Consider the following 72,089-nt stretch of genomic DNA (forward strand, 5'->3'; position numbering starts at 1 on the left):
GAAATAATAGCAATAACATCATTAGTAACCAACCCCTTCGTGATTAGAATAAAGTCTTGTTCCACAAATTGAGATCCATCCCTGGTATCATTATTAACATGAGGAATTGATAGCTAAACAGATCAGAGGTCCTAAAAGAGCATCTACAACTTTTATTCTACTAAATGGATATAGAATTAAAATATCATATCCTAATGACTTCTTTCTGTGTCCATAGATTGATAAAAGCATCTCTCGACCCTCACCAGAAAATCTTCATCATGCAGTAGGTGATGAATAACACAAAGGCCTACAAGAGCTCAAGGTTCTGAGAAAAAAGTAGAGGGATTACCCCTAAAAGAAACATCTATACCAGAACCCACAAGGCTCAGAGATCATTGAGACAGAAATAATGAAAAGATTATAATGCCAGTGACACTGAATGATTACAAAGAGACAGTGTCTTCCAGAAACAGCATGGGAGTTTTACATATGAATTCACAGCATTTCTGACAGCTTATACAATCCTCATGAAACTCTAGGAGACAAATGTCAAGTATGGCAGAAAAGGTGTATAAGAAGTCCTACCCCTACCTGAGGAGCTACTAGTTACTGCTAGCTTTTGGGAGAAAGTGTCTGCTTTCTTTTATTATTTTCCCCAACATAATAATTTTACTAGATAACTGGAAAATTTCACACAATACACACCAAAGTAGATTCCCATACCACCAGGCCCACACTCCTACCCGTATGCCTACTTCCCTAACTCTTGCCCACAAAAAGAAAGGAAAGAAACATCACCAAATCCAATTTTTATTGCCCATATACACAATGGAACATGGTACAACTACCAGTGATCAGACCTTTAAAGAAAACTGAGGCCTTCACTGCTCATGCCAGATGCCATCATCTGCAAAGAGCTACATTTTGGCATCCTATCACAAGTTTCAATTACTTTAATAGTTTCTGGTCTGAACCCTGTTTTTTGGGGAGGTGGTTAGGAAGAGGTTAGCATAAAAGCCTTCAATGTTTCTACCACTGTAAAGGAAGTTTCTTGCCCATAAAGGCAAGCAGCAGTAGTATGGAGTAAATTTTCTTCAAGGTGTGGCTCCTGGTAGTGTGACCATGCTCCAGCAGATAGCTACATAAGCAAGAATATTCTGGAAACACAAATTGTACTCTATGAATTTTAGAAAATGAAGAAACAGAGATGAGTATGTGTAGAACTTGGTGGGGGTATACTAGGGGCCAGCCCCAGTGGGATCTTCTTCCTTGGAGGTTCTTCTTGAACCAACAGTGGTGGGGGAATAGTGTCATCAGAAGATAAGACATTTTCTTACAAGAGGTTGGGGAAAGACTTTGTCTTAGGAGATATTTAGGATTGCTGCATAAAAATAAAAACTTTACTTATCTATGTTGAAGTTACTATGCTACTGTAGCTGGCCTGCCTTCTGTGTTCCTCTGAGGACAGAAAATGCAAGTCTCTGGCACTTAGCACCTCATCCTAAAACAGCACGAGGTTAAGTAAAGGATTAATTATGAGAGCCTTTTTCCTTTTGTCCAGATGGGCTAGGGGGAAGTTTGAAGCAATAAACTTCTAGTGAACCAGGAGAAGAAAATAACACTCCCAGGAAAAAAAAAAAAAAAAACTTTATAAACTCACATTAAGTTCATATACAGATTGACACATGTGCATTTATGCATTTCTATTAAACCAGTTGGGTTAAACCTGCATGCATTCTTAGAAATACATACTTACACACAAAACACACACACACACATATATATTCTTACAATTGTATACTTACACACACACACACATTCATACTTACATATGCATATGAAGCAAAAGAACACACAATGCTGTAGAAAGAGCTCACTCATTCTGGATCAAAAATGTGCTCTAATCTTTATTACATAGAGAAAGAAAAAAAAACTTATACCCTTTTAATGCTAAATGACCTAAACCTAAATTTGTAAGAAGAAAACTCTGTTCCTTTAATAAGGCTAAGCCTGCCTCCTGAATAAGAAAAGACCTGTTCTGTTCCATGGTAAGGAGAAGCCCGCTTGCTCCTTATTCTCTCTGCAGCTTCTTCTTTTGTCCTCTTTCTCTCTATATTCTCCACATTGCTCTTTTAGTTTTTTATGTTACCTATAGTTTCTAAGCACTCTATATTCTCCTTGCACTCTCCTCCTGCTCTGATGTCACAATAATTCTCTTACTCTCAATGCCTTTTCTCCCAATGTTATGCCTATACTTCTAAGTTCTTCTTGAGTTCAATTCTTTCTAAAAAGTGTTCTGTCTAAAAAGTTCTTCTAAGCTCAGTTCCTCTCAGCTCAGTTCTTCTCAGCTCAGTTCTACCTCTTCTCATTGTCCTCAACACTTATACATCTTTCAGAATACATGGTCACATGTTAAAAAGTTAATCAGAAAAATAAAATCATAAATTGAATTAGAAGTTTAAGGCAGAGAATATTTATATGCATATCCATTAGGAGTAATTGTCTAGTTAAACATCCATCTCCTGTCACAGCTCCACAGGTTCATAGAAGGTTGAAAACCATATATAGAGTCTGCATAGGTAAGAGTGTGGACTACAGAAGCTACACAGCTTCTGGGACAGGCAGAAGCAACACAGCTTCTGTTGCAGACCCCGTTTCAGGCTGCAGACATCCGGGCACCTTCCCCACCAAAGGAGAGGTGTCCACACCCACCAGGGAGGGCTTTGCCAGAGCACCTGAGGGAGCCATCTCTGGTCCTGGATTTCTCAGAGACTAGTCTGTGCAGGTGAGACTGCGGAATACAGAAGCTACACAGCTTCCGGGACAGGCCCTGTTTCGGGTCTTCATCTTCGGCCAGGAGGCAGGTCCAAATACCAGATATCTGTACAACTTCCCTGCAAGAGGAGAGCTCGCCTGCAGAGAGTACTCTGACCACTGAAATTCAGGAAAGAGCTAGTCTCTCAGGTCTGCTGACAGAGGCTAGCAGAATCAAGGGAGGAACAAGCTCCAACCAGAGACAAGTATAATAACCAACTCCAGAGATTACCAGATGGCGAAAGGCAAACATAAATATCTTACTAACAGAAACCAAGACCACTCACCATCATCAGAATCCAGCACTCCCACCTCAGCCAGTCCTGGAAACCCCAACACACCGGAAAAGCTAGACTCAGATTTAAAAGCATATCTCATGATGATGTTAGAGGACATCAAGAAGGACTTTAATAACTCACTGAAAGAAATACAGGAGAACACTGCTAAAGAGGTAGAATTCGTTAAAGAAAAACAGGAAAACAGAACCAAACAGGTGATGGAATTGAACAAAACCATACAAGACCAAAAAAAGGGAAGTAGAAACAATAAAGAAAACACAAAGTGAGACAACACTGGAGTTAGAAACCCTACGAAACAAATCTGGAACCATAGATGTGAGCATCAGCAACAGAATACAAGAGATAGAAGAGAGAATCTCACATGCAGAAGATTCCATAGTGAACATGGGCACAACAATCAAATAAAATGCAAAATGCAAAAAGATACTAAATAAAAAAAATCCAGGAAATCCAGGACACAATAAAAAGACCAAACCTATAGATAATAAGCATGAAGATTTTCAACTTAAAGGGCCAGCAAATATCTTCAACAAAATTATAGAAGAAAACTTCCCAAACCTAAAGAAAGAGATACCCATGAACATACAAGAAACCTACAGAAATCCAAATAGACTGGACAAGAAAAGAAATTCCTCCCGATACATAATAATTAGGACAGGAAATGCACTAAATAAAGATAGAATATTAAAAGCAATAAGGGAAAAAGGCTAAGTAACATATAAAGGCAGGGCTATTAGAATTACACCAGACTTTTTACCAGAGACAATGAAAGTCAGAAGATCCTGGACAGATTAACGTTATATAGAGACAAAGAGAAAACAAATGTCAGCCGAGGCTACTATATCCAGCCAAACTTTCAATTACCATAGATGGAGAAACCAAAGTATTCCAAGACAAAACCAAATTCACACAATATATTTCCATGAATCCAACCCTTCAAAGGATAATAACAGAAAAAACAAAAAAACAAAAAACAATACAAGGATGGAAACTACACCTTAGAAAAAGCAAGAAAGTAATCCTTCAACAAACCTAAAAGAAGACAGCCTCAAGAACAGAATGCCAACTCTAACAACAAAAATAATAGGAAGCAACAATTAATTTTCCTTACTATCTCTTAATATTAATGGACTTATCTCTTAATATCAATTCTCAAATAAAAAGACATAGACTAACAGACTGGCTACACAAACAGGACACAACATTTTGCTGCTTACAAGAAACCTATCTCAGGGGAAAAGGCAGACACTACCTCAGAGTGAAAGGCTGGAAAAGAATTTCCCAAGCAAATGTTCTGAAGACACAAGCTTGAGTAGCCATTCTAATATTGACCAAATTCTACTTCCAACCCAAAGTTATCAAAAAAGACAAGGAGGGGCACTTCATACTCATCAAAGGTAAAATCTTCCAAGAGGAAATCTCAATTCTGAATATGCTCCAAATGCAAGAACATCCACATTTATTAAAGAAATTTTGTAAAGCTCAAAGCACATATTGATAATAGTGGGAGACTTCAACACCCCACTTTCATCAATGAACAGATCTTGGAACCAGAAAATAAACAGGGACACAGTGAAACTAACTGAAGTTATGAAACAAATGGATTTAACAGATATCAACAGAACATTTTATCCTTAAACAAAAGGATATATCTTCTCAGCACCTCATGGTACCTTCTCCATAATCATATAATTGGTCACAAAACAGGCCTCAATAGATACAAAAATATTGAAATTGTCCCATGTATCCTATCAGATCACCATGGACTAAGGCTGATCTCCAATAACAACATAAATAATACAAAGCCAACATTCATGTGGAAACTGAACAACACTCTCCTCAATGATAACTTGGTCAAGGAAGAAATAAAGAACGAAGTTACCTTTTAGAGTTTAATGAAAATGAAGCCACAACATACCCAAACTTATGGGAAACAATGAAAGCATTCCTAAGAGGTAAACTCATAGCTCTGAGTGTGTCCAAAAAGAAACTAGAGAGAGCACACCCTAGCAACTTGACAACACACCTAAAAATTCTAGAACTAAAGGAAGCAAATTAACCCAAGAGGAATAGAAGGCAGGAAATAATCAAACTCAGGGATGAAATCAACCAAGTGGAAACAAAAGGAAGTATTCAAAGAATTAACAAAATGAGGAGCTGGTCCTTGGAGAAAATCAACAAGATAGATAAACCCTTAGCCAGACCCACTAGAGGGCAAGGTATAGCATCCTAATGAACAAAATCAGAAATGAAAAAGGAGACATAACAACAGATCTTGAAGAAATCCAAAACACCATCAGATCCTTCTACAAAAGGCTATACTCAACAAAACTGGAAAACCTGGATGAAATGGACACATTTCTAGGTAGATACCAGGTACCAAAGTTAAATCATAATTAGATTAATGACATAAACAGTTCTATATCCACTAAAGAAATATAAGCAGTCATTAATAGTCTCCCAACCAAAAAAAAAAAAAAAAACACCCAGGACCAGAGGAGTTTACTGCAGAGTTCTATCAGACCTTCAAGGAAGATGTAATTCCAGTTATTCTCAAAATATTCCACAAAATAGAAACAGAATGTACTCTACCCAATTCATTCTATGAAGCCACAATTACTCTGATACCTAAACCACATAAAGACTCAACAAAGATAGAGTACTTCAGACAAATTTCCCTTATGGATATGGATGCAAAAATACTCAATAAAACTCTCACTAAGTGAATCCAAGAACACATCAAAACAACCATCAATCCTGACAAAGTAGGTTTCATTCCAGGGATGCAGGGAAGGTTTAATATACAGAAATCCATCAATGTAATCCACTATATAAAAAAAAAAACTCAGACAAAAATCACATTACTATCTCATTAGATGCTGAGAAATCATTTGAGAAAATCCAACACCCATTCATGATAAAAGTCTTGGAATGATCAGGAACTCAAGGCCCATACATCAACATGATAAAAGCAATCTACAGCAAACCAGTTTCCAACATTAAAGTAAATGTTGAGAAGCTGGAAGCAATCCCACTAAAATCAGGGAATAGACAAGGTTGCCCACTTTCTCCCTACCTATTCAATATAGTACTTAACATCCTAGACAGAGCAATTCAACAACAAAAGGACATCAAGGGGATACAAATTGAAAACTATGAAGTCAATTATCACTATTTGCAGATGATATGATAGTATATATAAGTGACCCTAAAAATTCCACCAGAGAACTCCGAAACCTGATAAACAGTTTCAATGGAGTAGCTGGATATAAAATTAACTCAAACAAGTCAATGGCCTTTCTCTACACAAAGGATAAACAGGATGAGAAAGAAATTAGGGAAACAACACCCTTCACAATAGTCAGAAATAATATAAAATACCTTTGTGTGACTCTAACTAAGGAAGTGAAATATCTGTATGATAAGAACTTGAAGTCTCTGAAGAAAGAAATCAAAGAAGATCTCAGAAGATGGAAAGATCTCCCATGCACATGGATTGGCCAGATCAATATAGTAAAAATGGCTATCTTGCCAAAAGCAATCTACAGATTCAATGTAATCCCTATCAAAATTCCAACTCAATTCTTCAACGAATTAGAAAGGACAATCTGCAAATTTATCTGGAATAACAAAAAACCTGGGATAGCCAAAACTCTTCTCAATGATAAAAGAACCTCTGGTGGAATCACCATGCCTGACCTAAAGCTGTATTACAGAACAATTGTGATAAAAACTGCATGGTACTGGTATAGAGACAGACAAGTAGACCAATGGAATAGAATTCAAGACCCAGAAATGAACCCACACACCTATGGTCACTTGATCTTTGACAAGGGAGCTAAAACCACCCAGTGGGAAAAAAGACAGCATTTACAACAAATGGTGCTGATAAAACTGGCGATTATCATGAAGAAAAATGCAAATTGGTCCATTCCTATCTCCTGGTACTAAGATCAAATCCAAGTGGATCAAGGAACTCCACATAAAACCAGAGACAGTGAAACTTATAGAGGAGAAAGTGTGCAAAAGCCTCGAATATATGGGCACAGGAGAAAAATTCCTGAATAGAACAGCAATGACCTGTGCTGTAAGATTGAGAATCGACAAATGGGACCTCATAAAATTGCAAAGCTTCTGTAAGGCAAAAGACACTGTCAATAAGACAAAAAGGCCACCAACAGATTAGGAAATGATCTTTACCTAACCTAAATCAGACAGGGGACTAATTTCCAATATATATAAAGAATTCAAGAAGGTGGACTCCAGAAAATCAAATAACCCCATTAAAAATGGGGCTCAGAGCTAAACAAAGAATTCTCACCTGAGGAATACCGAATGTCTGAGAAGCACCTGAAAAAATGCTCAGCATCCTTAATCATCAGAGAAATGCAAGTCAAAACAACCCTTGGATTCCACCTCACACCAGTCAGAATTGCTAAGATCAAAAACACAGGCGACAGCAGATGCTGGCAAGAATGTTTAGAAAGAGGAACACTCCCATATTGTTGGTGAGATTTCAAGCTTGTATAACCACTCTAGAAATCAATCTGGTGATTCCTCAAAAAATTGGACATAGTACTACTGGAGGATCCTGCAATACCTCTCCTGGTCATATATCTAGAAGATGTTCCAACTGGTAAGAAGGACACATGCTCTACTATGCCCATATCAGCCTTTTTTATAATAGCCAGAAGCTGGAAAGGACCCAGATGTCCCTCAACAGAGGAATGGATACAGAAAATATGGTACAATTACACATTGAAGTAATACTCAGCTATTAAAAAGAATGAATTTATGAAATTCCTAGGCAAATGGATGTACCTGGAGGGTATCATCCTCAGTGATGTAACCCAATCACAAAAGAACTCATATGCTATGTACTCACTGATAAGTGGATATTAGCCCAGAAACTTAGAATACCCAAGATACAAGATACAATTTGCCAAACACATGAAACTCAAGAAGAATGAAGACCATCATGTGGACACTTTGCCCCTTCTTAAAATTGGGAACAAAACACCCATGGAAGGAGTTACAGAGGCAAAGTTTGGAGCTGAGACTAAAGGATGGACCATCTAGAGACTTCCATACCCGGGGCTCCATCCCATAATCAGCCTCCAAACGCTAACACCATTGCATACACTAGCAAGATTTTGCTGAAAGGACTCTGATATAGCTGTCTCTTGTGAGGTCATGCTGGTGCCTGGCAAACACAGAAGTGGATACTCACAGTCAGCTATTGAATGGAACACAAGTTCCCCAATGGAGGAGCTAGAGAAAGTACCCAAGGAGCTAAAGGGGTCTGAAACCCTATAGGTAGAACAACAATATGAAGTAACCAGTATGCCCGGAACTCGTTTCTCTAGCTGAATATGTATCAGAAGATGGCCTAGTTGGCCATCATTTCCAAGAGAGGCCCCTTGGTCTTGCAAACTTTTTATGTCTCAGTACAGGCCAAGGCCAGGGCCAAGAAGTGGGAGTGGGTGGTTAGGGGAGTGGGGGGGAGGGTATGGGGGAATTTTGGGATAGCATTTGAAATGTAAATGAAGAAAATACCTAATAAAAGAAGAAGAAAAAAGAAAAAGAAAAAGAAAAAAGAAAAAGAAAGAAAGAAAGCATGAAGTCCATACAAAGTTGACTTTATATTTCAATCTATGTCAATATTTATGTATCATGATAAACATTATTTTGAATTTTGTCTATGGTACAATGTTGACCTCTAAATTAAAGTCATTTGGTAAATGACATTTGAAATTAATTTCTATATATTATGAATATTAAAGAATTTCATAAGTGAACTTTATAAGTAATATTTATTAATATATTTGCAGTGGGCTATGAGGATGTGATGTCTGGGATTCATCTTCAGCATCACAAAGAAATCCAAATATATTTGTTCTCAACAGCAAAAAAAAGAAAAAACCAGAAAACCATACCTAATTTGTTAGTGAAGTTTTATATAGATAAACACAGTCAATATTTTTTATTCTCTCCTAGCACCTATAATAACTTGTTAGTTCCCTTTTTATGAACCTTTAGTTAATTGTTTTACAACTTCTTAGAATGTGCACTGAGTAGTAGGGAGTCGGTTACTATCCAGAAGTAAGTAATTGATAATACATTGGAGACTGACAGAGTTCTCATTGTAGTTTGACTATCAGAAAAGGACCTGATAGCAGTCACACTATAAAAGAGCATAATAATCACTGATAAAACTTTAGTAATTCTTTAATATTTTATTTTGATTTTTATTTTATATATGTGAATAAACTGTCACTGTCTTCAGACACACCAGAAGAAGGTATCAGATTCCATTACAGATGGTTGTGAACCAACATGTGGTTGCTGGGAATTGAACTCAGGAACTTCCGAAGAGCAGTCAGTGCTCTTAACCACTGAGCTCTCTCTCCAGCCCCATTTTATGAATTTTTACAAGATCATCATTAAGCCTTAAAAGTCATCTATTTGACTATATATTATAACTACAAGACAGTACATCTTTGTAGATCTGCAAAGATCTTCTCAAAAGGTTGGTTAATAAACAGTGATTGTTACATATGTTTACTAATAACAGGGAACACATATTAATAGCAGGGAACTTTCATAATATGAATTCTCTTAGGCATTGTCTATGAGAGAAAATCTCTCTGGTTAACCTGAATCAGACCATCTCAGGAAGGTCACTAGTTATTTGCTTACCCTATTATGGTTCCTGATAGGGGTAGATTTTGGAAATGCATTGTATAAAATACTCAAAAGAATTAAAAATATCATTTGAAAAGTTAAAAAATTTGGAACAAAAGCTTCCTTCATGAGTAAGTAATATTGTTTCTAGAAACTGTATGCTTTTTAAAAAGAACTCTGTACAAATTCTTACCTGTGAGTTGGTGGTTAGAAAAGTCTAAAAGGCCCCCAAAACATATACACTAATTATACCATTCTTAGTTGCTGATCAGGATGAGCAGGCTATGCTCTATTGTTAAGGACAGAACATAATTTGAGTCTAGTACACAGAAATTAAGATGGGACTAATCTGGAAATCCATCCCTGCTGGCTGGCACCCATTATGCCAGGAAGTTTAAAGTAGTTTGTGGAGGGGATTATCTCATCAACTGTCATACAATGTAGACCATATATACTACTATAATGGCATACCAGGAAAGATATACCCACTTGTCAAATAGTGCTATGTGTATTCTGAGGAGAGTTACACACTCTGTGATAGAATTTGGGTCTCATTACAAATGAAGAAATGCTCCCTTGATTCTTGATTCTATAAACCTGGTGAAAATTTGTGTCTGGGAATGAAATTGGCCTAAAGGGGAAATATATTACCATTGTTTCTCTGATCGAATCTGCATCAAATTGTTTGTTAAATACTTATTCTTATGCCAGTAGACAAGTTATACTCTCATCAAGAGACAGAGAAGCTATATTTATGGAGGATTTCTGTAAGTCGACCTGGTTATCATTTAATTCTTTCTGTATCCTTGGCTTTGTACTTGAGATTCTCCTCCCTCATCCTATCAAGTAGCTTGGATAACAGATCAGTTCTACTAGGCCTAGTTTCTTCTGTATATAGTCTTGCCTATTTTCCTTCTCTATTTTCATCCATTGCCTAGTAGTGCAATATTGCTTTTGATCTCACTTTATTACAATGAAAAGCAATTTCTCAGTGGTCTGAAAAATCTCCTTCATGTTTTATATATCATTGGCAATTTTTTTTTCTGTCACAGTACCATAATAGTTTCTGTAATTACCAATTATTAAGTAAATGTAAATTCTGCTATTAGTGCAAACACTATATTAATGGCAGTCAATCAGTTTGTAAAAGGAAAAAGGCATAATTATCTGTCATGTTTCTCCTGGGTCACACTTTTGAGATCTTTCTCAGAATTAATTCTTATAAAACTGTACTATTGGGCTCAGTGAGATGGTTTAGGCTTATTGCTAAGACTGCTAACCTGAGTTCGGTACTGAACCTATGTGGTGGAAGGGGAGATATAATTCCTGATTGCAGTCCTCTGTTTTCTAAATGTAGCTTACAGCATGAATGCTTGCATTCTTGTGCATGTATACTTGCATATGCATTTGTTAACACACAAAATATCCACAAACACAATAAATAAATGTTAAATGATATATCACACAAACTAAATATTTGTGTGTAAATCAGGCTGGCCTTGAATTCACTGAGATCTGCTTGTTTCTTGTGTAATGAAAATGTAATTTTTTTGTGTGTGCAGTAATTGTTCAAGTAACACATATAGACCATTTCTCTATAAAGAAGCTGGAACAGGGGCTGGAGAAATTGCTCAGTGATTAAAATCACTGACAACTCTTTCAGAGTACCTGGGATCAAACCCAGCATGCACATGGGAGCTCACAATTATCTCTAATTCCAATTCCAAGGGGATACAATGCCTTATATATGCTGCCAAAATGTCCATACATGTAAAACAAAATAAATCTCAAAAATAATTAAAGAAGTTGGAACAATTATATAAATATTCATATATTGATTTTAAAAGAATAAAACACCATATATATTAGTATTAAAACAACTTCAAGATTCAACACTCCAGTTTGTGAATATTCAATTATAATCAATTAGCAATTAAAATATTTAAAGTAAGGCCTTCAGTTGCTAGGGATAATGTGTATATTCTTACCAGATAACTCTTTCTTTTTTTCCTGTCAAATGTGTCAAGATGTCTTTGGTTAGTGGTTTATGGTCAAAATAATTAAAAATAATAGATCTTAATTAGCTAGGCATGTATTGCATAAGACTCACTAAGAAAATAACCTTACAAAATGAGGAATGGAATTTTTGTTCATCCAAAAGCTATAATGGAATCAAAGAAGCTATAGACAATGGAAGTATGGATGCAGTAGGTAACATCCAAAAGCAGTCAGTGTTTCACTGCTTTGGGGATCTCAATTTCTTGTCGATTGAGTTCCAGATATATTATAATTGATTATAGTCATTCCTCAAATTTCATTGATTTAGATGTTAATCTAGTCTATAATTTCATAGTGGTATTTGGAATAATATTTGATCATTTGTTACTATCTTGGCCTTACAATCAGGATGTATTTAATTCCTCATGACACTAAGATGAAGAATTGAAGAATTGAATAGTTTAACCTCAGATTATTTGTTTATTGAACATCTTGTAGATAACTGCTTTAATTTTTACCTCTCACAAAATGAGCTTATTTTATGTTCATCTTCACTTGGACTGTGACAGGACATCTCCCATCATTGAGAGGCAGAGGAAATAGGACACAAGTTGAGACCTCATTGAGTTGGAATCTGATGTGGAACTAATCAACTCTTCATACATGAATATATACAAACACCTCTTTCCTGGACTTCCTATTTTTGTTTTTTTACCTGTTACTCATTCTGCACAAGGATCAACTAGTTTCCAGTAATATGTTTCCAGTAATATGTGTTTGGAGTTATACTACAACACTTCTAAAATGCTTTATATATATATATATATCTTCTAATCATCGCCAAAGTTTGAAAGTCAGGGCTTGTTTTTTTTCTTCTCCATCAGTGTCCTTGTTCATTTAAAGCTTTTTCTAGTATCTAGACATAGAAAAGCAACATAATTTTGAAGTAATATGAAAATATTCCTACTATCTTTTTTCTCTCCAGTATAAACAAGGACCATGATAACACAATATGTATAACTCATAATGTCTGTTCAAATTTACTTTCTTCCCAACAGTGTACAGTTATGTGTGAAAACAAAAGATTATCTTTGTTTGATACTAATGAATATCAATATATTTTACAGTTCTTCCAAGTGATATTTCTCTGTGATTTTGACATTTCCCATCTTTTTATATATTTGCCAACCATATTTCTATTTTCATTGTGAAGATTTTACAATTCTATTTCTTTGGTAATTTTTCATTATTTGGAAAGAGGGCTTTTACTAGCATTAAATGACTATTCAAAAGTCTTGGTTGTATATTATATCATATATATCCTATACCAGTACATAGAAAATATTTAATTTGTTGACTTGTTTTCTTTGAAGTTTTGGAAAACTGAAGCATGGAGGTATAGTATTTGTTACAAGAGTCTAGAATACTTTTTGTTCAATGAGATCTATTTCACTCAGAAGAGAAGTCATTTATATTCAAATAAATATACCAATAAATATATCAAATGTAAAATAAATGATAAACTAATAATAGAAGAAGATCAGATTAATTATGAGAATGAGGTTGGCTCACAGCAACACAAATTCAGGAAAAGAAATAAAGACTGAGCCTTGAGCATAAACTGAAATTTATTATAGAAAATATAATATAGAAAGTAATTCAGGTAAGAGACTTTCTCAGGAAGGAAGCAGTGTGGCATTTGGACTTGACACACTGCTGAATTAGTGAATATTTAGTAACTTGTAAAGTCACAGAATGGCCATGATTTTCCTAATAATTAGAACATCTTGGTCAACCAGTTTTGATCACTGCAAATTGTCACATACCTACAGTGTTTCTTCTCAAATAAATTTTGCCATAAAATGATTGCATTTTTTTGTAGAAGAATAATGGAAAGGAGGTAGGCATATTTGACAAGAGAGATATCACAAGGGATTATGACACTTACAATGAGGAATGTAGAATCTATTACATAGGTGAGGAGGAGTGAAAAAAGAAAGATTGTGAATATAAAGTTGACAAAATTTAAGTATGATTTCATGAGTATGAATTTTCAATATTATGTGAGCTAGATGTAAAAAGAGTTCCAGTATAGTCCATCTGCACAGAGGTTTATCTGAGCCATCAAAAATTTATCAAGCAAAAACTACAGACCAACTTAAAAGAATATTGTGCTAATTGATACAATTACTCTAGCATCATTTCAGAAATTAATTTGAATTCACTTTCTTTGCTTATTTAATTTTGCCCATTTGACATCGAGTTCCAGGTGAGATTGCATTTCACAATGGAAGTGACTATTGACAGCTGACTACAATTCATATCCACCACACAAAGTTCGAGCTGTTCTTGAAAGACAATTTCTTTGGGTATAAATTTGTAAAAAAAAAAAAAAAAAACTAAGCCAATATTTTTATATTCATAAGGAGATGAATGGTTTTCAATATCACTTCTTTTTTATTAATTTAATTTGTTATATGGCAATTTTATCCATGTTAAAGACATTGTAGGGCTGGAGAGATGGCTCAGTGGTTAAGAGCACCGACTGGGGCTGGTGAGATGGCTCAGTGGGTAAGAGCACCCAACTGCTCTTCCGAAGGTCCAGAGTTCAAATCCCAGCAACCACATGGTGGCTCACAACCATCCATAACAAGACCTGGCGCCCTCTTCTGGAGTGTCTGAAGACAGCTACAGTGTACTTACATATAATAAATAAATACATCTTTAAAAAAAAAAGAAAGAATGCTTACTGCTCAAAAAAAAGAGCACTGACTGCTCTTCCAAAGGTCCTGAGTTCAAATCCCAGCAGCCACATGGTGGCTCACAACCATCCGTAGTGAGATCTGACACCCTCTTCTGGAGTGTCTGAAGACAGCTACAGTGTACTTAGAAAAAAAAAAAAAAGACATTGTATTCAGTTCCTCATATCCAACCCCCCACCTCTGTTATCCATGTCTTCTTTCAAAGGTTCTTTTTGGGTTGTTTTGTGTTTGTTTGTTTGTTTTAAAATCCTCTGGTTTTGTCTATAAACATAAATATTTTAGTTGTAGTTTGGTGCCATGACAATTTAGCTAAATCACAGTAGTGGGGTCCCCCCTTATGTCTCTGTCTCTCTAGTTATGTTTTTTTTTAACTGGGTTTACAATACCAGACATTTATTCCTTCCTATGGAGTAGACCTCAAATCAAGTAAAAGGCCAGTTGGTTACATTCTAACAATTATGCAATTATTGGACCAGAGGACATATTTTTTTAGCAGGTTAACACTCTAGTGGGCAGGGTTCAAAGCTGGGTAAAATGATTGATGCCTTACCTTTCATAATAGCACAAATAGTAAACTCTTGTATTTTATTTAGATACATGATTGCTTCACTGAATCTAATAAAAAGAAACATATGGGGCTGGAGAGATGATTCAGTGGTTACAAAGCATTGAATGTTTTTGCAAAGAATCCATTTTTAATTCCCAACACCTATATTGGACATATTACAATTGTGAGACATTCCAAATCAGGGGATCCTCTTCTAGCCCTAGAAGGCACCAGGCACACATGTGGTACACATAAATAGATGCAAGAAAAATCCCATACACTTGAAATAAAAAGAAAATTATTTGCTTTCAATACAGAAAAAGAGATTCTGATAAGTTTCTGTCTTGATGAATTAATATAAAATATAAAAGTCTATTATGAAGGTGCATGCATATGATTCTCAAATTTGCAATTTTCACTTCTGCCTATTTAGAATCTCAAACAAACTTTTTGTTAAAAGAATTTTGTCATTTTGCTCTATTGTCCATGTTTCATTAGACCCCTTCTGAGAAAGGTTTTTTTTTTTTTTTTTTTTTTTTTGTCCAATTACTACAGAAATGAACAAACAGCCCATACATAAGACTAGATATGGAGAGTTACCCAACTAACAAAAATACTACATAAAGTCTCATTAAACAATGAACCAAAGAAAATTACATGTGTAACAAACAGCCATAATAAGGCAGCAAAATTTAAAATGTATCATGCTTCCCTGCTGTTTTATGAGAAGAAGAATGTGCTGAGGAGTGTGGCCTGGGAAACAACTTGAATTTCTATATGACTAGAATAAAAGTTTTCATCTGTGTAAAATAGAATTCTACCTCTATCACTTTAGATTTAGTTACAAGAAAGGTTTAGCCATGGCTCTATGCCAAGTTTTTGTTTTGTTTGCTTTGGTGTTTTTCTGAACTTTAAACAGCAGCTGTGCATGTTTGTGCAATTTCAAAGTCAGAATTTATATATGTAATTTTTCAACTGAGGGAAAAGTTAAAAATATCTCTAATGAATCACATGAAAAGCCACTGAAAGAATTATAATACTGAAGAAGGCTCTTTTCCCCCTTTTTGTCAGCCTACATATTTATAAGATTTATAATGGAATTGCTATCGTCCTCTCTTGGAACAAAGCCTGCCTTCCTAAATACAAACTGAGTTAATTTTTAATGAAGTGATTCAGCAACCAGTTTCTGAATGTTAGATATGGGGAAAAAAACAGATTTGGCTGGTTTTCTTCCTATAAACAGTGATTTTCAATCCCTCTTTTCAGGTATACTCTTATCCTACTCAATTTCCCCCAAATTCAATGCAGGATGCCAAGTGAAGTGATCTTTCTTTCTGTGATAAATAATTTTAGAAAAACATACCTGTTTTCCCAAAACAGCCACTTCAACAGTACCCATAGTATGCAAGATCACCATCATTTTCTTTAAAGAATCATTTCTATTTGGGGGGATTAAAATATAGGGTTGAATATAAGTTGCATTTTTCTTACACCCACATTTGTTCATTTTCTTATACTGAGATGAACAAAGATGGCTTGGGTTTATAATAAGTGTACATCTTACTCTATGCATCTTTGCATCATTCATCTTTCTCTGTCTTCTGCTCATACCCAAGTATACAAAAGGCACCCTTTCCACCATGATCTGCAAGTAACACTTCCTCTCTTTACTCTCACACTTGGAAATTGTTCCAAAGTATAAGCTATCATCTGGAATGCAAACCAAATTCTGCACGGATTCAATACTGCATTACTTGAAAAGGATTATATGAGAGATTGATTTAGTCCTAGGAAGACATTTAGCTCAATGGGATGTACTTGATAAAGCAGTTCTTATAGTTGTCCTGCTGTATTAATTCAAGACTTACACCATCTAAATCTTGAGATGCAGCTGTAGCTTTGAGGATTTCTCACCTTCATCCTTCTAAAAATAAGTTTTTGCTAGTCACCCAGCGAAGGTGTTTTTCTCCTCATTTGATATCTACCCAGGAAATCTGGCAAAGGGCCATTAATTGTGCTCAGTAAATACTACCTTTGCTCAGGAATTATACATACAAAGGAAGTTTTTAGCTTCAACTGTCCAGATGAAAGACAAAATAAAATGAATAGAAACTGGAATTCTCCTGCCATATTAACTATTTTAGTGAATTACACTTCATTGACTCATAAAGCAAAAGAAAATGAGGTTTACCTTCAAGGACATATTTTGTAAGGCACAAAATCTGATTGCCTTAAACTTTTACATAAGCAAATGAATAGACTAAAGACTAAGCAAGTTGCCCTCATTGACCTCTGTGTCTGAATACATACAACTGTGGCCTGGCTATGAAGAGAAGTTACCTGGTGACTAAGCGGTGGTAACAGATATTTGTTGGATGTTACTTGCAAATATAAGTCCTTTATTCAGGCCGAGTCTCAAATAGCAGAGTTTGGCTTTAAGCTCACTAGGTAGCCAAGTGGTCAAAGATGACCTTATACTTCTGATCCTCCTGCCTTTATATCCTGAGTGCTTTTATTGTAGGCAGGTATGTAACACCATGCACAGGCATGCCTCTTTTATGTGATGATGGGGAGTAAACCCATGAGTTAATTGTATGCTATAGGAGCCTTCTACCAATAAAGATATATCCCATTCCCGATTAAATCTTTGAAGTAAATTATTTGTGGTGACAAAATTTGTCAACTTATTTGAATCTAGAATCAATTATGAAAAAAACTCTGGGTGGGATATAAATGTACTTTTTGAAAGGATTAACAAAAGTGGGAAGAGTCTGGCCAAGAGTGGGCATGATCTCTTTTGTTGTTATCCCAGAGGAGATGCAAGGAGAAAGCTGTTGCTATTTCCCTGACATACTGTTCTCCCTCTACTGAGTATATCTCTCTTGTGCTGCTATTGCTGTTACCAACTTTTATTTCCACTGGAAACTAGCTTCTTCAGTTTTCTAATGTGCACCGAAGTGCTACCACTTTCCAGGAGTTCTTCAGACATATGGATTTATTGCCAGACTATGATGGTTAACGTATAAAGCCTCACAATGTAAGCAAATATGGGGTTCACTGGCCCTGAGCATAATGATTTCATTGTTTGGCTACCCTGATACCCAGACCAAGTAGTATAAACTAATTTAATAAATATTCCTTTTAACATACAAATGAATTTATCAATAAAGATATAGATATATTCATTTAATCAGTTCTGTAAGTCCACATAATCATGAATACTTATTTTGTATTTTTCCGATGAAAATTTAAAAATCTAAGCTCAAAAAGTAAAATGTTGCACACAATACAAAATTGTAGTTGAATGCTAGCAGCTTTTTACATAAAGGCCAAAAAACCTGGCACCAAACAAAATTTATCTGTAAAGCCATGTTCCTACTTGAACTAAGCATTTCAGTTTACAAAAGAAATGTTTTCACTTAATTTATTCTTTATAATAATAATTACTTTTTAAAGATAAGAGAATGACTACGTGTAGACATATGTGGTGCTAATAACTGTTGGAAAATTAAAGTATATTAAGTCAATTCCTATAGATTCACTAGCAGCCACTCTCAATCACAGATTAACTAAGGTTCATAGGATGTCAATTTTCCCTAGACTCTAACAATCAATGTTGGTTCCTATTTTTAGTATTCGAATGCTGACATACTTCTGCAAGAAGACCTAGCTTTTACTTGTAAGATTTACACAGTCATGCTGAACTCTCCTTTTACCTACAAAATGTGCATTGGTTTGAAGCAAAATTTCTCCCACAAAGTTAATGTTGCATTTCATTCCTAAAAGGTTTAGGTTCAAACTATTGGCAAATCACTTTCTATAGTAAGGATATCAGAACTTAAAACTCAATTATGCAATGAAATTTGCCCATATTTCATAATACTATGCTAATCCTTAGCTTTCTTAAAATGCACATTTGGATTTATGATAGTTTAGATCTGTGTACAAAGACATACCTCCCGAAGCAGGGCTGATAAATTATCAAATCTGTCAAGCATGTTCTAGCATGAATTTTAAAGTATTTTGTTCAAATAAACTTATCTGTTAAATCATGCCTTTTAATATATATTACACAAAAGTTTACTTTTCCCTATGGATGATATTCAGAGAATTTCTAGGCTGTATTCAAGTTTAGTTCCAACTCCAGTTATTATTTGGATAGGTCACTTTAATTGTTCAGTACTTGATGTCTTCTATAACAGGAAGGCATTTTGGATAGCTTGAGAGATGTCTCAAGGTAAGAGGAGGTGTTTCTCCTGTTGAGTATCCAGGTTCAGTTAGTCGAAGTCACATGTTGGCTCACAACCATCTCCAGTTTTAGGGGCTCAGATGTTCTTCTGACATCTATAGGTACCAGACATACATATGGTGCACAGAGAAATATAGAGTCAAAATATTTAAACAACTAAAAATAAATACATCTAAAAGTTTAAAAATGAAATTATTAAATGATTTAAAGTACTTACATGCAAAAAGTATGTGAATTCACTTGAAGAAAAAAGTCAGAGCTAATAATTTTAGTTTCATTATGTCTAATCATGGATGCTTGTTTACATTTAAAACATGTATTTTCCATAGTTGCCTATTGATCTGATTTCATTCAAGTTTCTGAACTCTCACAGTGAATGAATCTATACTTGTGACCTGTGTATTCTGATATTCACTTGCCTATTAAGAAATTTAGTGTATATTTACAACTTACCAGGCTTAGAATCTTACTCTAAAGAAGTACGTTCATTTCTATCATATATATTTTATGGTCAATTGTGGTAAATAAAACTAAGTAGTAGACAATAAATATTCAATTTAAGTTGAGAGCTAAACACACTTCTTTTGGGTGTAGAATGATGTGATAGATGGGGTAAAAGGATGAGAAAAGAATCCAATTATAAAGAATAGCAGATGAAATATTTTATCTAAAAACTGAAACAAGTGCAAAGTAAAAAGGTGAAGAAGACTTATTTTTGAAGCAGTGGAAAAAGTATTAGAATCCATTTCAAAAACTTATGTTGAGTTCCTAAAATAAAAATAAATTGGAATGTCTGTTTTACAAATAAGGAAGAAAAATGCAGAATGTGAATAATTTTCAAAATTCTGCATGATTGATTCAAAGTCAATATGAGATCAAACACTACAGCTTCCACAGTCTACATTTTAAACACTTGCTTTAAACAACAGGCTCATGGATGATGGGCAGGAAATATAAGAATGCATAGGCCATGAGTCATTCCTTGAATTGAAGGATGATGTAAATAGTAGCCATTAAAATATCATTAAAATATCATCAGTTTCGGGCATGGTGGCACGTGCCTTTAATCCCAGCACACTGGAGACAGAGGCAGGCAGATTTCTGAGTTTGAGGCCAGCCTGGTCTACAAAGTGAGTTCCAGAACAGCAAGGGCCACACAGAGAAACCCTGTCTCGAAAAAAACAAACAAAACAAAACAAAACAAAACACACAAAAAAACAAATAAACAAAACATCAGTTGCAAAATCTAAACAATATTTAGTGACAGTATTTCTAGCAGACACATGGAGAACAAGGATAAAGATAGAAGTTAAAAAAGAGTGAGAATATGGACAATGATCCTTATGAAGAAAATTGAAATATCTTAAATATAATAGATGCAGGCATGATCGATTGCTTAAACAAGGGTTATTCCCTTTCTTACTGGGGAATAAGAATCTACACACATATTTTGGTGAAGAGCTTATCAGTAAATTCATGTAAATTAGGACATTTAGTTCCTCTTCATCTAAGAAGATGGTGAGACTGTAGCTACTATCCAATTACATATGTGTGTGTGTGTTCTGTTATATATTCTCCTAAGTAATGATACTTCTAAATATTTTAATTAAATTAGATACACTAAAGATCAGAGACCTCAAGAAGAATAGAACTGATAAAATGAACACATTTTAAAGGGGATTAACTAGATGACCTTGCATGGTACATACCGGTTAGACAAAGGTATGGCTGTTTTCACACTGAACAGACTGAGAACCTGATCAATCCATGAAGCTGGATATGTCATGTCTCAATCAGGTAGTGAAGATCTGCGTAAAGTGTGGTGAATCTCTGTCCACCTTAGAAACTTAAAGAAGCTAGGTTATGATGGAGGGTGGCAATAACAGTAAGAGCATCATCAAAATAAATACACTCACTACTAAGGGGTGGAGGAAACTAGCCAAACACTAAAAGCTTTTCATTCATATGTCCTTATATCTGGACCAATAACAGGAAGTGTGGCCTACATTTAGAATAAATCTTTCCACTTCATTTCACCTATTCAAGAAATTCCCTTGCAATCATGTCTATAGGAAAATCTTGTAGAAATAAACTTTCCCATATGTGCCACAAGGCTTGTCTCATGTGTAGTTCTAAAGCCTGTCAAGTTCACAATCATAATCAGACACCACATGATTAACAATAACAACTACTAATGAAATGAACAAATATAAAAATATTGTGTTGTAAAATTTTGAGCATTGCTGTCTTTAGGTTTGCAAACTATATTAAGTAAAGGAAGTGTTACTTGAACCAGTTTAATATTGTCACATTTACTTTGAATCTAAGATGGCTACTATGCAGCAGGGTGAAAAAAACAGTCTGGTCATACTGAACAAAGAATCAGTTCATGTACCAGGCAGGATGAAATATCATTATACATTTTAGAAATATATACAAATTAAAATATAGTACATGTAGTTTTGGAGTTTTCCATTTACAATTTTCAAACCAAAACTGACTTTGTTTAATTAACAAAAACCAAAACTATGGACAAGTCAGACACTACTAGCATTACGATACTCAAACACTTTGCTACTATGACAACTTGCCCTGATTAATTAGCAAAGATCCAATAACTTTGGTTTATGATTTTTCTTCATTTATATTTCTATACTAGAAACTAAATGTGGATGTTTTCAACATTACAGATTTTTTTACATTATCAATAACGAATAGCATTTGATGTATACATAAAAAACATATTACAGTAAAAATGGCTTTCTTTTAGAAAGAAAATACTTGGTAATGACATCTTACTCTACTGATGCTTCCTTTGCTGTAAATTGCTGTTCTGTTCACAATAGCTAAGAAATGGAAACAACCTAAATGTCTTTCAATTCATGAATAGGTAAGGAGAATGTGGTATATATACACTATAGAAAATTGCTCAATTGTAGAGAAAAAGAAATCATGAATACAAAAGGTACATGGATGAAAGCAGAAAAGATCATATTAAGTGAGGTAAACCAGAGCCAGAAAGGTAATCATCAAATTTTCTCTCACACTAACACAATTCTATAAAGATAAGTTGAACAATGACAATGACAGTAGGCATCACAAGTAGACAGAAGCCTCATTCCTACACAAGGAACTACAAGCAAGGAAAGAATGACAAGTGGGAGAAATAGTCTTCTCCAGAAAAGAGCACATCAATTGTTCATCTAATATTTAATAGTCAGCCATGAAAATAAACATACAAGTGACATTATACAGACTGAGCAGGAAATAGTCATATATGTATACATCTACATTTATGTATATAACAATAATTAATGAGCAATGGGTCATAAATTTGAAAGAGAGCAAGGAGGAATCTACAATAAGGTTTGGAATGAGGAACAGAAATGAAGAAATTAGCCGGGCAGTAGTGGTACATGCCTTTAATTCCAGAACTTTGGAGGCAGAGGCAGGCAGATTTCTGAGTTCCAGGACAGCCTGGTCTACAGAGTGAGTTCCAGGATAGCCAGGGCTATACAGAGAAACCCTATCTCAAAAAACAAAAGCAAAAGCAAAAACAACAACAAAAAAAGAAAATTATGTAATTATACTATAATCTCAAAAAATAAAAGATATAATAAAACAAATATTAATTAAAAAGAATGGATTTTTTCATAATTTTCTAGATACATTCAGATCATAGATTTATAGAATATAAGTACATTTGCTCATATTCAGGGTAATATCTGATTAGGTATTTAGCTGTTCCTCAAGGGAATCATTATTCTTCAGAATGCCTGACATAGACTTCATATTTGTTTCTATTTTAGAGAAAATATTAAGAATTTATGTGCTCAAAAGTAAAAGGTGAAAGCTAAGAAATATATTTAATGCTACATTAAAGATATTTTCAAGTGATATTGTCTCTTGAAAAGAACAGTGTTGGCTTGTATAAATGTCAGCACTATAAAGTATATAGAAAATCTTTCCATTTCTACACAAATTATTTTGACCATGAAATCTCCTGTAAAAGTCTCAGTGATCTCTAGAGAGCATTGCACTTTGAAAACTCCTCAAGTCTGCTGCCCCTTCTTAGAATTGGGAACAAAACACCCGTGGAAGGAGTTACAGAGACAAAGTTTGGAGCTGAGACAAAAGGAAGGACCATCCAGAGACTGCCATATGCAGGGATCCATCCCATAATCAGCCTCCAAACGATGACACCATTGCATACACTAGCAAGATTTTGCTGAAAGGACCCAGATATAGCTGTCTCTTGTGAGACTATGCCGGGGCCTAGCAAACACAGAAGTGGATGCTGACAGTCAGCTATTGGATGGTTCACAGGGCTCCCAATGGAGAAGCTAGAGAAAGTACCCAAGGAGCTAAAGGGATCTGCAACCCTGTAGGTGGAACAACATGATGTACTAACCAGTACCCCGGAGCTCTTGACTCTAGCTGCATATGTATCGAAAGATGGCCTAGTCGGCCATCACTGGAAAAAGAGGCCCATTGGACTTGCAAACTTTATATGCCTAAGTACAGGGGAACGCCAGGGCCAAGAAGTGGGAGTGGGTGGGTAGGAGAGTGGGTGGGGGAGCGTGTGGGGGACTTTTGGGATAGCATTGGAAATGTAAATGACATAAATACCTAATTTAAAAAAAAAAGAAAACCCAACCAACAAAAAAAAAAAAAAAAAAGAAAGAAAGAAAACTCCTCCAGTAAATCAACTTTCTTAATGTCAGAGGAATTTTTAAATAGTAGTTTAAGAAACAGCAAATAACTCCTACATTAATATATACATGGCCTTAAGGAATTTTTATTGTTATATTTTGTGGACATTCTTCAGTTTGTGGATATCTGAATGATAATGATGCAGTAAAAGAAATTGAAGTCAGAGCATATGCTTGATGGAAGACAAATGGCCATGAATTAAAAATATATTTCTTTATTTAATTACATCTAGTTTTATGATAGATTGTCTCAGTCACTGTTCTATTGCTGTGAATATACACCATGACCATGGCAACTCTTATAAAGGAAAACATTATTTGGGGCTAGCTTACAGTTTCAGAAGTTTAGTCCATTATCACAGCAGGTATCATGGTGGAATTTAGGTAGGGGGTGGAACAATAGATGGGAGATGCATCCTGAGCCCTAGGCAGTGAGAGGGAAAACCTCGGCCTAGCATGAACTTTTTTTTTTACCATAAAGCCCATCAATGGTTACATATTTCCTCCAACAAGACCACATCTATTCTAACAAAGTCATATATTCTAGTCCTTCTCTGCCAAGGACCAGTCTTATCATAGAGAAGGAAGTGGTTCTGTTCTGAGAATGGGGTGTTTGGGAGTGGTAAAAGAACAACTCAAAGTCAATCATGGGTACAAGCTCACAGCCATGTATTTTTTTCTCAAGACAGCTCTCCAGAGAATCCATACTGCTCAGCTCCTGCTAAAATTAAATTAAATTAATTAATTAGTTAATTAATAAAAATTCTAAAAGCTCTCTAGCTAGCTTGTGGGTTTTCTGACAAAAGTCAGAAAAACTGTTAGAAAACATTTTTAAAGTGCTGTTTTAAGCTCTCTAAGTAATTCTTGGGTTTTCCTACCAAGTTCAGAAATCTTGCTAGAAAAATTCTAGAAGAGGTGTGTTTGCTTTGCAACCAGTTCTTTCTGGGTAGCTCCTTCTTGCAGACCAAGACAGTTTTTTTTTTTGTTGTTGTTTACATATCAATTTAGTCATTTATTCCAGGTTCCCTTTAGATTATCACAGGAACCAGCATTTTATGGCTTTAGCCCCTTGATTCTTAGGAAAAGACAGAAAGTAAACTCATTATTTAACATGCCAAATGTCTTCAGAGAACTGCCTGCCTTTGTAAGCACAAGCAATAAACAGCTAGGTGGGATCTTACTGTACTATCATCACTCCCCAAATCTCGTTATCTCCTTCATTAATATATTTCTGAGAAGCTGACCCACAGTGCAGCTGCCTTTAGATCTGTGAAGCTCACTATCAAATTCATATTGTATCCTTATATTTTGCATAGATGAAAAATTGTACATTCTTGAACTCATATTTTCAGAGTTCATTCCCACAGCCTTAAGGGTTATGCTGAAGGTCATAGCATTTACCATTTTCCTAAAATACATTAAACATATCCTTGTCTCATGGACACATGCTGCTTCTAATTATCATGAAATTATTAACCTTGGCAGGGAAAACATCATCTACCAAAGAAGAAACATACACACAAGCCTTATGCCTAGCAACTATCAATACTTGTGGAGGCCCATGCCCTCATAGCTCTGCTCTAGGGGTGGAAATTTTGTCATGCTGCCACTTCTGCAGCAGACATGCAGGACTTAGCACGTGTCAAATAGTGTCATTCCCTCCCTAATTACTAAGCATTTAAATATATGTGCCTATGGAGGCAATTCTTATTAAAAGTATCAGATGAGAATATATAACTACTGAGTTACTTTATTTTAATAAGTTTATTTCCCATTTGAGATGAAAAGAAATATATTTCTACATAAATTATATATCTGTAAGTTAGAAAATTTTAAATAGAACAGGGATAGTAGATTAACTCAATATTTATTTAAGTTCATGAACATTATACATAGAACTGTGAGAACTCTGGATTATTGACCAAACAATGTGTTATTTAAGAAAAAGAGGATGCCTCATTCTATTTTATGGCCCATGGAAAGATTTATTACATTTAATTTAGTAGACTATTCTAGAAAAATTGACAGTTTTAACTTGCTGATATCAAAATTGAAGATTTCAACTAATAAGTGGTGGGGACATCACCTTGGAGACAGGGGTAGGGAGGAAATATGGGATTAGGAACAATCAGAAAGCAGACCAGGACAGGGATAGATATTGGACAGAAAAAAAAAGCCCACCACCACCATCAACAACAACAACAAAAAATCCCCACCACCACCAACAACAGCAAAAAAAAAGAAAATGATTAAAGAAAAAAGAAATCTAGTAGAACAATATTTAAATGAATTTAAGTTACTTTAATTTTAGACTCATTGTGCCAAGGGAATAATCTACTATAAAATTCAAAACAAAAATACAAAACAAAACAAAAAGAAAATCAACTACGGAGGCCCCTATAAAAATTTAATTAGGGGGCTGGTGAGATGGCTCAGTGGGTAAGAGCACCCAACTGTTCTTCCGAAGGTCCAGAGTTCAAATCCCAGCAACCACATGGTGGCTCACAACCATCCGCAACAAGATCTGGCGCCCTCTTCTGGAGTGTCTGAAGACAGCTACAGTGTACTTACATATAATAAATAAATTAATCTTAAAAAAATTAATTAAACACTTTAAAGAATTGACTATTATGTCATCTTTAAAATATGCCTAAATGACATTTTAAAATGTTTCCTCCTTGGTAGAAAAATATTCTGAGAGTTGGTACAAACTACTTAACTTAAGCCATTAAATATTGTATGGATTATATTTGCTCAAATTTGGTGTTTCCCAATTATTTGAAAACTAATAAAGAGAATTTAGCCTGTTTTTTTATTGATGATTTTGTTGTTTGTTGTTTGTTGTTCACTTATTTTATGTTTTAAGTATATCCTTTCGACCATGATCTCTCTTCCCCCAATTCTTTTTTATTCCCTTACTCCATTTTTTTTCAAATTAATGACTTCTTTATTATGTAATATGTGTGTATGTGTACTGTGTGTGTATGTATGTTCATATTGTTGTTTCTCCTGTGCCTGAGTATGTGTATGTGCATATTCATGTATTATAGAGATTTCATATAGTGTGGCACATATGTACATGCATTTAGATTTGGTTGAATTTTGGAGGGATTAGATCATTTTAATATACAATATCTTTTCTGATTTACCTTATATAAAATGTCCTTGTCTTGGGACAATATTGTCTTCTTAAATAATTCACAGTTAAAAGGAAACAAGGAGTTCCTGGCCACTGATCAGAACAGACATATTTAATTTCTTCCAGCCTTTACAAGAATGGGTGGTAACCATTATTTTAACTTATTTGGTTAGGGATGGAAGAAATTGGAGATGAATTATATAATGGTATTTTAAACAGTCAATTTTCCATTCATATTTCCAATAGCATAGGTACTGCCATAAGTATTAAATATAGTTGTTTAAATTTATTATTTATTTATTTATCGTCCCACCCTGCTACCCAACCCACCTACCCCTGCTTCTTGGCCCTGCCATTCCCCTGTAATGGGGCATATAATGTTCGCATGACCAAGGGCCTCTCCTCCCATTGATGGCCAATTGGCCATCCTCTGCTTCATATGCAACTAGAGACAGGAGCTCTGGTAGTACTGGTTAGTTCATGTTGTACCTCCTACAGGGTTGCAGACCCCTTTAGATCCTTGAGTACTTTCTCTAGCTCCTTCATTGGGGGCTCTGTGTTCTATCCAATAGATGACTGTGACCATCAACTTCTGTATTTGGCAGGCACTGGCATAGCCTCAGAAGAGACAGCTATATCAGGGTCCTTTCAGCAAAATCTTGCTGACAATAGTGTCTGGGTGTGGTGTTTGTTTATGGATGGATCCCTGGATGGGGCAGTCTCTGGATGGTCCTTCCTTCTATGTCAGCTATGAACTTTGTCTCTGAAATTGAGAGTTTTGCTTGGTATTGTAGCCTGAGCTGTCATTTGTGTTCTCTTAGGGTCTATATAACATCTGTCCAAGATCTGGCTTTCACAGTCTCTGGTGAGAAGTCTGGTGTAATTCTAATAGGTCTGCCTTTATATGTTATTTGATCTTTTTCCCTTAATGCTTTTAATAAATTCTATCTTTATTTAGTGCATTTGTTGTTCTGATTATTATGTGTGAGGAGGAATTTCTTCTCTGGTCCAGGCTATTTGGAGTTCTGTAGGCTTCTTATATGTTCATGGGCATCTCTTTCTTTAGGTTAGGAAAGTTATTTTCTATAATTTTGTTAAAGATATTTACTGGACGTTTAAGGTGAAAATCTTCATTCTCATCTACTCCTATTATCCGTAGGTTTGGTCTTCTCATTGTGTCCTGGATTTCCTGGATTTTTTGAGTTAGGATCTTTTTGCATTTTTTATTTTCTTTGATTGATGTGTCCATGTTCTCTATGGAATCTTCTGCACCTGAGATTATCTCTTCCATCTCTTGTATTCTGTTGCTGATGCTCACATCTATGGTTTCTGATTTCTTTCCTTGGATTTCTATCTCCAGAGTAGTCTCCCTTTGAGTTGTCCTTGTTGTTTCTACTTCTATTTTTAGATCTCGGATGGTTTTGTTCAATTCCATCACCTGTTTGATTGTGTTTTCCTGTAATTATTTAAGGGATTTATGTGTTTTCTCTTTAAGGACTTCTACCTGTTTAGCAGTGTTCTCCTTTATTTCTTTAAGTGATTTATTAATGCCTTTCTTAGAATCCTCTAACAGCATCATGAGATATTATTTTCAATCTGAATCTTGTTTTTCAGGTGTGTTGGAGTATCCAGGACTTGCTGAGGTGGGAGTGCTGGGTTCTGATGATGCAGAGTGGTCTTGGTTTCTGTTACTAAGATGCTTACATTTACCTTTTACCATTTGGTAATCTATGGTGTTAGATGTTCTAGCTGTCTCTGGCTGGAGCTTCTTCCTCCTGTGATTCTGTTAGCCCCTGCCATCACTCGCGGGTGTCCAACTCTCTCCTGAGTCTCAGTGGTCAGAGCACTCTCTGCAGGCAAGCTCTCCTCTGGAAGGGAATGTGCACAGAGGTCTGGAGCTCAGCTCTGCCTCCTAACTGAAGTTGAAGGCCCAAAGGGGCCCTGTCCAAGAAGCTCTGTTGCTTCTGTGGCCTGTGTGCTCTCCTGTGCAGACTGGTCTCTGAGAGAACCAGGATACAAGATGGCAATCTTACCTGAGGCCTGGGGTCAGAGCTCTCCCTAGAGGCTGGCTCTCCTCTGGCAGGAAAGGTGCTCAGAGGTCTGGGTCTCAGCTCTCCCTCCTGGCTGAGGATGAAAGCCCAAAGGGTCCCTTTCCAAGCATAAATTATAGATTATGTAATGTGTCTTTTAGCAAGATAGAGAAATGATTCCTATATGTATAACATCCACCATCCTTAAAGATATATAATCTCTTCCTGGTGATAGTTTTGACATTAGATTTGGACTCCAGAAAACCAAATAACCCTATTAAAAATGGTGTACAGAGCTAAACAAAGAATTCTGAACTGAGGAATACCAAATGACCTAGAAGCAACTAAAAAAAAAAAATGTTCAACATCCTTAATCATCAGGGAAATGCAAATAAAAACAACAATGAGATTCTACCTCATACCAGTCAGAATGCCTAAGATCAAAAACTCATGTGGCAGCAGATGCTGGCAAAGATGTGGAGAAAGAGGAACACTCCTCCATTGCTGTTGGGATTGCAAGTTTGTACAAAAATGCTGGAAATCAGTTTGGCGGTTCCTCAGAAAATTGGACATAGTACTATGAGAAGATCCAGCAATACCACTCCTGGACATATACCCAGAAGATGTTCCAACTTGTAATAAGGACACATGCTCCACTATGTTCATAGCAGCCTTATTTATAATAGCCAGAAGCTGGAAAGAACCCAGATGTCCCTCAACAGAGGAATGAATACAGAAAATGTGGTACATTTACACAATGGAGAACTACTCAGCTATTAGAATGCTTTTGTTAGGAACTGTGATGGTATATACTTGGACCAGGGAGTGGCACCATCTTAAGGTGTGGCCTTGTTGGAATAGGTGTGACCTGGTTGGAATGGGTGTGTCACTGTGGGTGTAGGTATAAGATCCTTACCCTAGTTGCCTGGAATTCAGTCTTCCACTAGCAGCCTTTGGATGAAGACATAAAACTCTTAGCTCCTCCAGCACCATGCCTGCCTGGATACTGCCATGCTCCCACCTTGATGATAATGGACTGAACCTCTGAACCTGTAAGCCAGCCCCAATTAAATGTTGTTTTTATAAGACTTGCCTTGGTCATGGTGTCTGTTCACTGCAGTAACACCCTAACTAAGACAAGAACATATAACAAAGATATAAGGATGTTCCAGGAGATGAGGAAAATTACTAGTTTAGAGTCAGCAAGAATATTGGTATGTCAGTCTTACAACGAATTGGAAATGAATTCTGCCAACCACTTGATGGATCTAAGAAATATATTTTCCCAGAATTAAGGATTGTGAGGGTATGTGTGGCAGACTAACCTAAAAATTTCCTGACTCATAAATCATAAACCAGAAATAATATGTATTATTTTATTCCTCAACATTAGTTATACCAAATTATAACATGCTACACATATGACTCTCTTGTAAATTCATTTTGTTTCTTTCGAGGGAACAACAAAAACAAAAACAAAACAAACAAATAAGAAAAAAAATCCAAAAACCAAAAACATTAGTTTATGACAAGTGTACTCATCTTAAACAAATCTAGCCAATTCTTCTAAACTCTTTCTACATGCATGCTGGTATCTACCCTGTTGGCTCTGTATCACTCGGTAAGAGCAAGAACCTTGATAGGTTGATTTAGTACAAAATTTTTCACTCCACAACTGATCATTTACTTTTTATCCAAATTTTATTTAATCTTTTTGTTTTTACAATCCAGAATTTATCCACCTCCTGGTCTACTCTCTGACTCTTCCACATTCCCTAGTTCCTCCCATGTCTCCAGGAGGATGTTTCCATCCCCAACCCCACTACAGTAGACCTCCCCATCCCTGTGGCCTCCAGTCTCTTGAGGGTTGAGTGTATCTTCTATGACTAAGTCCAGACCCAGGAGTCCTCTGCTATATATGTGATCTGCCTGGAAGGTGGCCCATTATCTGAGAGATCTCAGGGGTGTAGGTTAATTGAGAAGGACCTGAGGAAAAGAAAGTCCAGAGACAGGCCCAAATTGGGATCCAGCTCAAGGGGTGGTCCCAAGTCCTGAAACTATTACAGAGGCTATGGAGTGCTCTCAAAATGGGCCTATCATGACTGCCCTCTGAAAGTCTCAAGCAGCTTAAAGAGTCAGATGCAGGTATATACACCCCACCAATGTACAGAAGTATCTGAACCCTGTTGCTGAATTAGGGAAAAGCTAGAAGAAGCTGAGGATGAGGGTGACCCTGTAGGATGACCAGCATCTCATGTCCTTTTGGGTCTGAGTTACCTCACTCATGATGATATTTTCTAGTTCCATCCATTTGCCTGCAAAACTCAGGATGTCCTCTTTCTTAATAGCTGAATAGTATTCCATTGTCTAAATGAATCACATTTTCTGTATCCATTTATCTGTTGAGAAATATCTGGGTTGTTCCCAGTTTCTGGCTATCACAAACAAGGCTGTTATGAATATAGTGGAACACGTCCCCCCATGGAATTGTCCGGAATCTTTTGAGTATATGCCCAAGAGTGGTATAGCTGGATCTTCAGGTAGATCTATTTACAATTTTCTGAGGAATCTCCAGATTAATTTCCTGAATGGTTATACCAGTATGCAATCCCAGCAGCAATAGAGACGTGTTTCTCTTTATCCACATACTCACCAGTATGTACCATCATCTGAGGTTTTGTTCTTAGCCATTTTGATTGGTGTAAGGTGGTATCTCAGGGTCATTTTCATTAACATTTCCCTGATCACTAAGAACTTTGAACATTTCTGTAAGTCCTTCTCAGCCATTTGAAAGTCCTCTGTTGTGAATTCTCTGTTTATTTCTAGATCCCATTTTTTATTATTGAGTTGTTTGGCTTTTGGTGTTAGCTTCTTGAGTTCTTTATATATTTTGAATATTAGCCCTCTATCAGATCTTTAGGTTGCCGATTTATCATATTGACTATGTTCTTTACCTTAAAGAAGCTTTCTAGTTTCCTGAGGTACCATTTGTCAATGATTTTCTATATGTAATTCAGTATATCTTCAAACGTTATCAACTCCTAAGTTTTGATGACCTGAGTGCTTTTTAGGATAATATTGCTTTGTTTAGCAAGACACTTACTTCTCCAACTTGAACCATAAAGTCAGTAATTCTCTATTCAGAAACTCACCTCTAGTTTCATCTCAAAATATAAATCTCTCTGTCTCTCATTCAGTATTTGAGTCTCATTCTGACCTAAAACATCTTCATCAACCTGGAGTATATATGGAAAATATATGGAATATATATGGAATATATATATATAATCTTATCATATATCTATTGTCAAGGTCTGGTTTTCTTTTGACAATTTGTAAAAAGAAGTTATAAGAGAGTCTATTTTTTCACAATGCATGTTTAAAAACAATTTTATAAAACTTTAAATATTTTTATTTATTACAAATGCAGCAGAAACCATGATCTAATTATAATTAACTCTTTCTTTCTATTTCCAAAAGAGTGCATTTTTTACGGACACTATGGAAAACATAGATAAGCAAAAATGAGAAAATTTACCTACAACTAATTTTAGCACAAAGAAATGATTCATGTTAATATCTTAGTATATAAAGGTTTTTCTCTTAGCTATATTATGTATCTATATATGTAAGAAATGCACAAATATCTATTCCCTCAACTATGAAGGACTTACTATACATCAGTCAAAAAAACTTTGACCTTTACAGATTACTTGTTATTAGTCATGGGAATAGACAAAAATGGCTAAATATATTACATACATTCTAAGACAGATGATGGCAATATGTGCTGGGTGGGTTGGGGAGCAGGGCAGGGGGAGGGTATAGGGGACCTTCAGGATATCATTTGAAATATAAATGTAGAAAATATGTAATAAAAAAAGAATAGGGAAATAACAAACTGAGGACTGCTATTTTATTTAATGCAGTTGAGAGAGGTTATTCTAGTTGGATAACACTTAAATGGAGAACTGAGGGAAATTTAGAAATAAACCAGACACATTTATGAACGAATGAATTTCCAAAGATTAAGAACAAATGAAAATATTCTTAAACAGTTGGATGGCTGGTGTGTTTCAGGAATAGTGGGTTCTGAAATCTAAATGATATTAGGAGGGGAATGGAACTTAGATATAGAATCTGAGATGTAGATAACCTGGGAGCCAACCCAGTAGGACATTACAAGCTATGTTAAGGACCTTGGGTTTTGTTGTTGTGATTGAACATCCCTGAAATAGTTTAAGCAATGGATATAACAATTAGTGCTATGCTCTAAACAATCACTGACAGCAATTGAGAAAAAAAAATATTTACATAGGTTAAAGCCATAACCAGAGTGAAAATACTGGTGGTAAATGTGATCAGAGAAGTGATGTTAGTCTAAATCATGAAGAATCAATGTAAAAGTCTTTGAAAACTTTCTTTGAGTGAAATGTAGAATAGATTTTGAGGAATAGAAATAAAAAGAATCACATAGAAGGAAAGCTTTTGCACAATAAAGTTGAACCATATTGGTAACAACTCAATGGTTGAGGAGAGGTAAATTTGTAAAAGATGAAATCAAGTTTTTTTCAGAATCTCAGTGTTTAATGTGAACTAAAGAGATTTCTAATGAATGGTCTCAAATTATGGTCACATATCAACAGGAAACATTTAGTTTTTCTGTTTGGACATTATGCAAACAAGCAGAGTAATAGATTTTTCTTTTCAGATGATAAAATAATGTTCCAATAAATTCATCCTCTAGCTATATATCTTGACCATAATTCTTAGACATTTTCTCTTCCCTCTGATTTAACTTCTTTATGACTCTTTGTACATACAGAAAGAAAAAAATTACCAAGACTAATTTCTGTATCTCTTCTACATCAACAGGTCAGGAAAACAAAGAAGAGTCGACAGTGAAAATCAAGAAGTAACTTCAATTATGTGAACATTCCTGTAGTCAAGAGAAAACATATATCATCATAGATATGCAAGCACCATGGCTCACCACACATGAACAAACTAATGCCACCATGGTTAGATGGTTAATAATAATTTTCCATATTAATCATTATATATATATATATATATATATGTGTGTGTGTGTGTGTGTGTGTATGTGTGTGTGTGTTTAATGAGGATTTTGGAATCAGTAAATATTTAAGTGTTATACAAAAGAACAAAACTGACAGATGAATATATATCTATAGCTATATCTATGTACATCTATCTATCTATCTATCTATCTATCTATCTATCTATCTATCTATCTATCTATCCATGATTTGCTTGAGTAGCTTACAGGATATGGTTCAGCTAGTCCAGAAATAACTACCTCCCCAGTAAAAGGCCAAGAATTTGGTAATTACTCTGGCCATGAGATAAGATGTCTCAGCTTGTCTCCAGTATATTTTTGGAATCCCAAACAAGTAAATCCTAATCACAGTGAAGGAATGCCTCAGCAACAGGATAGATGAACTTTCCAATGAGATTGAGGGCAAACATGCAAAGGAAACAGCTTCCTCCTTTTGTGTTCTTTTACATTGGCTGCCCCTAGAAAATGTGGCTTACATTTAGAGTCAGCCTGTTGACCAATATTAGTCAACACAAGAAGCAAATGTGTATTCATAGATTTATGGGTATGTTGATATGCAAAAAGGAATTAATAACTTATAGCTGCACCAGTCGTGTGTGTACCCCTTTATTATATCATAGCCCATAAAACGGTATTAGAGATTTGAAAGTCCTGTTAGAAACCTATGAGATATCAAGGTAGAGAAGAGTTTTTGCTGTATAAGCTTGAGTACCTTAGTGCAAACTTCAGAAACAGAATAAAAGATCAGTGTGGTTGCACTTACATTTAACCCAAGCTCTGTTTAGGACTGATGATGGGGACTGATGGCTGCCAGTCTAGTGAAATGGTAAATTTCTGCTTCACTGAATGACCCTAGTTCAAGGTATAAGGCAGAGAGTGAAAGAAGAAGATACTAGGGTTTACCTTTGTTGCTGCATGAGCATTAACAACAAAAAGATACACACACACACACACACACACACTCACACACACACACACCATATATAGCGTACACTAATGAATCATAAAATAAAATAAAGCTTTGTCAGAGCAGAAGACACAGTCATTATCAAAGTACTTTGTAAACAGTCATGCTTGAATCTCTGAGTTTAATACATAGATGGAATAGAATATAATAATATCACTTTTGATTTTATTGTTGAATAAAATCTCATTGGCATTCTCTTAATTTTGAACCAACATGTAATTTAGACAAAATTATATATATATATATATATATATATATATATATATATATATATATATATTAAATTATGTATACACACACACATATATATATATATCAGTGAGTTATCTTTGTCAATTTAATTTTTGTTCTGTATGGGTTTTGCATTTTAATTTTATTATTTCACAAGTAGTTGAGGATCATTAGATAGAATATAGATTATCAAAAAAGGAACTGTAATTATCTGTACAAAAGCATAAAAGCATTTAAAGTTCCATTCTTTTACAATGTCTTCCTCAATATTCCTTGTCACCAATCATTCTGTAGATCCTGTCTGTCCTTAAATGGTATTGTCCAAAAAGTGTTCTTTTTGCATTTTCTTTTCCCTTGCTGAAAAGAAACAATTTATGCATAATAATGTGTATCTGCAAATAAGTCACCTCAATCGAGAAGCATATAATTCGCTCTAAAGGAAATAGAAAACACACACACACACACAAGGGAAATTTAGTTTTATAATATCTTTATTTTAACACTTTAAAGATTTTATTTGTTGTTATAGTACATATATGAATATTGGCCTGCATGTATGCTCATAAGTCATAGTCATACAGTTCACACAGTGGCAAGAATAAGGTATTGGATTTTCTGGAACTGGCATTATACCATGTAGGAGCTGGAAATTGAACCCAAGCACTCTGGAAAAGCAGCCACTGCAATGAACTGCTAAAACATCTCTCTAGTCCCTTTAATACAGTCTTAAATTTTAATTTTCTCTGTGCAAATGTTCATGAGTTAAACTGAAAGCCCAGTTTATAGTTAAGAATTACTTGTTTTCTATCTGTAAAAATGGTGTCATCTATCTTTTTACATGTAGATAAAATAAAAGGTCACACAATAGCTAAGCAGATGCTGTATTTAACATGACTATATTACTAACCATCTTGCTTATAATAGAGCAGAATATTACACCGCACAGTTAAATTATAGTTTAGGGATTAGTATTGAGTTTGACTAACAAAACTCTTTTCTATCATGCGTTTATTATTTTGTGAATTACCTCTTAATTTTAGTTTTCCTTTTTAATCATCTAGCTCTTTTCTTCAAAATCAGGCTCTATGTTTTTAAAAAAATATTATACAAGTGTTGAAATTTATTTATTATATTTATAGTGTGCTGGATGGTTTTATATCAACTTTACACATAAGAGATGAAGGAACCTCAATTAAGAAAATATCTCCAGAAGATCAGGTTATAGGAAAGGCTGTAGAGTATTTTCGTAATTAGTAATTGATGGGGGATGGCCCAGCCCACTGTGTCTTATCCCTGGGCTATTAAGAAAGCAGGCTGAGCATGCCATGAGAAGCAAGTCAGTAAGCAGCACCTCTGCCAAGTGTGAGCTGCTGTCCAGATTTCCTGCAATGACAAATAGTTACATGGAAGTTTAAAACTGAATAATCTCCTCCCCACAACTTGCTTATGCTACTGTGTTTCATTATAGCAACAATAAGCATAACTAAGACATATAGCATGCAATACAAAACAATATCTGTTCAATATTCATAAAATGCAACAAGAAATGTATTAATTATATGAAATAATATTACATATAGTCAATGCATAAATATATAAATATGTGATATACTATATATTCCCAATATATATTGTAAATATTATTGTAATTTTTCTTATGTTTTTTATCTTCTTGCTTCACAATAGGACAATGTCAGTAATTTCACACATGCAATTTTATTTTCATGGTTATAATATATTAGTACACATGGATACCTGCTCTTTTCTGAAGCAAGGTGAAATTGCTGTTGATACTGGGTAGAATGGAGGTTGGTGGAGGTTAGAATGAGGGGTGGGAGGGTAGGTTGTAGTTGGAATGTATTATTTGAGAGAGGAATAAATAAAAAGACAAGAAAGTCATCAGGGACTTAAAGTTTCTTCCAGCATTTCTTGATAGCTTTATTAATGCATAAATATCTGACAAATGATTGCATACTTTGTCCAATTTTAAGAGACTCCTAAGCCTCAAAAGGAGGGACCTTAGATGAAACATGCCTCACAGTAGGGAGAGGGAATTTATAGAGCCCACCTCCAGCAGGACATAAAGTGAAGGATGCAGTTGCTATCCTGCAGTCACATCTTTGACCCATAGTTGTTCCTGTCTGAAAGAATTACAGAGATAAAAATGGAGATAAGCCTGTGGAAAAGAAGGTTCAGTGACAGGCCCAAAGTGGGATCCAGCTCAAGGGAAGGTCCCAAGGCCTGACACTATTACTCAGGCTATAGTACACTCACAAAAAGGGACCTATCATGACTTCCCTCTGAAAGACCCACCAAGCAGCTGAAAGAGTCAGATGCCGATATTTGTACCTATACAATGAACAGAAGCAGTTGACCCCTGTTGTTGAATTAGGGAAGGCTGAAAGAAACTAAGGAGAAGGGCAATCTTTTAGGAAGACCAGCAGTCTCAAGTAATCTGGAACCCCTGATACCTCTCAAACACTGGACCACCAAACAGACAGTATATACCAGCTGATATAAGGCCCCCAACACACATACAGTAGAGGACTGTCAGGTCTGTGTTCATTTAGAGATGATTCAAGAGACTGGATCCCTAGGATGTTTAGAGGTCAGGTGGGGGGGGGACATCAATGTAGAAATAGGATGGGGTATGGAGGTGTGGGATGTGGAACAGTCAGAGGGTGGATGTGGGGTCAGGGAATGGAATACAAAGTGTAAAAAATAAATTAAAAATAAAATAAAATTTAAAAAAGACAAAAATTAATAATATGCATACATTCTAACACCATTATCACATCCAAGAAAATAAACATATTCATCATTCTTCCCAATTTATACATGATCCTGACATTACCTACTCGCTCTACACTATTCCTCCCAAAGTCCCTGTGCGCAGGTACCCGCCTGATCTGCTTTTGTCACTCTATACTCTAGGATTAAATATTTTTCATTATAATTGCCTATCTAATTTCATAAAGCATGAATCAACAGTTTCTATTTATGGCTTGGTAATATCCAAGTGTAGTTGTGCCATTCAACAGTATATGTTGTCAGTTTAGGGATTTTTTTTAATTTTTATAAGTATGCAATGATAGAATATTATTGTTTTCATTTCGATTTTCCTGAACCCAAATGATGAGGTTTTAAAAATTATTTCCTAGCTTTCTACTTATATTCTTTGATGAAATACCAGTTAAAATCCTATACCCATTTTAAAATTAGCCTGATTTACTTCTTGTTACACTTTAATTTTCTCACATATATAATTTTCTTTCTTTTTACTTTATATGGTGCTGGGTATTGAACTGAAGGAAGGTTTGACTCATGGTAATCTATCTACCAATGAAGTATCTCTTCAACATTTAAGAAAAATAATTTCAACTTTTTATTCTTTTCAGTTTTTTTATCTTTTAGATTCTTCTTCTTGGCTACATGCTTCACAGAAGCAAGGAGGATTATTGCTACAAGTCTTAAATTAGTTGTTCCAATTGCTTTCTCCCAACTAGATATTTAGCTTGACATACATATTTTATTAAATTATAGAAATAAGACTAGAACAAATGCACTCCAAAAGAAACAATCTTTGGAAAACTGCTTATCACTAAGAAAACTTTGTTGTCATATATGTAACTGTAATTATAGGACACTGAACTGAGGACAAGCTGGTAAATTGAGAATCACATGGTAATTATTAGTTAATTTATGATGTAGAGTGAATATGTGGGAATCTGTTATATGTAAACTTCTTAATCATGTGAAGAAATATACAAAAAAATAAAGTAAGGGTGTCCTTAATTGCAGGTGTACATATCTTCATTAATTCACATTGGTTATATTTTATGTTTTATGCTTTATAATAATTATGGCATAGAGGGTAATGGGTTCAGAAACAGCAACTAAGTTTACTATTGGACAGCCTGAGAGAAAATTCAAGAATGAAGTCATAATGTCAGAGGTCAAATTCAAGTGTCAAAGTTTTGAAAACTTTCTAGAAAATTTTGTGAATATTATCTTCTTAATTTTCAGTTTTATAAAATTATTGGTTTTAGATTGCAACTGCCTCAGCTTTCATTGCCTCTGAGCTCATTATGGAATAACAATTATTAGCATTCTAAGTAATTTCAACATTTATCATATTTTGCACATTGAATATCCATAGAGGTCTTCTGTCATAAGAAATATAGTTATTCCAGTTTTAGAGATTTAAAGTCTGAGGCATAGAATTTTACATGCCCAAGAAACAGAATCTCAAAGAGAACAATATTATAATTCACTTCCAGGCTTTTCAATGTGTAAAGGAGGCATCTGAAACTTTGAAGCATTATATTTTTCCTTTTTGTTAAGGACTGTATTCATTTAATTGGCTTTTCAAGCCTTTCACTCCCTGTATCCTTGCAACAGTGACCTGCTGAGGAATAGTAATAAAGTGTCCCCAAATTTAGTTACATAAATAACTCACAAAATATTCTAAGATAGGAACTGAGTATTATGGCCCTCTTTGTTCAAAATTAGTAAAACACACGTTTATGAGATTCTCATGGATATTAAAATCTACATTTCAGCAACTGACCTTCGTTGTACATTTGGCTCTGACCCTTGCCAATCATAGTTATAAGACATTGATAAATAAGTTTTCTGTCTATTTCTTTTTAAAAAAATATTTTCCAGCTTCTTGCTGGCAGGTCCAGGTAAGAGGTCCTAATCCTGCTGGCGTCTCTCCGGGGCTGAGCAGAATGACAAGTGCCCACGGACCAAAAGAAGCAAGCAGAGCCAGAAGTCTTGTTGAAGCAGAAACTCAACCCTATGGTATCAGCTTCTCGCTTATATAAGTTTGGTATATAGGCAGGCGAATTTTTGGTAGAGTAAGATGACATAGGTGGTGGGGAAGGGTGACAAAGGGTATGGAATGACTGACAAGGCCAATGGCAAAGTTCTACATCAGCAACTGCGAGGCAGAGGCAGAACCAAACAGGTCTTGCTGAGTCAACCCCATATGGAAGTGACTGAGACATGTCTCAAAACTTAAGACTCAGATTTGTCCTCAAGGCCCAAACCAGGTATAAAATGGGGCCCAGTACTTATTAATTATTTTATTTTTTTATTTGTATCTCAAATGGTGTCCCCTTCTTGGTCTCTCCTCCATGAATCTCCTATGCCACTAACCGTTTTACCTCTAAGAGGTTGCTCCTCCATTCAGCCACCCATCCACCCACTCCCACCTCACCCCTCTAGCATCCCCTTATCTGAGGCATCAAGCCTTCCAAAGACCAAGCACATCCTCCCTCACTGATACCAGATGAGAGAGTCCTCTGCTACATATGTAGCAGGAGCCATTGACTGACCCATGCTTATCCTTTGGTTGGTGGTTTAGTACCAGGGAGCTCAAGGGGCAAGAGTGTTTGTAGAGTTAGTTGATAGTGGAAGAGTGAGGGGAAGGACGGAAGAAGCTGAAGGGGATTGCAACTACATAGAAAGAACAACACTATCAACTATCCAGACTCAATTTCCTAAGAAAAATTTTGATTTTAATACAGCACTTCTTTCAATCTAGTGGCAACTTCACAAAACATTGGAGATATGATACATATTAATTCATCGGTATGATAGTCTCTTCTTTGTAGAAAGGATGTTTTGTCAGTAGGGAAATGAAATCAGTCATATCTGATGCTATAGTAACATGGAGGCTTCTGATTGAAGTGAACAGATTTATTCAGTATCAAGTATTATAGAAGTAGATTATACAACATCAGTTAGGTATTTTCGCATTAAATATACTGTACTGAACATAGACTTTTCCTATGAAATTCTTGAGATAAGATAATGATCCTCTAAAGACTGGCTTCAGTAGTGACTACATAAGTTCAAAGGGTTGAATGAAGCTTAGTAGACACCATGGAGAAAATAAACTAATCATTTCGGATTATTTTGAGGAGCGTTGCACATCTATGGATTTAAAATATCAATGGAATAATGTTACCCAATATAAGGTTAGTCTGAAAGTATATGCACATTCATTTTGGCCTTGTTGTTTTAAGTAAAATGAACTCTTTGAAAGTACTATATTGCACAGAAAAATTTAGAGGTGGATATTCAAATAATTTCATACTTAAGGCCTAATGCTTTAGTATGAAAAGATACATTGTTCCTTCTCTAGGAAAACCTCACCAGAGAAATTATTTCTGTGCACTAAGGAAATATTTGTAAATGGGTGAATCCTGAGTGGGATTTGCAAATCCAGAACTTACAGCCAATCTAGATTTCAATAACTTTAAGCTTCTTTATCTGTTTATACAGAAATCATTGCACACAGATCCAGTGATGTTTCAACTGTATCATTTTTTTCTTTGAAAAAGTTTCTATGTGTGTATATTAATCATGACTGAACAACTTATTTTGGTTTAATTATCCAATTGGATACATATTAAAAATATTTATTTTCACATTTATGTTTTTATTTTTCTACTTGAACAAGGATATTATAGGGGAAAGTTGGCATAATTAATCTTATTTGTAAGAAACTATGTTGACAACTTTGAGATTAGCAGCTGTGGACTTCATGAGGAATTTTTAGCTATTTGTGTTTTCCCAAGATATATGAGGAAAGAATTACCTGACAATCAGTTGAATTTAGTGTTTTCAAGTTACATCATGGGTACAGGTACATTTTCAGGACAAATAGTTCACTGTTTCTTACTTTTGATTCTTCATAGGGACATCATAAAGACAAGTTCTACTTGATAGAAACTATTTGTCCACACCTTCTAGGACTCTCAATGGCAAATTACACCTTTTCTTGGGGTTCTATATCAAATAAGGTAAGAACTGTTACTACAGAAATATATCTTCAATAAAAGTATATGTGTCCAGAAAATTGATGAATAAATAACCAACCACTTAGTCCATGTTATCCCTCAACTATGTAGAGATAATTCAGTGAAAGAGAACATTCATAATGGGTAATTATCTTAACATGAAAAATTGACAATAGGGAACTTTTACACTTTCATCTAAGTCCCTATGTTACAACAAGATCCTTGAAATTTAGGAGGAATCTTTGCATCTGGTGAAGTTTTTGCATACGATTTTGGAATGACAAAACATTTCTTGTGGTTTTGGTTTTGTGTAAAGCAATGTTATTTGGGCAAATCTCTCACTTTCTTTTTCAAAGCTTGTAGAGATAGTACTTGACTAAAGATGAAGCAATTAACATTGCCTAATCAGAAAAGCCAAAAATATGAACCAAATTCAAGTTTGAATAAATTATATAGACACATTTGTGAAAGAAACTTCCTTAAGCATGAACTAAAATATTGCAGAGAATACTTAGATTCTCTTAAGTAAAATATCTCTAATGAATTCTGTGGAATACAGATTCTGGAACATAGTGCACATTACATATTATATATATATATATATATATATATATATATATATATATATTAACATATTTATATATATATATATTATTTCTTTTAATGTCAAGATCAGTTACAGAAGACAGGTCATTACTATGTTTCTATACTAATGAGAAAACCTTCTTAAATTGTGTTCAGAGTACACAAAGCTTCTCTACTGATAAGGTATAATTTTCATTTAATATAAAAAAAATGAACATATGGTGCCTCACAATTTGTAAACACCACATTAACCACAAAGAAAAATTTCTTATACCAAGGTAAATTCAGCTTTTCTGAGTTTAATGTAAATAAAAAGTACAAGAATTCTTCCCTGGATCCACATAAATCCTACTAGTGTAGTTGAGGCAACATTTCTTTCCTCTGTTTCGCTAAAAGAAATATCATTAAGTGATATTCCTACACATTCCAAGTTTTTGCCGATAATTTTCACATGAGATTTTGATACTAGTTGATCCAATCAATTTTTCTCTTTTTTTTCAGGTAATTTTTTAAATTGGGTATTTATTTCATTTACATTTCCAATGCTATCCCAAAAGTCCCCCACAAGCTCCCACACCCACTCCCCCCCACACCCACTCCCACTTCTTGGCCTGTCGTTCCCCTGTACTGAGGCATATAAAGTTTGCACAACTAATGGGCCTCTCTTTCCACTGATTGCTGACTAGGCCATCTTCTGATTCATATGCAGGTAGAGACATGAGCTCCGGGGGTGAGGTGGGGTGGGGTACTGGTTAGCTCATATTGTTGTTCCACCTATAGGATTGCAGATACCTTTAGCTCCTTGGGTACTTTCTCTAGTTCCTCCATTGGGGGCCCTGTGATCCATCCAATAGCTGACTGTAAGCATCCACTTCTGTGTTTGCTAGGCCCCGGCATAGTCTCACAAGAGACAGCTATATCTGGGTCCTTTCGGCAAAATCTTGCTAGTGTATGCAATGGTGTCAGCATTATCTTTTATCTCTATGTTCAACAATGATTGATTCCCCAATCAGTGCCTCCCTGTGTTAAGCACTACAGATAAAAACACATTCTCTTAGTGGTTCATTAATTAATATCCACAACCACAATTTACAAGTATATCATTACAACACATTATTTGGCCCCCAAAGAAAAAGTTTAAAATAAATTTTTGTTTGCAATCTCTATTTTAAGCCTACGGCACCATAGTGTGTCAGCATTTTATGCTCTTATATTTGTTCCTGCTTTTAATTTATGCTTTCTCTTGTTCCTGAGAAAAAAGCTGAGTTCATATCTTTAACATACAATAACTTTATTCACTGGACAAAATTATTCAATGTTTCTAAACCTCAATAGTCCCATACAGTATATCATTGAAAGGATTTAAGTATCTCTAAATGGACATTAATTGCTGCATGTATGGCCCCACATATATTTAAGCAATGGCACAATTTATCCTCAGCAAATATCTAAAGAGTTTTGTCATTACATAAAGATAAATATTTTTAAAAAGAATACTTTTTTTTTTCAGTCTGCTCCAATATCGACTGCACTCAAAATGGCTTTTACAACATCGCTAAGCATTTTTGGTTTTTGCTTTTCTTTTAAATTGATCTGTCAATCATTAACAGTTTAAGATATACTTTTATAAGGATCAACTTTTATTCAGTACATCCTTTCAAATTTAATATTAATATTATAGGTAATATTAGGGATATATATACATATATTCATATTATATATGACATAATAATATAAGGGTAGATGCCTTACCTCCATTATCTCAGTTAATCCACCCAGCAGTCCAGATTATGAAATATTAATATAATTTTATTCATGGTGAAGGTGAGTTTTAGAAAGGTTAAGTAACTTGCCTGAGATCATATAAGCTGTTAAATGGCAGTATTATGGCCTCATAATAAGTATATTGGAAAACAGAGCTACTTACTACATACTCTATCTTCACTATATGAATCTTGAAAGTCATGTTAAATTATAGGATACTACCATTATTGTTCCTATTACTTAACAGATCACAAAGAAGTAAACTAGAGAATGTAATTACTCTGCAAGAAAGACTACATCCCACTGTGCATACAACAGCTCCTGAGAAAGACTTGAGCATAAACCGAAAGAATAGGACTCACAGTATTTTAAAGATATGTTTGGGAGAAATGTGACTACCACAATCTACTAGTCTAATGATAAAGAAATGTATATGGCATTACTGAATCCAATCACACAATGGAATATATGAATTGGTTAAAGGGAAAAGAATACAATGTTATCTAGGTGACCAAAATAATTTTATAATTTACACTAGATGTGATTAAAAACTCTTTGACAGATACAATTTCTAAAACATTATAACAAGTTCAATTCCCCAAATAAATAATTTTCTAAGAGTATGTGTACCAAAGGTTATTAATTATGAGAGGTGGCTACTGAGTACCTATCTCCATACAGGAAGGTAATACAAAAATCACTGATGTCAGAGTTTTATTTTCGGATCAGGGGCACAAGTCCCTTCGGGTCCACTGCAGAACCGGAGTTCCTGGTTCAGGGAGTCTCTGGACACCCGAAAGGATCCACACAGAAGCCCCCACAGGATCCTAAGACCTCTGGTGAGTTCCTAGTCCGGGGAGTCTCTGGACACCCTAAAGGACCCACACAGAATCTCCCACGGGAACCTAAGACCTCTGGTGAGTGGAACACAGCATCTGCTCCAATCCAATTATGTGGGACCTGAGACTGCATTAACCAGGGAAGCAGATAACCCAGCTTGATAAGAGGCACAAGTCCCTTCCGGTCCACTGCAGAACCGGGGTTCCTGGTCTGGGGAGTGTCCAGAAACCCCCAAAGTCCTCACAGGACCCTCCACGGGATCTTAAGACCTCTGGTGAGTGGAACACAACCTCTCCCAGGAGGCAAGTTCAAACACCAGATATCTGGGCACGTTCCCTGCAAGAGGAGAGCTTGCCTGCAGAGAGTACTCTGACCACTGAAATTAAGGAGAGAGCTAGTCCCCCAGATCTGCTGATAGAGGCTAACATAATCACCTGAGGAAAAGCTCTAACTAGAGACAACTATAACAACTAGCTCCAGAGATTACCAGATGGCAAGAGGCAAACGTAAAAATCCTACTAAGAGAAATCAAGACCACTCACCATCATCAGAACGCAGCACTCCCACCCCACCTAGTCCTGGGCACCCCAACACAACCGAAAAGCTAGACACGGATTTAAAAGCATATCTCATGATGATGGTAGAGGACATTAAGAAGGACTTTAATAACTCACTGAAAGAAATACAGGAGAAAGAGTTACAAGTCCTTAAAGAAAAACAAGAAAACACAAGCAAACAGGTAGAAGTCCTTAAAGAAAAAAACAGGAAAACACATCCAAACAGGTGATGGAAATTAACAAAACCACACTAGACCTAAAAAGGGAAGTAGACACAATAAAGAAAACCCAAAGTGAGGCAACACTGGAGATAGAAACCCTAGGAAAGAAATCTGGAACCATAGATACGAGCATCAGCAACAGAATACAAGAGATGGAAGAGAGAATCTCAGGTGCAGAAGATTCCATAGAGAACATCAACACAACAATCAAAGAAAATACAAAACACAAAAGGATCCTAAATCAAAACATCCAGGAAATCCAGGACACAATGAGAAGACCAAACCTATGGATAATAGGAGTTGATGAGAATGAAGATTTTCAACTTAAAGGGCCAGCAAACATCTTCAACAAAATAATAGAAGAAAACTTCCCAATCCTAAAGAAAGAGATGCCCATGATCATACAAGAAGCCTACAGAACTCCAAATACACTGGACCAGAAAAGAAATTCCTCCCGACACATAATAATCAGAACAACAAATGCACTAAATAAAGATAGAATATTAAAAGCAGTAAGGGAGAAAGGTCAAGTAACATATAAAGGCAGGCCTATCAGAATTACACCAGACTTTTCACCAGAGATTATGAAAGCCAGAAGAGCCTGGACAGATGTTATACAGACACTAAGAGATCACAAATGCCAACCCATGCTACTATTCCTGGCCAAACTCTCAATTACCATAGATGGAGAAACCAAAGTTTTCCATGACAAAACCAAATTCACACATTATCTTTCCACAAATCCAGCCCTTCAAAGGATAATAACAGAAAAAAAAAATACGAGGATGGAAATCACGCCCTAGAAAAAGCAAGAAAGTAATTCCTCAACAAACCCAAAATAAGACAGCCACAAGAACAGAATGCCAACTTTAACAACAAAAATGAAAGGAAGCAACAATTACTTTTCCTTAATATCTCTTAATATCAGTGGACTCAATTCTCCAATAAAAAGATATAGACTAACAGACTGGCTACACAAACAGGACCCAACATTCTGCTGCTTACAGGAAACCCATGTCTGGGAAAAACACAGACACTACCTCAAAATGAAAGGCTGGAAAACAATTTTCCAAGCAAATGGCCTGAAAAAACAAGCTGGAATAGCCATTCTAATATCGAATTAAATCGATTTCCAACCCAAAGTTATCAAAAAAGACAAGGAGGGACACTTCTTACTCATCAAAGTTAAAATCCTCAAGAGGAACTCTCAATACTGAATATCTATGCTCCAAATGCAAGGGCAGCCACATTCATTAAAGAAACTTTAGTAAATCTCAAAGCACACATTGCTCCTCACACAATAATAGTGGGAGACTTCAACACACCACTTTCATAGAAGGACAGATCGTGGAAACAGAAATTAAACAAGGACACAGTGAAACTAACAGAAGTTATGAAACAAATGGACTTAACAGATATTTACAGAACATTTTATCCTAAAACAAAAAGATATACCATCTTTTCAGCACATCAAGGGACCTTCTCCAAAATTGACCATATAATTGGTCACAAAACAGGCCTCAACAGATACAAAAATATTGAAATTATCCCATGCATCCTAACAGACCACCATGGACAAACGCTGATCTTCAATAACAACATAAATAATAGAAAGTCAACATTCAGGTGGAAACTGAACAACACTCTTCTCAATGATACCTTGGTCAAGGAAGGAATAAAGAAAGAAATTAAAGAGTTTTTAGAGTTTAATGAAAATGAAGCCACAGCATACCCAAACCTATGGGACACAATGAAAGCATTTCTAAGAGGGAAACTCATAGCTCTGAGTACCTACAAAAAGAAACTGGACAGAGCACACACTAGCAGCTTGACAACACATCTAAAAGTTCTAGAAAAAAAGGAAGAAAATTCACCCAAGGGGAGTAGACAGCAGGAAATAATCAAACTGAGGGGTGAAATCAACCAAGTGGAAACAAGAAAAACTATTCAAATAAATAACCAATCGAGGAGCTGGTTCTTTGAGAAAATCAACAAGATATATAAACTCTTAGCCAGACTCACTAGAGGGCACAGGGAAAGTATTCTAATTACAAAATTAGAAATGAAAAGGGAGACATAACAACAGAACCTGAAGAAATCCAAAACACCATCAGATCCTTCTACAAAAGGCTATACTCAACAAAACTGGAAAACCTGGATGAAATGGACAAATTTCTAGACAGATACCAGGTACCAAAGTTAAACCAGGATCAAGTTAATGATCTAAACAGTCCCATATCCCCTAAAGAAATAGAAGCAGTCATTAATAGTCTCCCAGCCAAAAAAAAAAAAAAAACCCAGGACCAGATGGGTTTAGTGCAGAGTTCTACCAGACCTTCAAAGAAGATCTAATTCCAGTTCTGCACAAACTATTCCACAAAATAGAAGTAGAAGGAACTCTACCCAACTCATTCTATGAAGCCACAATTACTCCAATACCTAAAGCACAGAAAGATCCAACAAATATCAGACCAATTTCCCTTATGAATATAGATGCAAAAATCCACAATAAAATTCTTGCTAACTGAATCCAAGAACACATTAAAACAAATATCCATCCTGACCAAGTAGGTATTATTCCAGGGATGCAGGGATGGTTTAAAATATGGAAACCCATTAACGTAATTTATTATATAAACAAACTCCAAGACAAAAACCACATGGATTATCTCATTAGATGCAAACACAGCCTAGCAAACACAGAAATGGATGCTCACAGTCAGCTAGTGGATGGATCACAGGGCTCCCAATGGAGGAGCTAGAGAATGTACCCAAGGAGGTAAAGGGATCTGCAACCCTATAGGTTGAACAACATTATGAACTAACCAGTACCCCAGAGCTCTTGACTCTAGCTGCATATGTATCAAAATATGGCCTAGTCAGCCATCATTGTAAAGAGAGGCCCATTGGACATGCAAACATTATATGTCCCAGTACAGGGGAACCCCAGGGCCAAAAAGGGGGAGTGGGTGGGTAGGGGATTGGGGGGGGTGGGTATGGGGGACTTTTGGGATAGCATTGAAAATGTAAACGAGGAAAATACCTAATAAAAAATAAATTAAAAAAATAAAAAAATAAGTAGATGAAAAAAAATTATTTTATTTTCCTACACAGGCATTTTGGATTTTTGAGAATATGCATATAATTATTCTGAAAAATTTTATGTACCTGTTCAACCATATCTAAAAGTATAATCAGTTTGAAAAAAGGAATTTGATTCTCAGATTCTCACTTATTTTCAGCAGCACCTCCTGGAGGCTCAGTTCAATGTTGTGACCTGTAAACATCTTAGGAATTTTTACAGAGGCCTCTACTTGTGTGAAAATGAGATTCCTACATTATGCTGTAGAGAATTGTTTCACAATGAGTCATTGTGAAGCCAATTTTGAAATTATTCTGCAAGTCTTTTAATATAGGTTTATGGTTGGACACTAGGGGAGAGAAATATTTTTTTAAAAAAAGAGAGAGAGTAGTAAATGCTGTAGAGAATGTGTTGCCTTTTCAAGAGTCAGTGATGCCTTCCAATTTGAGCCTGTGTCCTGAGCAGCCCTTGGGCACTGGCTTCACACCCAGGCCCACAACACCAGAGAAAGCTTGACTCCAAGGGGCTAAAACACTCAGGATCAAAGGAGAGGCCACAATATTGGCCCTAACACCCAGAGTAACTGAGTTCCCCAGGATCCAGGGACACAGGAAACACTGCCCAGCCAGTGTCACTTATTCCTTCCAGTTGAAACCTGCATCTGGAACAGACCTGGGGTGCTGGCTTTGCACACACTTAAAATATTCAGAGAGAGCCCAAACCCAAGGGTTCTGAAATACCCAGGATCACAGGATCACAGAGGAATCTCAACTCCAAGGATGTCAGACCCACCAAGAATCACTAGGTCCCTGAAACACTCAAGATCATAGCTGAGGTCACAACATCTTTACCAACACCCAGCATAATTGGGATCTCCACAGGAACCAGGGAAACAAAAAACCCAACCCAGCCAGAGGCATGGGTTCCTTTGAGCTTGCAGCAGGTATCCCTGGAGCAAATTTAGGTCTCTAGCTCCCCAACAAACCCCGCAACACCCAGAAAAGCTTGACTCCCAGGAGCTCTGACACAACAGTTCTCAGAATATTGGTCTCACCAGACGTTCCAGACCCCAGAGGTAGCTTGACTTACAGGAGCTCTGACATACCCTGGATCCCAGGATCTCAGGATCCCCACATCTCAGAATCAGAGGTCACAGGGACAGCTGGACTCAGAGGAGTGATAAGCTCCAGTCAGAGACAGCAAGTCCAGGAAGAATGAGAGATAACCTGATGGTGAGAGGCAAGCACAAGAAAATAAGCAGCAGAATGAAGGCTACTTGTTCAGAACCCAGTTAACCCACCACAGCAAGTCCTGGTTAACCCATCAAACCAGAAAAGGAAGATTCAGAGTTAAAATCACTTCCCAGGATGATAATAGAAGACTTTAAAAAGGACATAAATAGCTCCCTTAAAGAAATATGAGAGAACACAGAAGCCCTTACAGAGGAACCACAGAAATCCCTTAAACCATTACCAGAAAACACAACCAAACAGGTGAGGGAATTGAAAAAAGATCATCCAGGATATAAAACTGGAAATATAAACAATAAAGAAATCACAAAGTGAGACAACACTGGAGTAAGAAAACCTAGGAAAGAGAGAAGGAGTCATAGATGCAAGCACTACCAACAGAATATAAGAGTACAGAGAATCTCAGAGTCACAAGATAGCATAGAAAATATTGACACAACAGTTAAAGAAGATGGAAAATACAAAAAGCTATAAACTCAAAATATTGAGAAAATCCAGGACACAATGAAAAGACCAAACCAAAGAATAATAGGTATAGAAGAGAGCAAAGATTCCAAATTAAAGGGCCAGTAAATATCTCTAACAAAATTATAGAAGCAAAAACTCTTCTCAAGATCTGACCTAAAGCTCTACTACAAAGCAATTGTGATAAAAACTGCATCTTACTGGTATAGTGACAGGCAAGTAGACAAATGGAATAGAATTGAAGACCCAGAAATGAACCCACACACCTATGGTCACTTGATCTTTGACAAGGGAGCTAAAACCATCCAGTGGAAGAAAGACAGAATTTTCAACAAATGGTGCTGGCACAACTGGTTGTTATCATGTAGAAAAATGTGAAGTGATCCATTCCTATATCCTTGTACTAAGGTCAAATCTAAGTGGATCAAGGAACTTCACATAAAACCAGAGACACTGAAACTTATAGAGGAGAAAGTGGGGAAAAGCCTCGAAGATATGGGCACAGGGGAAAAAATGCTGAATAGAACAGCAATGGCTTATGCTGTAAGATCGAGGATTGACAAATGGGACCTCATGAAACTGCAAAGCTTTTGCAAGGCAAAAGACACCATCAATAAGACAAAACGGCCACCAACAGAATGGGAAAGGATCTTTACCTATCTTAAATCAGATAGTGGACTAATATCCAATATATATAAAGAACTCAAGAAGGTGGACTCCAGAAAATCAAATAACCCCATTAAAAAATGGGGCTCAGGCTAAACAAAGAATTCTCACCTGAGGAATACCGAATGGCTGAGAAACACCTGAAAAAATGTTCAACATCCTTACTCATCAGAGAAATGCCAATCAAAACAACCCTGAGATTCCATCTCACACCAGTCAGAATGGCTAAGACAAAAATTCAGGTGACAGCAGATGCTGGCAAGGATGTGGAGAAAGAGAAACACTCCTCCATTGTTGGTGGGATTGCAAGCTTGTACAACCACTCTGGAAATCCGTCTGGTGGTTCCTTAGAAAATTGGACATAGTACTCCCAGAGGATCCAGCAATAACTCTCCTGGGCATATATCCAGAAGATGTCCCCAACCGGTAAGAAGGACACATGCTCCACTATGTTCATAGCAGCCTTATTTATAATAGCCAGAAACTGGAAAGAACCCAGATGCCCCTCAACAGAGGAATGGATAAAAAAATGTGGTACATTTGCACAATGGAGTACTACTCAGCTATTAAAGAGAATGAACTTATGAAATTCCTAGGCAAATGGTTGGACCTGGAGGGCATCGTCCTGAGTGAGGTAACACAATCACAAAATAACTCAAATGATATGTACTCACTAATAAGTAGATATTAGCCCAGAAACTTAGTATACCCAAGATATAAGAGACAATTTGTAAAACACATGAAACTGAAGAAGATCGAAGACCAAAGTGTGGACACTTTGCCCCTTCTTAGAATTGGAAACAATCACCCATGGAAGGAGTTACAGAGACAAAGTTTGGAGCTGAGACAGAAGGATGGACCATCTAGAGACTGCCATATCCAGGGATCCATCCCATAATTAGCCTCCAAACGATGACACCACTGCATACACTAGCAAGATTTTGCTGAAAGGACCCTGATATAGCTGTCTCTTGTGAGACTAGGCCGGGGACTAGCAAACACTGAAGTGGATGCTCATGGTCAGCTATTGGATGGATCACAGGGCCCACAATGGAGGAGCTAGAGAAAGTATCCAAGGAGCTATAGAGATATGCATCCCTGTAGGTGCAACAACATTATAAACTAACCAGTACCCCGGAGCTCTTGACTCTAGCTGCATATGTATCAAAAGATGGCCTAGTAGGCCATCACTGGAAAGAGAGGCCCATTGGACATGCAAACTTTATATGTCCCAGTACAGGGGAACCCCAGGGCCAAAAAGGGGGAGTGGGTGGGTAGGGGATTGGGGGGGTGGGTATGGGGGACTTTTGGGATAGCATTGGAAATGTAATTGAGGAAAATACGTAATAAAAAAAATTAAAAAAAGAAAATGCTCCTAACCTAAAGAAATATGTGCTTATGAACATATAATAATCCTACAGACCTCCAAATAGACTGGACAAGAAAAGTAATTCCTCTTGTTATATAATAATTTAAAAAACAAAAAGCACAACACAAAGAAAGAATATTGAAAGCAGTAAAAGTAAAAGGTCAAGCAACATTATAGGCAGATCTATCATTGTCATATCAGACTTCTCAACAGAGACTATAAAAGTCAGAAAATTCTGGGCAGATTTGATACAGACCCTAAGAGAACAAAAATGCCAGCCAAGGCTACTATACCCAACAAAAATCTCAATTACCAGAGATAGAAAAACCAAGATATTCCATGACAAAAACAAATTTACACAATATCTTGATACAAATCCAGCTGTACAAAGGATAATTAGATGGAAATTTTCAACACAAGACAGGAAACTACACTCTTGAAAAAGAAAGGGTGTGATTTACTTTCAACAAACCCTAAAGAAGATAGCCACACACATAATTTCACCTCAAACAACAACAACAACAACAACAAATAGGAAGCAACAATCTCTTTTCTTAATATCTATTAACATCAAAAGACTCTATTCCCCAATAAAAATAGATAGACTAGGAGGGAGCGCCTAGCCTGAGCATAGGGAGCAGACATCCTGGTTCCGGGACCCTGCTGACTGTATTCTGCACAGGTGAGAGTATGGAATACAGAAGCTAAAAGCTTCTGGGATGGGGGGAGCCATAGAGCTTCTAAGGCAGCCCCCTTTTCGGGCCCCAGACATCTGGCCACTTTTCTGCCCAGTGGTTAGGGATCTGCCCTGCCCAGGAACGCTTTGCCTGTGCATCAGCAGCAGGCATCTTGGTTCCGGGACCCCGCCGAGTGTATTCTGCACAGGCCCCTGACATCTGCCCACCTTCCGGCCAGTGGAAAGCGGTCTGAGTGGAGAGGGAGCACTTTGCCTGAGCATCAGCAACAGACATCTTGGTTCCGGGACCCCACCAAGTGTATTCTGCACAGCCCCAGAGATTACCAGATGTCGAAAGGCAAAGGCAAGAATCCTACTAACAGAAATCAAGACCACTCACCATCATCAGAACGCAGCACTCCCACCCCACCTAGTCCTGGGCACCCCAACACAACCGAAAAGCTAGACACGGATCTAAAAGCATATCTCATGATGATGGTAGAGGACATCAAGAAGGACTTTAATAACTCACTTAAAGAAATGCGTGAGAACATTGCTAAAGAGTTACAAGTCCTTAAAGAAAAACAAGAAAAAACAACCAAACAGGTAGAAGTCCTCAAAGAAAAACAGGAAAACACATCCATACAGGTGATGGAAATGAACAAAACTATACTAGACCTAAAAAGGGAAGTAGACACAATAAAGAAAACCCAAAGTGGGGCAACGCTGGAGATAGAAACCCTAGGAAAGAAATCTGGAACCATAGAGCATCAGCAACTTAATACAAGAGATGGAAGAGAGAATCTCAGGTGCAGAAGATTCCATAGAGAACTTCGGCAGAACAATCAAAGAAAATAGAAAACACAAAAGGATCCTAACTCAAAACATCCAGGAAATCCATGACACAATGAGAAGACCAAACCTACAGATAATAGGAGATGATGAGATAGAAGATTTTCAACTTAAAGGGCCAGCAAATATCTTCAACAAAATTTTAGAAGAAAACTTCCAAAACCTAAAGAAAGAGATGCCCATGATCTTACAAGAAGCCTACAGAACTCCAAATAGACTGGACCAGAAAAGAAATTCCTCCCAACACATAATAATCAGAACAACAAATTCACTAAATAAAGATAGAATATTAAAAGCAGCAAGGGAGAAAGGTCAAGTAACATAAAAAGGCAGGCCTATCAGAATTGCACCAGACTTTTCAACAGAGACTATGAAAGCCAGAAGAGCCTGGACAGATGTTCTACAGACACTAAGAGAACACAAATGCCAGTCCAGGCTACTATACCCGGCCAAACTCTCAATTGCCATAGATGGAGAAACCAAAGTATTCCACGACAAAACCAAATTCACACCTTATCTTTCCACGAATCCAGCCCTTCAAAGGATAAAAACAGAAAAAAAAAAAAACAATACAAGGAAGAAAATCACGCCCTAGAGAAAGCAAGAAAGTAATCCCTCAAAAAATGAAAAAGAAGACAGCTACAAAAACAGAATGCCAACACTAACAACAAAAATAAAAGGAAGCAACAATTACATTTCCTTAATATCTCTTAATATCAATGGACTCAATTCCCCACTAAAAAGACATAGACTAACAGACTGGCTACACAAACAGGACCCAACATTCTGCTGCTTACAGGAAACCCATCTCAGGGAAAAAGACAGACACTACCTCAGAGTAAAAGGTTGGAAAACAATTTTCCAAGCAAATGGCCTGAAGAAACAAGCTGGAGTAGCCATTCTAATATCGAATAAAATCGACTTCCAACCCAAAGTTATCAAAAAAGACAAGGAGGGACACTTCATACTCATCAAAGGTAAAATCCCCCAAGAGGAACTTTCAATTCTGAATATCTATGTTCCAAATGCAAGGGCAGCCAAATTCATTAAAGACACTTTAGTAAAGCTCAAAGCACCTATTGCACCTCACACAATAATAGTGGGAGACTTCAACACACCACTTTTATCAATAGACAGATCGTGGAAACAGAATCTAAACAGGGACACAGTGAAGCTAACAGAAGTTATAAGACAAATGGACTTAACAGATATCTACAGAACATTTTATCCTAAAACAAAAGGATATACCTTCTTCTCAGCACCTCACGGGACCTTCTCCAAAATTGACCATATAATTGGTCACAAAACAGGCCTCAACAGATACAAAAATATTGAAATTGTCCCATGCTTCCTATCAGACCACCATGGACTAAGAATGATCTTCAATAACAACACAAATCATGGAAAGCCAACATTCACATGGAAACTGAACAGCACTCTTCTCAATGATAACTTGGTCAAGGAAGGAATAAAGAAAGAAATTAAAGACTTTTTAGAGTTTAATGAAAATGAAGCCACAAAATACCCAAACCTATGGGACACAATGAAAGCATTTCTAAGAGGGAAACTCATAGCTCTGTGTGCCTACAAAAAGAAACTGGAGAAAGCACACACTAGCAGCTTGACAACACATCTAAAAGCTCTAGAAAAAAAAAAGAAGAAAATTCACCCAAGAGTAGTAGAAGGCAGGAAATAATCAAACTGAGGAGTGAAATCAACCAAGTGGAAACAAGAAGAACTATTCAAAGAATTAACCAAACGTGGAGTTGGATCTTTGAGAAAATCAACAAGATAGATAAACCCTTAGATAGACTCACTAGAGGGCACAGGGACAACATCCTAATTAACAAAATCAAAAATGAAAAGGGAGACATAACAACAGATCCTGAAGAAATCCAAAACACCATCAGATCCTTCTACAAAATGCTATACTCAACAAAACTGGAAAACCTGGACGAAATGGACAAATTTCTAGACAGATACCAGGTACCAAAGTTAAATCAGGATCAAGTCAACAATCTAAACAGTCCCATATCCCCTAAAGAAATAGAAGCAGTCATTAATAGACTCCCAGTCAAAAAAAGCCTAGGACCAGATGGGTTTAGTGCAGAGTTCTATCAGACCTTCAAAGAAGATCTAATTCCAGTTCTGAACAAACTATTCCACAAAATTTAAGTAGAAAGAACTCTACCCAACTCATTCTATGAAGCCACAATTACTCTGATATCTAAACCACAGAAAGATCCAACAAAGATAGAGAACTTCAGACCAATTTCCCGTATGAATATAGATGCAAAAATCCTCAATAAAATTCTTGCTAACCGAATACAAGAACACATTAAAGCAATCATCCATCCTGACCAAGTAGGTTTTATTCCAGGGATGCAGGGATGGTTTAATATATGAAAATCCATCAACGTAGTCCATTATATAAACAAACTCAAAGACAAAAACCACATGATCATCTCCTTAGATGAAGAAAAAGCATTGGACAAGATCCAACACACATTCATGATAAAAGTCTTGGAAAGATCAGGAATCCAAGGTCCATACCTAACCATGATTAAAGCAATCTACAACAAACCAGTAGCCAACATCAAAGTAAATGGTCAGAAGCTTGAAGCAATCCAACTAAAATCAGGGACTAGACAGGCTGTCCATTTTCTCCATACCTATTCAACATTGTACTTGAAGTCCTAGCCAGAGCAATTCGACAACAAAAGGAGATCAAGGGGATATAAACTGGAAAAGATGAAGTCAAAATATCACTTTTTGCAGATGATATGATAGTATATATAAGTGACCATAAAAATTCCACCAGAGAACATCTAAACCTTATAAACAGGTTTGGTGAAGTAGCTGGATATAAAATTAACTCAAACAAGCCAATACCCTTTCTCTACACAAAGAATAAAGAGGCTGAGAAAGAAATTAGGGAAACAACACCCTTCTCAATAGTCACAAATAATATAAAATATCTTGGCGTGAATCTAACTAAGGAAGTTAAAGATCTGTATGATAAAAATTTCAAGTCTGAAGAAAGAAATTAAAGAAGATCTCAGAAGATGGAAAGAACTCCCATGTTCATGGATTGGCGGGATCAACATTGTAAAGATGGCTATCTTGCCAAAAGCAATCTACAGGTTCAATGCAATCCCCATCAAAATTCCAACTCAATTCTTCAACGACTTAGAAAGAGCAATCTGCAAATTCATCTGGAATAACAAAAAACCTAGGATAGCAAAAACTCTTCTCAAGGATAAAAGAACCTCTGGTGGAATCACCATGCCTGACCTAAAGATTTACTACAGAGTAATTGTGATAAAAACTGCATGGTACTGGTACAGTGACAGACAAGTAGACCAATGGAATAGAATTGAAGGCCCAGAAATAAACCCACACAGCTACGTTCACTTGATATTTGACAAGGGAGCTAAAACCATCCAGTGGAAGAAAGACAGAATTTTCAACAAATGGTGCTGGCACAACTAGTTGTTATCATGTAGAAGAATGCCAAGTGATCCATTCCTATCTCCTTGTACTAAGGTCAAATCTAAGTGGATCAAGGAACTTCACATAAAACAAGAGACACTGAAACTTATAGAAGAGAAAGTGGGGAAAAGCCGTGAAGATATGGGAACAGGGGAAAAATTCCTGAACAGAACAGCAATGGCTTGCACGGTAAGGTCAAGAATTGACAAATGGGACCTCATGAAACTGCAAAGCTTCTGCAAGACAAAAGAAACTGTCAATAAGACAAAAAGACCACCAACAGATTGGGAAAGGATCTTTATCTATCCTAAATCAGATAGGGGACTAATATCCAATATATATAAAGAACTCATGAAGGTGGACTCCAGAAAATCAAATAACCCATTAAAAAATGGGGCTCAGAACTGAACAAAGAATTCTCCCTTGAGGAATACGGAATGGCTGAGAAGCACCTGAAAAAATGTTCAATATCCTTAATCATTAGGGAAATGCAAATCAAAACAACCCTGAGATTCCACCTCACACCAGTCAGAATGGCTAAGATCAAAAATTCAGGTGACAGCAGATGCTGGTGAGGATGTGGGAAAGAGGAACACTCTTCCATTGTTGGTGGGATTGCAAGCTTGTACAACCACTCTGGAAATCAGTCTGGCGGTTCCTTAGAAAACTGGATGTAGAACTACTGGAGGATCCAGCAATACCTCTCCTGGGCATATATCCAGAAGATGTTCCAACAGGTAAGAAGGACACATGCTCCACTATGTTCATAGCAGCCTTATTTATAATAGCCAGAAGCTGGAAAGAACCCAGATGTCCCTCAACAGAGGAATGGATACAGAAAATGTGGTACATTTACACAATGGAGTACTACTCAGCTATTAAAAAGAATGAATTTATGAAATTCCTAGCCAAATGGATGGACCTGGAGGGCATCATCCTGAGTGAGGTAACACAATCACAAAGGAACTCACACAATATGTACTCACTGATAAGTGGATATTAGCCCAAAACTTAGGATAGCCAAGATATATAATACAATCTGCTAAGCACATGAAACTCAAGAAGAATGAAGACCGAAGTGGGGTCACTGTACCCCTTCTTAGAATTGGGAACAAAACATCCATGGAAGGAGTTACAGAAACAAAGATTGGAGCTGTGATGAAAGGATGGACCATCTAGAGACTGCCATACCCAGGGATCCATCCCATAATCAGCTTCCAAACGCTGACACCATTGCATACACTAGCAAGATTTTGCTGAAAGGACCCTGATATAGCTGTCTCTTGTGAGACTATGCCGGGGCCTAGCAAACACAGAAGTGGATGCTCACAGTCCGCTAGTGGATGGATCACAGGGCTCCCAATGGAGGAGCTGGAGAAAGTACCCAAGGAGCTAAAGGGACCTGCAACCCTATAGGTGGTACAACATTATGAACTAACCAGTACCCCGGAGCTCTTGACTCTAGCTGCATGTGTATCAAAAGTTGTCCTAGTCGGCCATCACTGGAAAGAGAGGCCCATTGGACACACAAACTTTATATGCCCCAGTACAGGGGAACGCCAGGGCCAAAAAGAAAAAAAAAATGGTAATGGGTGGGTAGGGAAATGGGGGAGAAGGGGGATGGTATGGGGGACTTTTGGGATAGCATTGGAAATGTAATTGAGGAAAATACGTAATAAAATATATTTAAAAAATAGATAGACTAACAGACTGGATACATTAAAAAAAGACCTTTAATTTTGCTGCACACAGGAAAGATACCTCAGTGAAAAAGACAGAAACTACCTCAGAGAAAAAGGATGTAAAATCCAAGCAAATGGTCCCAAGAAAGAAGTTGAACTAGCCATTCTAATATCAAATATAATTGACTTTCAACAAAAAATTTAATAAAAGATAAGGAAGGACAGTTCATACTTTTAAAAGCAAAAATATACCAAGATGAACCTTCAATTGTGAACACATATGTTCCAAATGCAAAGGCACCCACATTCATAAAATAACTTTACTAAAGCTCAAAGCATATATTTCACCTCACACAATCATAGTGGGAGACTTCAACACTCCATTCTCAGCAATGGACAGATCAGGTAAACATAAAATAAACAGAGATACAGTGAAACTAACAAAAGTTATGAAAAAATAGTTTTAGCAAATATCTATATAACATTTTATCCTAAAACAAAAAGATATACCCTCTTCTCAGCACCTCATGGTACCTTCTCCAAAACTGAGCATATAATTGGTTACAAAACAGACCTCAACAGATAGAAGAAGATTGAAATAATCCCATGCATCCTATGAGATCACCACAGACTAGGGCTGGTTTGCAATCATAACAAAAATAATGGAATCTCCACATACCAATGGAAGATGAACAATGCTGTATACTCAATGATAACTTGGTCAAGGAAGAAATAAAGAAAGATGTTAAAGTCTTTTTAGAATTTAATGAAGCTGAAGGCATAATATACCCAGTCTTATTGGATACAATGAAAGCAGTGCTAAGAGGAAAACTCATAGTTCTGAGTCCCTCCAAAAGAAAATGGAGAGAACATACCCTAGTTGCTTGACAGTACAACTGAAAGCTCTAGAACAAAAAGAAACAAATATAGTAAAGTAGAGAAGATGCAGGAAATAATAAATCTTTGTGCTGAAATAAATCAATTAGACAAAAAAAAAAAAACTATACAAAAAATCAACAAAACCAGGAATTGGTTCTTGGAGAAAGTCAACAAGATAGATAAACCCTTAGATAGACTAACCAGAGGGCACAGAGAAGGTATTCAAATTAACAAAATGAGAAATAAGAAGGGAGATACAACAACAGAAACTGGGATAATTAAAAAAAATCAGCATGATCCTACTACAAAAGCCTATACTTAATGCAACTGGAAAACTGGATGAAATGGACAATTTTCTAGACAGATACCTGGTACCTATGTTAAATCAGGAACAGATAAACCATCTATACTGTCCCAAATCTCCTAATAAAATAGAAACCGTCATTAAAAGTCTCCTAACCACTTCTGTATTTGCCAGATATTGGCATACACTCACAAGAGAGCTATGTCAGGGTCCTGTCAGCAAAATCTTTCTGGCGTATGCAATAGTGTCTGGGTTTGGTGGTTGTATATGGGATGGATCCATGGGTGGTACAGTCTCTGGATGGTCTTTCCTTCCATCTTAGCTCTCAACTTTAACTTTGTAATTCCTTCCATGGGTATTTTGTTCCCCATTCTAAGAAGGAACGATGTACCCACACTTTGGTCTTCCTTCTTCTTGAGTTTCATGTGTTTTGCAAATTGTATCTTGGATATTCTAAGTTTCTGAGCTAATACCAGGTTATAAGTGAGTGCATACCATGTGTGTTCTTTTGTGATTGGGTTACCTCACTCAGGATGATATCCTCCCGATGCATGCATTTGCCTAAGAATTTCATAAATTCACTGTTTTTAATTGCTCAGTAGTACTCCATTGTATAAATGTACCACATTTTCTGTATCCATTCCTCTGTTGAGGGACATCTGGGTTCTTTCCAGCTTCTGGCTATTATAAATAAGGCTGTTATGAACATAGTGGAACATGTGTCCTTATTACAATTTGGAACATCTTCTGGGTATATGCGCAGGAGAGGAATTGCTGGATCTTCTCATATTACTATGTCCAATTTTCTGAGGAACCGCCAGGCTGCTTTCCAGAGTGGTTGTACCAGCTTCCAATTCCTCCAAAAATGGAGGCTTGTCCCTCTTTCTCCATATCCTCACTAGCATCTGCTGTCACTTGAATTTTTGACAGAAGTGGATGCTCACAGTCATCTATTGGATGGAACAGAAGGCCCCTGCTGAAGGAGCTAGAGAAAGTATCCAAGGAGCTAAGGGTATCTGCAACCCTATAGGAGGAACAATGATATGAACTAACCAGTATCCCCCTCCCCAAGCTGTGTCTCTATTAGCATATGTAGCAGAGTATGGCCTAGTTGGACATCAATGGGAGGAGAGGTCCTTGGTATTGTGAAGATCATATGCCCAGTACAGGGTAATACAGGGCCAGGAAGTAAGAGTGGATGGGTTGGGGACCAGGGCAGGGGGAGGTTATAGGGAGCTTTGGGGATGGCATTTGAAATGTAAATGAAGAAAATATCTAATAAAAAAGTCTCCTAACTGGAAAAAGTCAAGGACCAGATGGTTTTAGCAAAGCGTTGTATTATACCTTCAAACTATTCCACAAGACAAAAACAGGAGTATTACCCAATTCTTTCTATGAAGCCACAATTATGCTTATACAAAAAGCACACAAAGACCCAACCAAAAAGAGATCTTCAGACCAATTTCCCTTAGGAATATCGATGTAAAAATACTCATAATTCTTACAAACAGAATCTAAGAAAATGTGGAAACAATCTCCCATCATGCTCAAGTATGCTTCATCCCAGGGATGCAGGGGTAGTTCAATATACAGAAATCAATCAATGTAATCCACTATATAAACAAACTCAAAGAAAAAGATACATGATAATCTCATTAGATGCTGAGAAAGCATTTGAAAAAATTCAACATCCTTTCATGGTATAAGTCTTGGAAAAATCAGGAATTCAAGGCCCATACCTATACATAGTAAAAGCAATATACAGTAAACAGTAGCTATCATCAAACTAAATGGAGAGAAACTTCAAGCAATCCCACTAAAACCAGAGACTAGACAAGGATGCCCTCTCTTTCCCTACCTATTCAATATAATACTAGAAGCACTAGCTAGAGCAATTAGAAAAAAAAAGGAGGTCTGGGTCAGTGTTCATTTAGAGATGATGTACCTTATTAACCATCAGGAGACTGGAGGCCCCAGGCAATTTAGAGGTCAGGTAGGATGGGGGTTGGGAACACCCATGGGGAGACAGAGGGAGGGGAGGTGTTATGGTATGTGGAACAGTTGGAGGATAGTTGGGGGGGAATAATATATGGAGTGGAAAAATAAATTAAAAGTAATTAATTAATCAATTAATTAAAAGAAAAGGAGGACAAAGGAATAAAAATAGAATGGAAGAAGTTAATCTATCAATTTTTGAAGATGATATGATATTATACTTAAGAGTATATGATATGATAGTATACTTAAGACCCCCAAAACTCCACGAGAACTCCTATAGCTTTTAACCAATTTCGGTAAAATGGCTGGATATAAATTTAACTCAAACAAATCTGTAGCCTTCTTCTATTCAAAGGATAAACAGGCTGAGAAAGAAATTAGGGAAACAACACCCTTCACAATAGTCACAACAAATATAAAATAGCTTGGTGTGACTTTAACCAAGCAAATGAAATATTTGTATGACAAGAATTTCAAGTCTCTGAAGAAAGAAATCAAAGAAGATCTCAGAAGAAGGAAAGGTCTCCCATGTTCATTGATTGGCAGGATTAATACAGTAAAAATGGCCATCTTGCCAAAAGCAATATGCAGATTCAATGCAATCCTTATCAAAATTCCAACTCAGTTCTTCATAGAGTTATAGATAAAGGGCAATTTGCAATTCATTTGGAATAACAACAACAACAACAACAAAAAACAGATATCGAAAACTAATCTCAAAAATAAAAGAACTTCTGGGTGACTCACCACCCCAGACCTCAAACTGTGTTACAGAACAATAGTGATAAAATCTGTATGGTATTGATACAGAGACAGGCAGGAAGATGAATGGAAAAGAATTGAAGACCCAGAAATGAACTCATTCATCTATGGTCACTTGATTATTTTACAATGGAGCTAAAACCATCCAATGGAAAAAAAGACAACATTTTCAACAAATGGTGCTGGTTCAACTGGAGGTCAGCATATAGACGAATGCAAATCTATCTATTCTTATACCCTTGTACAAAACTCAAGTACCAATGGACCAAGAACTTCTACTTAAAACCAGATACACTGAATGTAATAGAAAAGAAAGTGCGGAAAAGCCTCAAACACATGGGCATAGGAGAAAATTTCCTGAACAAAACACCAATTGTTTATGCTCTAAGATCAAAAATAGACGAATGGGACTAATAAAATTGCAAATCTCGTGTAAGTCAAAGAGCACTGTCAATAGGACAAAATGACAACCATCAGATTGGAAAAATATCTTTACCAACCCTCCCTCTGATAGAGGGCTATTATCCAATATATACGAAGAACTAAAGATTCTAGATTCCAGACAACCAAAATAACTCTATTAAAATGAAGTTCAGAGCTAAACAAAGAATTCTCCACTATTGAATATCAAATGGCCAAGAAGCACTTAAAGAACTGTTCAACATCCTTAGTCAGGAAATTGCAGGTGAAAACAATTCTGAGATTCCACCTTACGCTAGTCAAAATGGCTAAGATCATACCAGGTGATAGCAAATGCTGACAAGGTTGTGGAGAAAGAGGAACACTCCTCCATTGCTGGTGGGATTGCAAGCTGGTAGAACCATTCTAGAAATCAGTCTGTTGGTTCGTCAGTAAATTGTACATAGTATTACCTAAAGACCCAGCTATACTTCTCCTGGGTTTATACCCAAAGATGTTCCAACATATAACAAGGAAACATGTTCCACTATGTTTGTAGCAGCCTTATTTATAATAGTCAGAAGGTAGAAATATCCCAGATGTCCTTCAACAGAGAAATGGATACAGAAAATGTGGTACATTTACACAATGGATTACTATTCAGATTTTAAAAACTATGACTTCATGAAATTCTTAGGCAAATGGATGGAACTAGACAATATCATCCTGAGTGAGGTAACCCAGTCTCAAAAGAACACATATGGTATGCACTCACCTATAGGTGGATATTAGCCCCAAAGCTTGGAATACCCAAAATATAATTCATAGACTACAAGAAGGAAGCTCAAAGTGTATATGCTTGGTCCATCTCAGAATGGGAAACAAAATACTCAGGGGAGGAAATACAGAGTCAAAGTGTGGAGTAGAGATTCAAGGATGGTCATCCAGAGACTGCCCTACTAGAGGATTCATTCCATATGCCATGACACCAAACCCAGACACTATTGTTGATGCCAAGAAGTGCTTGCTGAAAGGAGTGTATCAGTATAGCTGTCTCCTTAGGGATTCTGCCAGATCCTGACTAATACAGAGGTGGATGCTAGCAGCCAGCCATTGGATTAAGCACAGGGTCCCTATGGAGGAGTTAGGGAAAGGCCTGAAGGAGCTTAAGGGGTTTGCAACCCCATAGGAAGAACAACAATATCAACCAACCATCCCCTGCAGAGCTCTCAGGGGCTAAAACCCCAACCAAAGAGTATATATACATGGAGGGACCCATGGATCCAGCTGCATATGTAGCAGAGGATGGCCTTGTTGGGCATCAATCAGAGGAGAGGCCTTGGACCTGTGAAGGCTTGGTGTCCCAGTGTAGGGGAATGTGGGATACTTGGGATAGAGTAGGTGGGTGGATGGGGGGACACCTCACAGAAGCAGAGGAAAGGAGGATGGGATACAGGATTTCCATGGGTGAAAATGGGAAATGGGAAAAAATGAAATGTAAATAAAGAAAATATCCAATAAAAACGTTAGTGACATGTGTATTCTTGGATTTTGACAAGAGCATAAGGGGCTCCTCTCCATTCTCATGTCCCCTGAGTAATTTTACTGTATTTCTCTCTTGCCTCACTCTTCATCATGAAGGCTCCATCAAATTCATTTTTTCTGTAATAGCAATAGGGGACAAATGTTGAGATAAGGATGTCCTCAGCCTTGAGTTTTACCTTATTGTGAAATCTAGTTTTCAGATTGTTTGCTCTTAGAGATCCCATTCTATAAGTAGCATTTTTGTGTATTTGGAGAACAAAATATGGAAATATGACTACACACCTCATTGAGCATGTGAGTGGCATACCACTTTGCACCACCCACACAGCACAGACAATGCCTTTTTCCTGAGAATATCAAAGGTACCACCCTGTAAATTTATTAAGATCAACTGAAACTTACTTAAATGTGCTAAAATTATATCAGAAAATAACACCTAAGTGTTTATCAGAGACACAAAGACCTGGTTTCAGCTCATCTCTGTCCACTTTGTTGACATGGCCTACAAAACCTCTGCTTCCATTGCTCCTGTTCTAACATTTATACCTGCCATTCATCTGACTGTTCATTTGTTCATCTGGACAAAGGTTTTCCTTTCACCCTTACAGCTAGACTTGATTCTGCAGCTCATTTCTGATGCTGCAGTCTAACTCTATGGTTACATGCTACATATTCTTCAGCCTTTTCCTTGAAGCTGGATTTGAGTAGGCATCTTTTCAATAAGTATTCTATTTATATTTCTATCAGTGTCTCTATTTCTCTGGATTTCTGAAACCTCTTGAACTATGCTACAGTATATTAAAATGTTAAAGTCACTTGGTAATCTATAGATAGATAGATAGATAGACATTCATAGATTTTGTTGTGTGATGTGTTTTATTTGAATATTGAAAACAGTAACAGATTTATTCCAATTTATTTATTCAAATAAATGAACCTATTTTGACCTGTTATGGAGAAATGTAGGAGGATTTAGTAAATTGCTGCCCTTTAAACTGCTCTATCTTATGAATTTAATGCTATGCAAAAATTGTAAAACTCTGGCAAGTCTAGAACATTTATATCAATGTTTCTGACACAGTTTTGCTCAAGGTTGCCTGTTTACCTTTATTGCTGCTACCATGAACATAGGAGACAGGGGACTAAAATGAGGTGATCTAAAGTCTCATAAAATAGCCAGCATAATTCAAAGCATTAGATAATTTATACTCTGAGGTTAATGAGAATCACCTGCACAAAATGTCCAATCACAAGGTCAGGCTGCTTATGGTAAAAATAATGTATACCCATAGCAGCATATCAAAAACCCCTGTGTAAACAAACTCACTCTTATCCACTACACCTAGAAGGAGTAAGAAAATACATTCCATAATCAATTCTGTGCTTTGAAGAAACTGATGTCACAGGATTTGTGTTTTCTTGGAGTTTACTCACACACTCAGAATTATCACAAATCTGTTCTTGGACATTGTTCCAACATCCCAATACTAGTCTAAAGGTAATATTAGACTGCACATATAAAAGTGTGACCATACACAATAGAGGTCCTTAGACACTGTTAGGAGTTTTACTATATCATGTTATCATTACATTCTAAGAAATGTCCTTGTTCTGGGATTGGCATCAAACATATTTAAACTGTAGTCACTCATCCTGGATTTGATTATTCTCCTTTCCACTTATATAAACTGTATTCATTATGACCAATTAATGGTGAACCTTAAAAAAAAAAAAAAAAAAAAAAAAAAAAAAAAAAAACAGTTCCAATCCCAATCCCAGCACTCAGGAGGGAGAGGCTGGCAGATTTCTGAGTTCGAGACCACCCTGGTCTACAGAGTGAATTCCAGGACAGCCAGGGCTACACAGAGAAACACTGTCTTGAAAAAACAAACAAACAAACAAACAAACAAACAAACAAACAAAAAGAAAAACAGTTCCTTAGTGTTAGACAGAAGAAAGCTCACTTGTGTATCTTTTATTTAAATTAGTGATTTGTTTCATATGGCTGTACTGAGACTGTAAAGCACCTGGAAGATGTGTTAATTTACTTCTTTTCCTACCAAAGACCAACTAAATTTCAATGGAATAAAATTATATCCTGCCTAAAATTTCTTCTTACATTTCAAAATATCACATTCATTTTCATCTCTGAGAAATAGAGAATATGATTTCACAAATAGAATATTTGCCTTGTCTTTAAAGCTGATACGGAACTTTTAAAAGAGCTGTGTTTATCTAAACTATGTAAGCCTCCAATTGTTTTTTTTTCTCATTAATCTTGTTTACATGGTGTGTTATTAATGGCACTATAGCAATATTAACAGAAAATGTATTATATTCCATGTAAATGAATGCATTTACTATTTCTAAAAGGTCTCAAAGGTGTTTTGACTATTAATATCAAAGATAATAACAATCTCACTAAGTTTACTCACTAGGTTATCGTGCCCCCAAAGAGTATATGATTGGTATATATCATATTGCACTTTCTTTCAATAATAGAAATAGATCTGTAGTCTTTCCATAGTGTCTAATTAAGTCAATACATCAGAATGATGAATTACTTCACTCGACTGGTAATTGCTACACATTTATGAGAAATAAGATGTCTGAAAACAATGTCCTCTTCCTGTAGGTATGCTGCTATGTTAAAACTTTAAAAACTTCACCAAGAGCTAGGAAGCAGTGCAATGAGATACAAATCAAATCAATTAAGTACTCTTGCAGCAAAGGCTAATGTGGTAATCTTTAGGCTCCCTCCTTCTTTGATAAATGAGAATAGAATGCTTGCAGCACACCCAAGTAGTTCTTAAAATTACTTCTTGAATTGTTCATGATCAGCTCCTTTCCTGTGCTTTCAAGTAGCACAGTGTCCTGTGCTCACTATTTTTAGAATTTAACCACATTCACTTGAACTATGGCATTTTTAAAGATCTATCTTCCTTCTTGTACTAAACATATTAAAGTAAAAGTCATAATAATTTTTGATAATTTATGGGCTCTTGCTTCCTTACTAAAATTCACAGTGAATGCTTTTCTCTCCAGATAATTGGTTTCACACACAGAAACTTAATGAATGAAGGTTATTAAAATCACCATCCAAGGTAGGTGTAGATTATAAGGCATTATTATTAGTTATCTACTAAAAAGCTTGTAGGCCATTGACTATAGATCTCTTCCCTCATAATCTGCAGTTTATAAAATCATAAACTGAAAACACAGGATATTGATTGCTTATCAGAAGAAAGCAATCTAATTATTTCTGGACTTAGATTGTGACATCACATTCTGAACTGCCCGGAAAGTCTTAAGACTAATATTTAGTCAAATACTTCCTGGTTAAGAATAAGTAAAACCTGAGAACAACCTCATTAAACTTTAAAAGAAACAACCAGGTCAACAAGCTACAAATATCAGCATATTCCTGAAGAAGGAAGATGGAGAAGAGAAAGTCAAATAAGGCATGCCATCTGAGGTAAGTAGGGAGCCATATGTTGGGGAAAGGCACTTTGGAGAGTAAGAAAGCTGAAAGTACCAGAAAAAGCAATAGTAGGCTCTAACCAGCATCTGAAAGAGAGAAAAGAAGAAAAGGAAAAATACCTTTTTGAGAAGATACAGAAATGTAGGCAGACCCAACAGAACATCCTCATAGCTTATCAGGACTACACTATCTCATTGAAGGGATAATTTCTCCTACTATATCTTTAAGATATGGCTTAAGGTGAGCCCATCTTCCATAGTGATGGTCTAAGCTTTCTTGAGACCTTATTTCCTTAGATAGGTCATTGACTCAGACCAACTGGAATGTTAGGTCTTGACCAAGGTCAGAGATTCTTTTTTTTTTTTAACAAAAAAGGCAAGTTTTTCTTTAACGGGCCTTTGCTTCTTTAGAATTCTACTCTCAATTGATTTATAAATTTTGGAAACAGAATAAATTGTCTATGCCCTTCATCACCAAATATATAGTAATTATATTTTTAAAAAATTGGTTGTTCTGCTTACAATTTTTAGTTCAACGGTCTAACTTCACCAATTAATGTGTCCCTAGAAGCAACTTTAATAGCTGTGCAGTGAAGCTTCCAGATTCATTTATTTTTCAATGAAATTTAGAGTTAATGAGGTAAATGTTAGGGAAAATGTGTCTGTCAATTTGAGTGTTTGGTCTGATTTTTAACTTGTTCTACTATTTTAGAAATTTTGTGTAGGCTGCTATGTAGAAAATTCATTGATTTCCCTTGGAAAGTTATTTCTAACTGCTGTTGTGAGACTGAATATTTAGTATTGTAATATAAAGCATGAAATATGTTATAAAATTAATCAAATGTTCATACTTTAAGTAGAAATCACTGAGAGCTAATATAAGAAATAATTTTGAGATAACATTTGAGTTTCTTAAATAGGCTTTAAAATATATCTTTCAGATATGTATTCTGCTATATTTGGAGAGAAGAGATTCATTAGAAATCAGACTTGCAGGGAAGTTGTGGCAGATTCAAGAGCCCTTACAAAAGTATACTTCAGAATGAGATTTCCTAGGAAAAAACACATATTGACCAGGATGTTGGGGTGTGATGGATCTTGAAGTGGAAAAGCCTTAGGAAAAATGAAACATCATACCAGAGACAGCATGGAGGACTTTAATGGAATAAAGCCTGTTCCCTTAAAAAACCCATTAATTAATAAGAAAACTTCATTAGAAGAGAACCATCTAGAGACTGCCATATCCAGGGATCCATCCCATAATCAGCCTCCAAATGCTGACACCATTGCATACGCTAGCAAGATTGTGCTGATAGGACCCTGATATAGCTGTCTCTAGTGAGACTACACCGGGGCCTAGCAAACACATAAGTGGATGCTCACAGTCAGCTATTGGATGGATCACAGGGCCCCCAATGGAGGAGCTAGAGAAAATACTGAAGGAGCTAAAGGGATCTGCAACCCTATAGGTGGAACAACATTATGAACTAACCAGTACCCCGGAGCTCTTGACTCTAGCTGCATATGTATCAAAATATGGCCTAGTCAGCCATCACTGGAAAGAGAGGCCCATTGGACTTGCAAACTTTATATGCCCCAGTACAGGGGAACGCCAGGGCCAAAAAGTGGGAGTGGGTGGGTAGGGGGTTGGGGGTAGGGTATGGGGGACTTTTGGGATAGCATTGGAAATGTAAATGAGGAAAATACCTAATAAAAAAATCCACTTTAAAAAAAAAGAGATAGGTTAGTAGCTTGGTGTGGAAGAAGAATGGGAGAGGAAAGATACCTACCGTATGCTGCCTCACTATGCTCCCAAATGGAAAGTCCTCAGATCCTTTACACTGCTATGTCTAAGTATCTGTGGTTCCTCCCAACACTTCTTACCCCTCTAATGGCACACACACACACACACACACACACACACACACACACACACACACACAGGGCTTAGCTTTTCCTTGCCTTCCTCAGCCTGATCCCTATAAAACCTCATCCATTTTCACTGTGTCACCAGTCTCTTGAGGTCTCTTGGCATGGGACAACCCTCTTAGTCAGCAACTCCTCTCATTCTCCCTGCCCTTCTCTCCTACCATGTTCCTGTTTAGTCTTCGGGTCATGTTCAGCCTAGACTCTTTCCTCTATGTATTTTCTCCCTTATATCTAAAACAAAAATCTGTATTTTAGGAGTTGTCCTCTCTTGGTCTGCTTTGTTCCCTCTCTTTCTACACTTGTTCTCACCCTCTCTTTCCTCTCAAGGCCAAGTTTAGTCTGAACCCTTCTAGGTACCTGGTTGAACTATCTGATAAAAAAATTCCTAGGCAAATGGATGGACCTGGAAGGCATCATCCTGAGTGAGGTATCCAAATCACAAAAGAACTCACATGATATGTACTCACTGATAAGTGGATATTAGCCCAGAAACTTAGAATACACAAGATACAAGATACAATTTTCAAAACACATGAAACTCAAGAAAAACGAAGACCAAAGTGTGGACAGTTTGCCCGTTTTTAGAATTGGGAACAAAATACCCATGGAAGGAGTTACAGAGACAAAGTTTGGAGCTGAGACGAAAGGATGGACCATGTATAGACTGCCATACCTGGGGATCCATCCCATAATCAGCCACCAAACGCTGATACCATTGCATACACCAGCAAGATTTTGCTGAAAGGACCCTGATATAGCTGTCTCTTGTGAGGCTATGCCAGTGCCTGGTAAACACAGAAGTGGATGCTCACAGTCAGCTATTGGAAGGAACACAGGACCCCCAATGGAGGAGCTAGAGAAAGTACCCAAGGAGCTAAATGGATCTGCAACCCTATAGGTGGAACAACAATATGAACTAACCAGTACCCCCAGAGCTCGTGTCTCTAGCTGCATATGTATCAGAAGATGGCCTAGTCGGCCATCAT

Source organism: Mus caroli, unplaced genomic scaffold (genome assembly GCF_978045245.1).
Source record: "Mus caroli unplaced genomic scaffold, Mus_caroli_1 scaffold_5, whole genome shotgun sequence".
In the NCBI taxonomy this organism is placed as follows: domain Eukaryota; kingdom Metazoa; phylum Chordata; class Mammalia; order Rodentia; family Muridae; genus Mus; species Mus caroli.